The 72,089-nt window shown below is 40.7% G+C and overlaps 1 protein-coding gene and 1 non-coding gene across 3 annotated transcripts; one reads left to right on the top strand and one right to left on the bottom strand.

The window, feature by feature from the left end:
- Positions 1–32,707: 32,707 nt before the first annotated feature.
- LOC127329419 (G-type lectin S-receptor-like serine/threonine-protein kinase B120) lies at positions 32,708–38,243 on the bottom strand. Of its 2 annotated transcripts, XM_071826746.1 has the most exons (8): positions 37,883–38,243; positions 35,745–35,937; positions 34,875–34,973; positions 34,610–34,794; positions 33,855–34,065; positions 33,511–33,748; positions 33,257–33,407; positions 32,708–33,165 (listed from the first exon to the last, which is right to left on the bottom strand). In XM_071826746.1, the coding sequence occupies exons 2-8, from the start codon at positions 35,884–35,886 to the stop codon at positions 32,863–32,865; spliced, it is 1,329 nt and encodes a 442-aa protein (XP_071682847.1). In that variant the 5' UTR covers positions 35,887–35,937; positions 37,883–38,243; the 3' UTR covers positions 32,708–32,862. The 2 variants fall into 2 exon arrangements, with proteins under 2 accessions (XP_071682847.1, XP_051211899.2); XM_051355939.2 differs by lacking the exon at positions 37,883–38,243 and having other exon boundaries at positions 35,745–37,008.
- A 1,286-nt stretch (positions 38,244–39,529) lies between these two features.
- On the top strand, positions 39,530–39,603 carry TRNAN-GUU (transfer RNA asparagine (anticodon GUU)). The gene has a single exon. It is a non-coding gene; the product is annotated as a tRNA-Asn (tRNA).
- Positions 39,604–72,089: the final 32,486 nt, after the last annotated feature.

Raw genomic sequence — 72,089 nt, 5'->3', positions numbered from 1 at the left:
ATAAACACGTACCCAGACTGTGACTTAGAGTCATCAAGATCAGTGTTCCAACTTGCATCGGTGTAACCGCTTACAACGAGCTCTTTGTCACCTCCATAACAAAGAAACATATCCTTAGTTCTTTTCAAGTACTTCAGGATATTCTTGACCGCTGTCCAGTGTTCCATTCCTGGATCACTTTGATATCTGCTAGTCAAACTAACATCATGTGCTATATCCGGTCTAGTACATAGCATGGCATACATGATAGATCCTACTGCCGAGGCATAGGGGATATTACTCATCCTTTCTCTTTCTTCTGCCGTAGCCGGTCCTTGAGTCTTACTCAAGACCTTGCCTGGTAACATAGGTAAGAACCCTTTCTTACTTTCGTCCATTCTAAACTTCTTTAGAATCTTGTCCAGGTATGTACTCTGTGATAGCCCTATTAGGCGTCTTGATCTATCTCTATAAATCTTGATGCCTAATATATACGATGCTTCACCAAGGTCTTTCATTGAAAAACTATTATTCAAATAACCTTTTACACTGCTTAATAGTTCTATATCATTCCCAATCAATAATATGTCATCTACATATAATATCAGGAATGCTACAGAGCTCCCACTCACTTTCTTGTAAATACAGGCCTCTCCATGACACTGTATAAACCCGAAGTCTTTGATCAGCTTATCAAAGCGTCGGTTTCAACTACTTGATGCTTGCTCCAGTCCATAGATTGAACGCTGAAGTTTGCATACTTTGTCAACATTTTTAGGATCGACAAAACCTTTGGGTTGTATCATATACAACTCTTCCTCAATGTCTCCATTAAGGAATGCCGTTTTGACATCCATCTGCCAAATCTCATAATCGAAAAATGCAGCTATTGCTAACAAAATCCTCACAGATTTTAGCTTCGCTACAGGTGAGAAAGTCTCATCGTAGTCAACTCCTTGAATTTGTCGGAAACCCTTTGCGACAAGTCGAGCTTTATAGACAGTAATATTACCATCAGCATCTGTTTTTCTCTTGAAGATCCATTTATTCTCGACAGCCTTGCGGCTATCAGGTAAGTCTACCAAAGTCCATACTTTGTTATCATACATGGATCCCATTTCGGATTTCATGGCTTCTTGCCATTTGTTGGAATCTGGACTCATCATCGCTTCTTCATACGTCGCAGGGTCCTCATAATTGTTATCCACAATCATGACATTTAGACAAAGATCATACCAATCAGGAGTGGCACGTTCCCTTGTCAATCTGTGAGGTTCAGTAGTTTCCTCGTTCGAAGTTTCATGATCATTATCATTAGCTTCCTCTGTTGCCGGTGTAGGCGGTAAAGGTACAACTTCCGGTACTGCGCTACTCTGATCAACGAGTATAGATTCATCAATCTCATCGAGTTCTTCTTTTCTTCCAGTCACTTCTTTAGTGAGAAATTCTTTCTCAAGAAAGGTTCCGTTCTTAGCAACAAAGATTTTTCCTTCGGATCTGTGATAGAAAGTGTACCCTATAGTTTCCTTAGGGTATCCTATGAAGACGCATTTCTCCGCTTTGGGTTCTAGCTTGTCCGGTTGTAACTTCTTTACATAAGCTTCGCAACCCCAAACTTTAAGGAACGACAGCTTAGGTTTCTTATTAAACCATAATTCATACGGTGTCGTTTCTACGGATTTTGATGGTGCTCTACTTAAAGTGAATGCGGCTGTCTCTAATGCATAACTCCAAAATGATAACGGAAAATCAGTAAGAGACATCATAGAACGAACCATATCTAAGAGAGTTCGATTACGACGTTCGGACACACCGTTTCGTTGTGGTGTTCCTGGCGGTGTCAATTGTGAAAGTATTCCGCATTTCTTTAAATGCATGCCAAACTCATAACTCAGATATTCACCTCCACGATCAGATAGTAGAAATTTAATCTTCTTGTTACGTTGATTTTCTACTTCACTTTGGAATTCCTTAAACTTCTCGAAAGTTTCGGATTTATGTTTCATGAAATAGATATACCCATATCTACTCAGATCATCTGTGAAGGTTAGAACATAACGATAACCACCGCGCGATGCTACACTCATTGGTCCGCACACATCGGTATGTATGATTTCCACTAAGTCAGTAGCTCGCTCCATCATACCAGAAAATGGAGTCTTAGTCATTTTTCCCATTAGACATGCTTCGCATCTATCAAGTGACTCAAAGTCAAGTGATTCAAGTAATCCATCGGTATGGAGTTTCTTCATGCGTTTCACTCCAATATGACCAAGGCAGCGATGCCACATATAAGTAGAATTATCATTCAATTTAATTCGCTTAGCATCAATGTTATGTATATGCGTATCACTACTATCGAGATCTAACAGAAATAAGCCATTCTTTTTAGGTGCTCGACCATAAAAGATATTATTCATAAAAATAGAACAACCATTATTCTCAGACTTGAATGAATAACGGTCTTGCATTAAACAAGATCCAGATATAATGTTCATGCTCAACGCGGGTACAAAATAACAATTATTTAGGCTTAAAACTAATCCCGAAGGTAGATGTAGAGGAAGTGTGCCGACAGCGATCACATCGACTTTGGATCCGTTTCCAACGCGCATCGTCACTTCATCTTTCAGTAGTCTTCGTTTATTCTTTAGTTCCTATTTTGAGTTACAAATATGAGCAACCGAACCAGTATCAAATACCCAGGTACTAGAACGAGAACCAGTGAGATAAACATCTATAACATGTATATCAGATATACCTTCTTTCTTCTTCTTGACAAGGCCGCTCTTCAGATCAGCCAGATACTTGGAGCAATTACGCTTCTAGTGTCCCTTCTCCTTGCAGTAATAGCACTCAGCATCAGGTTTATGGCCGTTCTTAGGTTTCACAGGAGGCGTGGCAGCTCTCTTGCCACCCTTCTTGAATTTTCCCTTAGACTTGCCCTGTTTCTTGAAACTGGTGGTCTTGTTGACCATCAACACTTGGTGCTCTTTCTTGATCTCAATCTCAGCAGCTTTTAGCATGCCAAAGAGTTCAGGTAACTCCTTGTTCATGTTCTGCATATTGTAGTTCATCACAAAGTTCTTGTAACTTGGTGGCAGTGATTGAAGGACACGATTAATCCCCAGTCTATTAGGAATCACTATTCCCAAGTCACTGAGTTTCTTCGCATGCCCGGTCATGGCGAGCATGTGCTCACTAACGGAGCTGTCTTCTTCCATCATGTAGCTGAAGAAGTGTTTCGATGCTTCATAGCATTCCACGGCCGCATGAGTTTCAAATATAGCTTTCAGCTCATTGACCAACTCATGAGGATCGTGGTGCTCAAAACGTTTTTGAAGATCGGCTTCCAGACTGCACAGGAGGGCACACTGAACTTGAGAGTACCGAGTTTTCCGAGTCGCGTAAACATTCTTTACTTCATCGGTTTCGGTTTACGCAGAGGGTCACCTAGCGGTGCATCAAGCACAAATTGCAGATTTCCGCCAGAGAGGAAGATCCTCACATGACGGAACCAGTCGGTGAAGTTGCTACCATTGCTCTTAAGTTTTTCTTTCTCTAGGAACTGGTTAAAATTGATTGGGGACGTCATCTCTACAACATATATTTGCAAAAGTTTAGACTAAGTTTATGACAAATTGAGTTCAAATTTTAATTCAACATAATTAAAAATCTAGGTGAACTCCCACTCAAAACAATATCCCTCGCATTGTCTTAGTGATCACACGAACCAAATCCACCGCACCTAAGTCCGATCATCATGAGACAAGGTGTGATTTCAATGGCGAACACTCAAAGTGTTCATCATATCAACCATATGATTCATGCTCTACCTTTCGGTATCATTTGTTCCGAGACCATGTCTGTACATGCTAGGCTCGTCAAGGCCACCTTAGTATCCGCATGTGCAAAACTGTCTTGCACCCGTTGTATGCACTTGTTGATTCTATCACACCCGATCATCACGAGATGCTTCGAAACGACAAGTCTTGGCAACAGTGCTACTAAGGATGAACACTTTATTATCTTGAGATTTTAGTGAGGGATCATCTTATAATGCTACCGTCGCGATCTAAGCAAAATAAGATGCATAAAAGGATTAACATCACATGCAGTTCATATGTGATATGATATGGCCCTTTTGTCTTTGCGCCTTTGATCTTCATCTCCAAAGCACGGACATGATCTCCATCATCTTCGGGCATGATCTCCATCATCGTCGGCGTAGCGTCAAGGTCAATGGCGCCATCTTCATGATTGTCCTCCATGTAGCAACTATTACAACTACTTTGAAATACTACTCAACATGAAATTTAAAGACAACCATAAGGCTCCTGCCGGTTGCCACAATACAATAATGATCATCTCATACATATTCATCATCACATTATGGCCATATCACATCACCAAACCCTGCAAAAACAAGTTAGACGTCTCTAATTTGGTTTGCATATTTTACGTGGTTTAGGGTTTTCGAGAGAGATCTAATCTACCTATGAACATGAACCACAACGGTGATACTAATGTTGTCAATAGAAGAGTAAATTGAATCTTCACTATAGTAGGAGAGACAGACACCCGCAAAGCCTCTTAAGCAATACAAGTTGCATGTCGAACGAGGAACAAGTCTCATGAACGCGGTCATGTAAAATTAGTCCGAGCCGCTTCATCCCACTATGCCACAAAGATGCAAAGTACTCAAACTAAAGATAACAAGAGCATCAATCCCCACAAAACCATTGTGTTCTACTCGTGCAACCATCTATGCATAGACACGGCTCTGATACCACTGTAGGGATACGTTGCATAGAAAACAAAAAATTTCCTACCGCGAACACGCAATCCAAGCCAAGATGCAATGTAGAAGACGGTAGCAACGAGGGGATTATCGAGTCTCACCCTTGAAGAGATTCCAAAGCCTACAAGATGAGGCTCTTGTTGCTGCGATAGACGTTCACTTGCCGCTTGCAAAAGCGCGTAGAAGATCTTGATCATGGCGCCACGAACGGGCAGCACCTCCGTACTCGGTCACACGTTCGGTTGTTGATGAAGACGACGTCCACCTCCCCGTTCCAGCGGGCAGCAGAAGTAGTAGCTCCTCTTGAATCCAGCAGCACGACGGCGTGGTGTCGGTGGTGGTGGAGAAACCCGGCGGAGCTTCGCTAAGCGTGCGGGATGTGGTGGAGGAGAGAGGGCCGCTAGGGTTTGGGAGAGGGGGGCGCCGGCCACTAAGGGGTGCGGCCACCTTGTGGTCTTTGGGGTGGCTGGCCCCCTCCCCTTGGCCCTCATTATATAGGTGGAACACCCAAGAGTTGGTCTACAAGTCTTCGAATAAGACCCCAAACCAAAACCTTCCATATCACATGAAACCTACCCAAGCTAGGACTCCCACTAGAGGTGGGATTCCCACCCTTCCTTGGGAGGGGGTGGCCGGCCCCCTTAGGGGAGTCCACTTGGGACTCCTCCCCCCTTAGGGTTGGCCGGCCATGGTGGTGGAGTCCCTTTGGGACTCCGCCTTCCAAAGTGGTTTCTTCCGGACTTTTCTAGAACCTTCTAGAACCTTCCATAGAACCTTCCGGATCATTTTAAATCTTATAAAATGACTTCCTATATATGAATCTTATTCTCCGGACCATTCCGGAACTCCTCGTGATGTCCGGGATCTCATCCGGGACTCCGAACAAATATTCGAACTTCATTCCATATTCAAGTTCTACCATTTCAACATCCAACCTTAAGTGTGTCACCCTACGGTTCGCGAACTATGCGGACATGGTTGAGTACTCACTCCGACCAATAACCAATAGCGGGATCTGGAGATCCATAATGGCTCCCACGTATTCAACGATGACTTTAGTGATCGAATGAACCATTCACATACGATACCAATTCCCTTTGTCACGCGATATTTTACTTGTCCGAGGTTTGATCATCGGTATCACTCTATACCTTGTTCAACCTCATCTCCTGACAAGTACTCTTTACTCGTACCGTGGTATGTGGTCTCTTATGAACTTATTCATATGCTTGCAAGACATTAGACGACATTCCACCGAGAGGGCCCAGAGTATATCTATCCGTCATCGGGATGGACAAATCCCACTGTTGATCCATATGCCTCAACTCATACTTTCCGGGTACTTAATCGCACCTTTATAACCACCCATTTACGCAGGGGCATTTGATGTAATCAAAGTACCTTTCCGGTATAAGTGATTTATATGATCTCATGGTCATAAGGACTAGGTAACTATGTATCGAAAGCTTATAGCAAATAACTTAATGATGTGATCTTATGCTACGCTTAATTGGGTGTGTCCATTACATCATTCATACAATGATATAACCTTGTTATTAATAACATCCAATGTTCATGATTATGAAACTAATCATCCATTAATCAACAAGCTAGTTAAGAGGCATACTAGGGACTCTTTGTTGTTTACATATCACACATGTATCAATGTTTCGGTTAATACAATTATAGCATGGTATATAAACATTTATCATAAACATAAAGATATATAATAACCACTTTTACTATTGCCTCTTGGGCATATCTCCTTCAAGAGAATCCTCCCAACAACGCGATGAACGTAGCCTGGTGAAGAGGGAACAAATCCAGCAAGCAACGGATCGATGAACGATACACCTCAAACCTTGAGCTAGACAATCCTTGATGAACACAAGAACCTTCGCAGCGGATATAATAGATAAACGGCAACGCCGTACCCCCGGAGGGATGATACACGTGAACACACACAATGGGGAAACCCTAATCTTTAGTCTAAACTTGTCTATCTCTAACCCTAGCCGCACCTCGACCTTATATGAGGGGTGGGGTGGCCGGCCAGCCCTTATTGGGCCTAACCTAATTTGACTTGACAGGCCCAAGTCAAATAGACACAACTTAAAACCCTAATTTGGCGCACCACATGACCTGGCTACATTATTATTTCCTAATAACAAGACTATAATAAAATACTGGTACAACCTTAGATCTAATTATCATATCAATTGTTGTCCTAGTGTACCAGGCCTGGATATCCATATCATCTCTCCCCTTCTTCAAGAAGCGTTGTCCCCAACGCGTGAGGGTCTTCTGGAAAAAGGTCACGTGATATGAACATGACACGTCCTCACTGTCCTCAAGTCTTGCTTGCCTTCCACACCACATCCTCCCTCGCGGCCTGCTTGACTTGATACATCACTTGGCGCCTCCTTTCTTCTCCATAAGCTTGGACTTCGGCGCCAATACCTTCTGCTTGCGAGGTTTTGATGGACCCCTGTGTCGCTGAACATGACCATGCACAAGGTGTGTAATGTCTGGGCCACATAAATGTCTCACACGTTGACGTGGGCATAACCCTTCGGGTACTCGACATTGTCATACCCGGTGCAAACTATGAAGCTGGACCTGCACGCGCCTCAACATGGACTACAAGGAAAGAAGACTCCAATACGAATCCTACTAGGACTCTTGTAAACCCTAGCTTGGCTGATATATAAAGCCAGGCAGGGGCACCCCTTAGGGACAAGCATATTTAGAAACATAAAACATAGGGCGACACGCCTAGACATCACTACCCATAGATTAGAACTAGACTAGATTCAACAACTCCGCCTATGGCGGCCTGATACGTCTCCGACGTATCGATAATTTCTTATGTTCCATGCCACATTATTGATGATATCTACATGTTTTATGCATACTTTATGTCATATTTATGCGTTTTCCGGAACTAACCTATTGACGAGATGCCGAAGGGCCAGTTGCTGTTTTCTGCTGTTTTTGGTTTCAGAAATCCTAGTAAGGAAATATTCTCGGAATCGGACGAAATCAACGCCCAGCATCTTAGGATTGGATGAAGCTTCCAGAACACCCGAGAGTCGCCAGAGGGGGGCCACAGGCCCACCAGATGACACCCTGGCGCGGCCAAGGGGGGGCCCGCGCCCCCCTGTTGTGTCGTCGCCTCGTACCCCCTCCGACGCCGCCTCTTCGCCTATTTAAGCCTCCTCGACCTAAATCTTCGAGACGGAAAAGCCACGGTACGAGAAACCTTCCAGAGCCGCCGCCATCGCGAAGCCAAGATCTGGGGGACAGGAGTCTCTGTTCCGGCACGCCGCCGGGACGGGGAAGTGCCCCCGGAAGGCTTCTCCATCGACACCACCACCATCTTCATCACCGCTGTTGTCTCCCATGAGGAGGGAGTAGTTCTCCATCGAGGCTCGGGGCTGTACCGGTAGCTATGTGGTTCATCTCTCTCCTATGTACTTCAATACAATAATCTCATGAGCTGCCTTACATGATTGAGATTCATATGATGATGCTTGTAATCTAGATGTCATTATGCTAGTCAAGTGGATTTTACTTATGTGATCTCCGGAGACTCCTTGTCCCACGTGTGTAAAGGTGACAGTGTGTGCACCGTGTGGGTCTCTTAGGCTATATTTCACAGAATACTTATTCACTGTTATGAAGAGCATAGTGAAGTGCTTATTTATATCTCTTTATGATTGCAATGTTTTGTATCACAATTTATCTGTGTGCTACTCTAGTGATGTTATTAAAGTAGTTTATTCCTCCTGCACGGTGTAATGGTGACAGTGTGTGCATTGTGTAGTACTTGGCATAGGCTATGATTGTGATCTCTTGTAGATTATGAAGTTAACTATTGCTATGATAGTATTGATGTGATCTATGCCTCCTTTCGTAGCGTGAAGGTGACAATGTGCATGCTATGTTAGTACTTGGTTTGGTTATGTTGATCTGTCATGCACTCTAAGGTTATTTAAATATGAACATCGAATATTGTGGAGCTTGTTAACTCCGGCATTGAGGGTTTGTGTAATCCTACACAGTTAGTGGTGTTCATCATCCAACAAGAGAGTGTAGAGTCTAGCATCTATTTATTTATTCTGTTATGTGATCAATGTTGAGAGTGTCCACTAGTGAAAGTATGATCCCTAGGCCTTGTTGCTAAATACTGCTATCGCTGCTTGTTTACTGTTTTACTGCATCTGTATTGTCCGCAATATTACCACCATCAACTACACGCCAGCAAGCACTTTTCTAGCGCCGTTACTACTGCTCATATATATTCATACCACCTGTATTTCACTATCTCTTCGCCGAACTAGTGCACCTATTAGGTGTGTTGGGGACACAAGATACTTCTTGCTTTGTGGTTGCAGGGTTGCATGAGAGGAATATCTTTGACCTCTTCCTCCCTGAGTTCGATAAACCTTGGGTGATCCACTTAAGGGAAACTTGCTGCTGTTCTACAAACCTCTGCTCTTGGAGGCCCAACACTGTCTACAAGAATAGAAGCACCCGTAGACATCAAGCACTTTTCTGGCGCCGTTGCCGGGGAACGAAGGAAAGCTACACCATTTCCTCCCTCGTCAACTATGCGCCAAGCACTTTTCTGGCGCCGTTGCCGGGGAGGAAAGGTAAAAGGTACTCACACTCCGGATCTCGGCTACTAAGCTATTTTCCGCCGTTGTAAGTACTCGAAGCTATTTCCTTTAGATCCTGCAATTGCATCTTTTTGTTTCTTGTTTTACACTAGTTCGGCATAATGGAAGGCAACATGGAGCTCTTTATTCTTTTTCCTGACTTAAGACATGGATGGTTTGATCTGAAAATTAAAAAACCCATGGAACATATTAGTATGAACACTTTGAATACCATTGTTGCTAATGATATGGAAAATTCTAAGCTTGGGGAAGTTGGTTTTGATGAGCATGATCTTTTTAGTCCCCCAAGCATTGAGGAGAAAATTTTCTTTAATGATACTTTGCCTCCTATTTATGATGATTATAATGATAGTAGTCTTTTAGTACCGCCTGTTATGGAGGATAAATTTGATTATGATTACAATATGCCTCTTATATTTGATGATGAGAATAATAATGATAGCTACTTTGTTGAATTTGCTCCCACTACAACTAATAAAATTGATTATGCTTATGTGGAGAGTAATAATTTTATGCATGAGACTCATGATAAGAATGCTTTATGTGATAGTTATATTGTTGAGTTTGCTCATGATGCTACTGAAAGTTATTATGAGAGAGGAAAATATGGTTTTAGAAATTTTCATGTTACTAAAACACCTCTCTATGTGCTGAAATTTTTGAAGCTACACTTGTTCTATCTTCCTATGCTTGTTACTTTGCTCTTCATGAACTTGTTTATTTACAAGATTCCTTTTCATAGGAAGCATGTTAGGCTTAAATGTGTTTTGAATTTTCCTCTTGATGCTCTCTTTTGCTTCAAATACTATTTCTTGCGAGTGCATCATTAAAACTGCTGAGCCCATCTTAATGGCTATAAAAAAAGAACTTCTTGGGAGATAACCCATGTGTTTATTTTACTACAGTAATTTTGTTTTATATTTGTGTCTTGGAAGTTGTTACTACTGTAGCAACCTCTCCTTATCTTAGTTTTGTTGCATTGTTGTGCCAAGTAAAGTCTTTGATAGTAAGGTTCATACTAGATTTGGATTTCTGCGCAGAAACAGATTTCTTGCTGTCACGAATCTGGGCCTAATTCTCTGTAGGTAACTCAGAAAATTATGCCAATTTACGTGAGTGATCCTCAGATATGTACGAAACTTTCATTCAATTTGAGCATTTTCATTTGAGCAAGTCTGGTGCCTCTTTGAAATTCGTTTTTACGGACTGTTCTGTTTTGACAGATTCTGCCTTTTATTTTGCATTGCCTCTTTTGCTATGTGGGATGGATTTCTTTGTTCCATTTACTTCCAGTAGCTTTGAGCAATGTCCAGAAGTGTTAAGAATGATTGTGTCACCTCTGAACATGTGAGTTTTTTATGCACTAACCCTCTAATGAGTTGTTTTAAGTTTGGTGTGGAGGAAGTTTTCAAGGGTCAAGAGAGGAGGATGATATACTATGATCAAGGAGAGTGAAAGCTCTAAGCTTGGGGATGCCCCGGTGGTTCATCCCTGCATATTTCAAGAAGACTCAAGCATCTAAGCTTGGGGATGCCCAAGGCATCCCCTTCTTCATCGACAAATTATCAGGTTCCTTCTCTTGAAACTACATTTTTATTCGGTCACATCATATGCACTTTACTTGAAGCGTCTGTGTGTTTCTATTTTTGTTTTTGTTTGAATAAATGCTTGCGTGGGAGAGAGACACGCTCCGCTGGTTCATATGAACACATGTGTTCTTAGCTTTTAATTTTCATGGCGAAGGTTGAAACTGCTTCGTTAATTATTATATGTTTGGAAACGGGAAATGCTACATGTGGTAATTGGTAAAATGTCTTGGATAATGTGATACTTGGCAATTGTTGTGCTCATGATTAAGCTCTTGCATCATATACTTTGCACCTATTAATGAAGAAATACATAGAGCTTGCTAAAATTTGGTTTGCATAATTGGTCTCTCTAAGGTCTAGATAATTTCTAGTATTGAGTTTGAACAACAAGGAAGACGGTGTAGAGTCTTATAATGTTTACAATATGTCTTTTATGTGAGTTTTGCTGCACCGGTTCATCCTTGTGTTTGTTTCAAATAACCTTGCTAGCCTAAGCCTTGTATCGAGAGGGAATACTTCTCATGCATCCAAAATCCTTGAGCCAACCACTATGCCACTTGTGTCCACCATACCTACCTACTACATGGTAATTCTCCGCCATTCCAAAGTAAATTGCTTGAGTGCTAACTTTAAAATTTCCATCCTTTATCTTTGCAATATATAGCTCATGGGACAAATAGCCTAAAAACTATTGTCGTATTGAATATGTACTTATGCATTTTATTTCTTATAAGTTGCTTGTTGTGCGATAACCATGTTCCTGGGGACGCCATCAACTACTCTTTGTTGGATATCATGTGAGTTGCTATGCATGTTCGTCTTGTCTGAAGTAAGGGAAATTTACCAGTTGAATGGTTAGAGCATGCATAATGTTAGAGAAGAACATTGGGCCGCTAACTAAAGCCATGATTCATGGTGGAAGTTTCAGTTTTGGACAAATATCCTCAATCTCATATGAGAAAAATTAATTGTTGTTGAATGCTTACGCATTAAAGAGGAGTCCATTATCTGTTGCCTATGTTGTCTCGGTATGGATGTCTAAGTTGAGAATAATCAAAAGCGAGAAATCCAATGCGAGCATTCTCCTTAGACCTTTGTACAGGCGGCATAGAGGTACCCCTTTGTGACACTTGGTTAAAATATATGTATTGCGATGATAATCCAGGTAATCTGAGCTAATTAGGACAAGGTGCGGGCACTATTGGTATACTATGCATGAGGCTTGCAACTTGTAGGATATAATTTACATGATACATATGCTTTATTACTACCGTTGACAAAATTGTTTCTTGCTTTCAAAACCAAAGCTCTAGCACAAATATAGCAATCAATGCTTCCCTCTACGAAGTGCCATTCTTCTACTTTTATGTTGAGTCAGTTTACCCATTTCTCTCTATCTTAGAAGCAAACACTTGTGTTAACTGTGCATTGATTATTACATACTTGCATATTTGCATTCATCATACTACTTTACATTGACAATATCCATGAGATATACATGTTACAAGTTGAAAGCAACCGCTGAAACTTAATCTTCCTTTGTGTTGCTTCAATGCCTTTACTTTGATTTATTGCTTTATGAGTTAACTCTTATGCAAGACTTATTGATGCTTGTCTTGAAAGTACTATTCATGAAAAGTCTTTGCTTTATGATTCAGTTGTTTACTCATGTCATTACCATTGCTTTGATCGCTGCATTCATTACATGTGCTTACAATAGTATGATCAAGGTTATGATGGCATGTCACTCCAGAAATTATCTTTGTTATCGTTTACCTGCTCGGGACGAGCAGAAACTAAGCTCGGCCCCCTGTACCCATATATTCATATAGTGGATTGCTAGTAGGACGTAGCGATCCTCCACCGTGGGGACGTGAACCTGGGTACGTCATGTACCGCCTCGCTCCCGGAACTTCAGTCGTCGCCTTTCTCTAAAACCCAAACCCCTCATGGTGGGCATTGCCGAGGAACCGCCTCGTCAAATGGCGCCGTCTGTGGGAAAGCGACGACTGAATTTTGTTATCCGGGCGGGATCCATCTACATCGTCAGCAAGTTCATCTACGACATCTATATCGGCAGCCAGATCGGAAAAACGTCGGCTGCGTGGAGCAAATTCATCGCCTGCACGGGACATCATCAGGTGGCAGATCGCGTCGAGGAAAGAAGAAGACCTCAAGCTGATCACTGATGAAGACAACCGTTCACACGGGTCAAATCCTAATTCCTAACAGCATGAGTTGAGCCAGCCAAAAAATTATCTCCGTATGGAGTACTAGCACTAGTCATCTCAAGTGAGGTTCTGTTCTGATGAATCTGGACAAGTACGGAGAATTAGTTTCATGGAAAAAGCCAAGGCTGGGAAGAAGAAGCAATTCCACGTTTGGAAAATTAGAAGGAATAATCAGGAATCCATCGCGTCATGTCGACTTCGGCACTACGAAGACCCTCGGCACGGATCCGTCAAGGCGAACACCCGCCGTGAATTCAACAGCCGAGCACCCAACACGTTGGAGGATCCGCGTATTTGCGCCGCTTATCAGATACAAAGACCATGTGCTATACTTCTAATTAATTTATTTCGCCAAATATTTTTGGCTCGTACTATTATTTGTGCACAGTTTTTTGCGCTGTAATATGACTGCAGATCGGAACAAGATTCGATTGCTTCACCGTGCACAGTCGCCACGCTCGGGGATTGCTTGTTGCATCGAGGACTTGATATATTCGGGAGCTCGCCCGTCGACTACTCTGTTCGGTCGACCGCACCCGCTGTCGCGCAATCGCCGAACTCGGGGGCTCGCCTGCCGAGAACCCGACATTACGGACCCGATATATTCGGATGCTCACCCGCAACGGATCGACTATGTCAACCGCCTCCTCTTCATCGGCCACGTCAGCTAGGCGCCGCGTGGACTTTCTTGGATGGCGCAATTATTTCGGCTGCGCCTGCTGCATGGACTATCTCTGTCCGCGGAATTATTTCGGGTGCGCTTGCCGCATGGACTATCTCTGACCGCGGAATTATTTCGTCTACGCCCGCCGCGTGGACTTTCTTTGGTGGCGCAATTATTTTGACTGCGCCCGTCACCTCAAATATTGACTACTTCGCCCGCGTCCGCAATACGACCTGCTTCCATATTGGCCCCGCTGCAGCCGAGCTCAATGGACTTATCTTCCTCGGCTCTGGATATATCATCTATGATTACTCGATGGACTTATCCTCTACGGCTCTAGATATATCTTCTCCCGATGCACTCTCGGGTTGGTGGATTCATCATCTGGAATATTCAATGGATATCATATTGACCCGATGCGCTCCTGTCGGGAGCGCTGCAATTACTCTGGAGCTCCTGGAAGATCTTCAACTATTACGTCTATTCCCATCGGGAGCGCCGGTTCGCTGGGCGCTGGTTCGCTGGAATCCACACTGGAATTCAAGAAGATATGAAGACTCCTTACTCCCATCGGGAGCGCCAGTGTGCTGGAATTACTTGGGGACTCTTTGAAGATCGCCGGTGCGCTGGGTCGCTGGAATTCAAGCATGATTTGAAGACTCTTTATACCTGAAATTGCCATCTAAAAGCCTTTGAAAATACAAGTGCCTTGAAGATTCGACTGTGCTCACGGTCCCTTGAAGATTCGACTGTGCTCACGGTCCCTTGAAGATTCGACTGTGCTCACGGTCCCTTGAAGATTCGACTGTGCTCACGGTCCCTTGAAGATTCGACTGTGCTCACGGTCCCTTGAAGATTTGACTGTGCTCACGGTCCCTTGAAGTTTCGACTGTGCTCACAGTCCCTTGAAGATTCGACTGTGCTCACGGTCTCTTGAAGATTCGACTGTGCTCACGGTCCCTTGAAGATTCGACTGAGCTCACGGTCCCCTGAAGATTACAACGGGGACCTTGCTCTTTTTCTTTGCTATAGATGCCTCAAAGAGTGCCGCAGATAGCAAGGATCATGAAACAACGGGGACCTTACTCTTTTCCTTCGCTATAGATGCCTCAAAGAGTGCCGCAGATAGCAAGGATCATGAAACAACGGGGACCTTGCTCTTTTCCTTTGCTATAGATGCCTCAAAGAGTGCCGCAGATAGCAAGGATCATGAAACACGTACGAAAACGACCCACGCTCGATACTTTAAACTGCAGAAGTATCAAAGAGTGACGGAGTCATCGGCAGATCTAGTGCCACCAATCTATTCGGGAGCTGCTGTCAAGAAATGCATCGGTTGAAAGCAAAGTTGCACATACAACGGGTTTAGCAAGACCCGTGATACGCGTTCAACACGCGTCCGTTGGGAACCCCAAGAGGAAGGTGTGATGCGTACAGCGGCAAGTTTCCCTCAGTATGAAACCAAGGTTATCGAACCAGTAGGAGCCAAGAAGCACGTTGAAGGTTGATGGCGGCGGGATGTAGTGCGACGCAACACCAGGGATTCCGGCGCCAACGTGGAACCTGCACAACACAACCAAAGTACTTTGCCCCAACGAAACAGTGAGGTTGTCAATCTCACCGGCTTGCTGTAACAAAGGATTAACCGTATTGTGTGGAAGATGATTGTTTGCAGAAAACAGTAGAACAGTATTGCAGTAGATTGTATTTCAGTAAAGAGAATTGGACCGGGGTCCACAGTTCACTAGAGGTGTCTCTCCCATAAGATAAACAGCATGTTGGGTGAACAAATTACAGTTGGGCAATTGACAAATAAAGAGGGCATGACCATGCACATACATATCATGATGAGTATAGTGAGATTTAATTGGGCATTACGACAAAGTACATAGACCGCCATCCAACTGCATCTATGCCTAAAAAGTCCACCTTCAGGTTATCATCCGAACCCCCTCCAGTATTAAGTTGCAAAGCAACAGACAATTGCATTAAGTATGGTGCGTAATGTAATCAACAACTACATCCTTAGACATAGCATCAATGTTTTATCCCTAGTGGCAACAGCACAACACAACCTTAGAACTTTTACTGTCCTTGTCCCGGTGTCAATGCGAGGCATGAACCCACTATCGAGCATAAATACTCCCTCTTGGAGTTACAAGCATCTACTTGGCCAGAGCATCTACTAGTAACGGAGAGCATGCAAGATCATAAACAACACATAGATATAACTTTGATAATCAACATAACAAGTATTCTCTATTCATCGGATCCCAACAAACGCAACATATAGAATTACGGATAGATGATCTTGATCATGTTAGGCAGCTCACAAGATCCAGACAATGATAGCACAATGGGGAGAAGACAACCATCTAGCTACTGCTATGGACCCATAGTCCAGGGGGTAGACTACGCACACATCACACCGGAGGCGACCATGGCGGCGTAGAGTCCTCGGGAGATGATTCCCCTCTGGCAGGGTGCCGGAGGCGATCTCTGGATCCCCGAGATGGGATCGGCGGCGGCGGCGTCTCTGGAAGGTTTTCCGTATCGTGGCTCTCGCACCGGGGTTTTCGTCACGGAGGCTTTAAGTAGGCGGAAGGGCAGGTCAAGAGGCGGCACGAGGGCCCCACACCACGGCCGCGCGGCCAAGGGGGGCCGCGCCGCCGTCGGGTGTGGCCCCCGCGTGGCCCCTCTTCGTCTCTTCTTCGGACTTACGGAAGCTTCGTGGCAAAATAGGACCCCGGGCGTTGATTTCGTCCAATTCCGAGAATATTTCGTTACTAGGATTTACGAAACCAAAAACAGCAGAAACAAGAATCGGCACTTCGGCATCTTGTTAATAGGTTAGTTCCAGAAAATGCATGAATATGACATAAAGTGTGCATAAAACATGTAGATAACATCAATAATGTGGCATGGAACATAAGAAATTATCGATACGTCGGAGACGTATCAGCATCCCCAAGCTTAGTTCTGCTCGTCCCGAGCAGGTAAAACGATAACACGAGATAATTTACGGAGTGACATGCCATCATAACCTTGATCATACTATTTGTAAAGCATATGTAGTGAATGCAGCGATCAAAACAATGTATATGACATGAGTAAACAAGTGAATCATATAGCAAAGACTTTTCATGAATAGTACTTCAAGACAAGCATCAATAAGTCTTGCATAAGAGTTAACTCATAAAGCAATAATTCAAAGTAAAGGCATTGAAGCAACACAAAAGAAGATTAAGTTTCAGCGGTTGCTTTCAACTTGTAACATGTATATCTCATGGATATTGTCAACATAGAGTAATATAACAAGTGCAATAAGCAAATATGTAGGAATCAATGCACAGTTCACACAAGTGTTTGCTTCTTGAGGTGGAGAGAAATAGGTGAACTGACTCAACATTGAAAGTAAAAGAATGGTCCTCCATAGAGGAAAAGTATCGATTGCTATATTTGTGCTAGAGCTTTGATTTTGAAAACATGAAACAATTTTGTCAACGGTAGTAATAAAGCATATGTATCATGTAAATTATATCTTACAAGTTGCAAGCCTCATGCATAGTGTACTAATAGTGCCCGCACCTTGTCCTAATTAGCTTGGACTACCGGATCATCACAATGCACATGTTTTAACCAAGTGTCACAAAGGGGTACCTCTATGCCTTTGTACAAAGGTCTAAGGAGAAAGCTCGCATTGGATTTCTCGCTATTGATTATTCTTCAACTTAGACATCCATACCGGGACAACATAGACAACAGATAATGGACTTCTCTTTTATGCATAAGCATGTAACAACAATTAATAATTTTCTCATTTGAGATTGAGGATATATGTCCAAAACTGAAACTTCCACCATGGATCATGGCTTTAGTTAGCGGCCCAATGTTCTTCTCTAACAATATGCATGCTTAACCATAAGGTGGTAGATCTCTCTTACTTCAGACAAGATGGACATGCATAGCAACTCACATGAAATTCAACAAAGAATAGTTGATGGCGTCCCCAGTGAACATGGTTATCGCACAACAAGCAACTTAATAAGAGATAAAGTGCATAATTACATATTCAATACCACAATAGTTTTTAAGCTATTTGTCCCATGAGCTATATATTGCAAAGGTGAATGATGGAATTTTAAAGGTAGCACTCAAGCAATTTACTTTGGAATGGCGGAAAATACCATGTAGTAGGTAGGTATGGTGGACACAAATGGCATAGTGGTTGGCTCAAGTATTTTGGATGCATGAGAAGTATTCCCTCTCGATACAAGGTTTAGGCTAGCAAGGCTTATTTGAAACAAACACAAGGATGAACCGGTGCAGCAAAACTCACATAAAAGACATATTGAAAACATTATAAGACTCTACACCGTCTTCCTTGTTGTTCAAACTCAATACTAGAAATTATCTAGACCTTAGAGAAACAAAATATGCAAACCAAATTTTAGCATGCTCTATGTATTTCTTCATTAATGGGTGCAAAGCATATGATGCAAGATCTTAAACATGAGCACAAAAATTGCCAAGTATCACATTACCCAAGACATTAATAGCAATTACTACATGTATCATTTTCCAATTCCAACCATATAACAATTTAACGAAGGAGAAACTTCGCCATGAATACTATGAGTAGAAACCAAGGACATACTTGTCCATATGCTACAGAGGAGCGTGTCTCTCTCCCATAAGGTGAATGCTAGGATCCATTTTATTCAAACAAAACAAAAAACAAAAACAAACCGACGCTCCAAGAAAAGCACATAAGATGTGATGGAATAAAAATATAGTTTCAGTGGAGGAACCTGATAATGTTGTCGATGAAGAAGGGGATGCCTTGGGCATCCCCAAGCTTAGACGCTTGAGTCTTCTTGATATATGCAGGGGTGAACCACCGGGGCATCCCCAAGCTTAGAGCTTTCACTCTCCTTGATCATGTTGCATCATACTCCTCTCTTGATCCTTGAAAACTTCCTCCACACCAAACTTAGAACAACTCATTAGAGGGTTAGTGCACAATAAAAATTAACATATTCAGAGGTGACACAATCATTCTTAACACTTCTGGACATTGCATAAAGCTACTGGACATTAATGGATCAAAGAAATTCATCCAACATAGCAAAAGAGGCAATGCGAAATAAAAGGCAGAATCTGTCAAAACAGAACAGTTCGTATTGACGAATTTTAAAATGGCACCATACTTGCTCAAATGAAAATGCTCAAATTGAATGAAAGTTGCGTACATATCTGAGGATCACTCACGTAAATTGGAATAATTTTCTGAGTTACCTACAGGGGAAAACAGCCCAGATTCGTGACAGCAAAGAAATCTGTTTCTGCGCAGTAATCCAAATCTAGTATGAACTTTTCTATCAACGGCTTTACTTGGCACAATAAAACACAAAACTAAGATAAGGAGAGGTTGCTACAGTAGTAAACAACTTCCAAGACTCAAAATAAAAACAAAGTACTGTAGGTAAAAACATGGGTTGTCTCCCATAAGCGCTTTTCTTTAACGCCTTTCAGCTAGGCGCAGAAAGTGTGCATCAAGTATTATCAAAGGGTGGTGCATTCTCAGCGGGGTGCGGAGTTTTCTCAACCAGGCATAATATATTAGATACATAAGTTTTAGCATCTCCCTTTTCATTAGTCTTAGGTGTGCTACTCTCATCAAACAAATTTTCAGGAACAAGCCAAGCATAGTTATTTTCTAGTGCATCATTCATAGCTAAGAGTTTACATGGTATTGGTGCTTTGATCTCCCCACCATCATCAATATTATTAGTGTATCTTATTCTATCCATGTCCATCTTTTCGAGGAGACTAACAAAATTAGTATGAGAACCAAGCATATTAAATTTAGCAAAGACCTTTCTAGCTTCTCTTGCTAGACCACCAAATTCTCTAAGAAGGGTTTCTAAAACAAAATCTTTCTTTTCCCCTTCTTCCATATCGCCAAGTGTGAGAAACATGTGTTGGATTATAGGATTAAGATTAACAAATTTAGTTTCCAACGAGCGAACTAAATGCTTGTAAGACAATTTCATAAGTAGGCGCAAGGTCTACCAAGTGTCTATCTTCAAAATTTTCAATGGTACTAACATGATTGAAAAATTCTTCTATATTATTTCTCCCAACTATAGACCCATGTCCTACCGGTATGTCTTTCGTGGTAAAATTAAAAGGAAACATGATGAATCAAGTAAAGTAAATGCAAGTAACTAATTTTTTTGTGTTTTTGATATAGCAAACAAGATAACAAATAAAGTAAAACTAGCAACTAATTTTTTTGTATTTTGATTTAGTGCAGCAAACAAAGTAGTAAATAAAACTAAGCAAGACAAAAACAAAGTAAAGAGATTGAGAAGTGGAGACTCCCCTTGCAGCGTGTCTTGATCTCCCCGGCAACGGCGCGAGAAAAAGCTGCTTGATACGCGTTCAACACGCGTCCGTTGGGAACCCCAAGAGGAAGGTGTGATGCGTACAGCGGCAAGTTTCCCTCAGTATGAAACCAAGGTTATCGAACCAGTAGGAGCCAAGAAGCACGTTGAAGGTTGATGGCGGCGGGATGTAGTGCGGCGCAACACCAGGGATTCCGGCGCCAACGTGGAACCTGCACAACACAACCAAAGTACTTTGCCCCAACGAAACAGTGAGGTTGTCAATCTCACCGGCTTGCTGTAACAAAGGATTAACCGTATTGTGTGGAAGATGATTGTTTGCGAAAACAAGAGAACAGTATTGCAAGATGATTGTATTTCGATAAAGAGAATTGGACCGGGGTCCACAGTTCACTAGAGGTGTCTCTCCCATAAGATAAACGACATGTTGGGTGAACAAATTACAGTTGGGCAATTGACAAATAAAGAGGGCATGACCATGCACATACATATCATGATGAGTATAGTGAGATTTAATTGGGCATTACGACAAAGTACATAGACCGCCATCCAACTGCATCTATGCCTAAAAAGTCCACCTTCAGGTTATCATCCGAACCCCTCCGGTATTAAGTTGCAAAGCAACGAGACAATTGCATTAAGTATGGTGCGTAATGTAATCAACAACTACATCCTTAGACATAGCATCAATATTTTATCCCTAGTGGCAACAGCACAACACAACCTTAGAACTTTCTCACATTGTCCCGGTGTCAATGCGAGCATGAACCCACTATCGAGCATAAATACTCCCTCTTGGAGTTACAAGCATCTACTTGGCCAGAACATCTACTAGTAACGGAGAGCATGCAAGATCATAAACAACACATAGATATAACTTTGATAATCAACATAACAAGTATTCTCTATTCATCGGATCCCAACAAACGCAACATATAGAATTACAGATAGATGATCTTGATCATGTTAGGCAGCTCACAAGATCCGACAATGATAGCACAATGGGGAGAAGACAACCATCTAGCTACTGCTATGGATCCATAGTCCAGGGGTAGACTACTCACACATCACACCGGAGGCGACCATGGCGGCGTAGAGTCCTCCGGGAGATGATTCCCCTCTCGGCAGGGTGCCGGAGGCGATCTCCTGGATCCCCCGAGATGGGATCGGCGGCGGCGGCGTCTCTGGAAGGTTTTCCGTATCGTGGCTCTCGGTACTGGGGTTTTCGTCACGGAGGCTTTAAGTAGGCGGAAGGGCAGGTCAAGAGGCGGCACGAGGGCCCCACACCACAGGGCCGCGCGGCCAAGGGGGGGGGGGCGCGCCGCCCTAGGGTGTGGCCCCCTCGTGGCCCCTCTTCGTCTCTTCTTCGGACTTCTGGAAGCTTCGTGGCAAAATAGGACCCTGGGCGTTGATTTCGTCCAATTCCGAGAATATTTCGTTACTAGGATTTCTGAAACCAAAAACAGCAGAAAACAGAATCGGCACTTCGGCATCTTGTTAATAGGTTAGTTCCAGAAAATGCACGAATATGACATAAAGTGTGCATAAAACATGTAGATAACATCAATAATGTGGCATGGAACATAAGAAATTATCGATACGTCGGAGACGTATCAACCCGCAACACGAGCTGATCACTCAAATGATTTGCTGCCGATAAACTTACAAACAATGGCATCAACGATGCTCAAGGTGCATTAAGAATTTCCCCTTGAAATAAACAACAATGTGTCAACGGCACCTGAAGAAAACTATAAACATTGAGTTGCTCGACTCACGGTTGCAAGCATCAGTATCCAGACTCGGGGGCTACTTCCATTGGGAGCACTGGACGCGCACCCGGTAAAATCATCGGCTCCTTCTGGGTAACATCCGAATCATCGGCTCCTCCTGGGTATCATCCGAATCATCGGCTCCTCATGGGTATCATCCGAATCATCGGCTCCTCTGGGACATCATCCAAATCATCGGCTCCTCTGGGCCATCATCCAAATCATCGGCTCCTCTGGGTCATCATCCAAATCATCGGTTCCTCTGGGACAAGATCCAAATCATCGGCTCCTCTATGACATCATCCAAATCGTCAAATCCTCTATCTATGAAATCATCAGAGTCATCGACATCATGTTCTCGGAACTCGAAGACATGTACGGTATTCGACTCAACATTTTACACTCTATTCATAACTGTTTCATATTCATTTACAGGCTCGGGGGCTACTCCCATCGGGAGCGCTGGTCGCGCACCCGAGAAAAATATGGCAACCTCACCAATAAAGAAGAATAAAGTTGAAGACGTCGGCAACAACAATCAAGATCTTCGAGTAGTACAACTTGAGTCTATGCGTGGCTGCAAGCACGCGCCCATAGACTCGGGGGCTACTCCCATCGGGAGCTCTTCGCGCACCCGACAGAAAAGCAACTTCGACTCTACATCAAGCACAAGATTCAACAGATGATCAAGACATTCGGTGAAGACAACTTTAGTCCCTGCCCGAAGCTTCACTTCGGCCAAGCACTCGGGGGCTACTGGCGTGGGCATAACCCTTCGGGTACTCGACATTGTCATACATGGTGCAAACTATGAAGCTGGACCAGCACAAGGACTCAACAAGCTGGACCTGCACGCGCCTCAACTTGGACTACAAGGAAAGAAGACTCCAATACGAATCCTACTAGGACTCTTGTAAACCCTAGCTTGGCTGATATATAAAGCCAGGCAGGGGCACCCCTTAGGGACAAGCATATTCAGAAACATAAAACATAGGGCGACACGCCTAGACATCACAACCCACAGATTAGAACTAGACTAGATTCAACAACTCCGCCTATGGCGGCCCCTGTACCCATATATTCATATAGTGGATTGCTAGCAGGACGTAGCGATCCTCCACCGTGGGGACGTGAACCTGGGTACGTCGTGTACCGCCTCGCTCCCGGAACTTCCGTCGTCGCCTTTCTCTAAAACCCAAGCCCCTCATGGTGGGCATTGCCGAGGAACCGCCTCGTCACACGTCCATCCTTGTCTCGATAAATCCGCGGTGTCGCGGAAAACTGGACTGCAGTACTCCTAGCACGGTAGTGCCGCTTCCCACTGTCTCCACTGACGCGCTCGCCTCCCACTCCTCCCACGCGCATCTGCGCCATATGTACTGAATCACCATCAGCACAAACATCATCAGTCTGCATACTAGCATCAACACAAACTGGAACTGTAGCACATGCTGCAACATCCACATCCACAACAAGTGTAGCTTCATCTGGCTTGTCACCAACAAGAACTGGTTGTCATCTACATGCATGGCTGAAACATCACCAACATCAATTCTCGGAACATCATGCACCTCTTGCTGCACTTTAGGCTTGTGCAACTTCTCTTTACGCACCACTAACTCCACATCGGACTTGATATGATCATCACCCATAGGCTTCAAAGTCCACTGTTTGCCACCATGCATAAAAGAATATGTATTTGCTCGCCCAACATGTGTCACATTGCGATCATATTGCCAAGGACGCCCAAGTAGCAATCCACACACCTCCAATGGCAACACATCGCACTCTCTCATCAACATAATCATCAACTGTAAATGGAACACGCACCTTGTGAGTAATCTGTAGCATACCAGAGCTATTCAACCACTCAAGACGTTTAGGTTCAGAAAGACGCCATGTAGACAACCCCAATGCTGCCACCATCGCCTTGCTAATGCCATTAGTACAGCTACCACCATCAATCATCAACTTGCAAGCCTTGCCCTTGATAAAGCACTGAGTCTGAAAACAAACTCCACCGCTGAACCTTGTCAACTGCCTTGCAAGCATCATGTTGTACCTTCTTGAGTTGCATATTCAGCCCGCTCAATGGTACATCCTCCTCAACAGTCACAGTAGCGCTCTTGGTATCAGAGCCAGCTTTCCTCTCCTCGGAAGGTATCACCTTGTCCTTAGTGACTTTGGTAGTGGAACAATCTCCTGAATAGGAACTATGCACTTGCCCACTTCCTTCATTGTATGTTCAACTTTGGATGGCTGTTCGCGTTCCTTGAACGGTAACCATAAACCAGCACGAAGAAACGTCCTGAAGTCCTTCCAAGTACAAACAAAGTCTCCTCTGTCAACTGCATCACACCAATAATTTTCCAACTCCTCGTCCACACGCCGGTGAGCGAGAATATATGCATCGTAACCACTGAACTTCCCTTTGTAGTGGCGACAGCGATGAAAAACCAATTCCATGTTCTTCTCCCAATCCTCATACTCCTCAACTGTTGCATAATGGTGTAAATACCACTTTAGCTTGGACACGTGACGCTGTACGCCCTTCCGTATGTCAAGATAATCATTGAAAACATAACCAGACTTTGTGCCACGCGAACACCGTAGGCCAAGCACATCGTCGGTAAACGAATCGATGGTCAAATCAATACGAGCAGACAAGACTGCCGAAGGCAACACAGCAGCAACAGCATCAACATCAGTAGGGTAAACTACCAGAGAACTCAGCGCATCAGCAGGAGAAAACACCGGAGAAACAACAACAACAGCCGCAGCAACCAACATCACCGGAGAAGCAACATCAGCATCAAAAGCCTACCCGGCCCAGGTCCCGGTTGGATCGGACTGGGAACCGGCTGGCCCGGCCCTGAGTCCGGTTTGACCATCCTGGGGACCGGTTGGTCCGGTCCAGGACCCGGTCTGACCGGCCTGGCAACCGGCCGACCTGCCTGGCGCCCCTGGACACGGGCCGGTTGGCACCAGCCGAAAGCCCGGTTTTGACCGGCCCGGCAGGTCCAGAACCCGGTCAACCGGCCTGGAGACCGGATTGCGTCGCGAACTGTCATCTTCTTCCCGATTCCAGACCCGAATTTTCGCGATTTTGACCTCCGAAATAGCCATAGATGACCTGCAAACTGCACCAGAACTTCACCAAACTTCCTCCGATCTAGATCCAACCTTCTCCGATGCAAACCGATCTAGATGCGACCGATCAACCAAACCTCGCTGTGAGCAACCCAGAAATCTGATACCACATGATGTAGGGGGAACCCACTAGTTCCTCCTTGGGTGTTGCCAGATCTTTCACAGCGAGAACCTGGGGTAGAGAATCCTCCCAACAACGCGATGAACGCAGCCTGGAGAAGAGGGAACGAATCCAGCAAGCAACGGATCGATGAACGATACGCCTCAAACCTTGAGCTAGACAATCCTTGATGAACACAAGAACCTTCGCAGCGGATATAATAGATAAACGGCAACGCCGTACCCCCGGAGGGATGATACACGTGAACACACGCAATGGGGAAAACCCTAATCTTTAGTCTAAACTTATCTATCTCTAACCCTAGCCGCACCTCCACCTTATATGAGGGGTGGGGTGGCCGGCCAGCCCTTATTGGGCCTAACCCTAATTTAACTTGGACAGGCCCAAGTCAAATAGACACAACTTAAAACCCTAATTTGGCCCACCACATGACCTGGCTACATTATTATTTCCTAATAACAAGACTATAATAAAATAGTGGTACAACCTTAGGCCTAATTATCATATCAATGGCTGTCCTAGTGTACCAGGCTTGGATATCCATATCACCATTTCCCACTCAACTGACACAAAGACCCGGTCCAGCACACTCTGGACCGGGGCAATACGATTGTTGCTCCACGTAAACCGAGCTCCCACTCGTGTGATCTCTCTAAGGGCGAGATCCGCAAGGCAGTCGTTGGACATCCTCATCGTAGGAAAGTCGACGCGTCTCGAGCTCTTGTCCTCCGGGGAGCGTATCAGGTTGAAATTGCCGGCCACCACCACTGGGGTGGCACACCGGTCGATCTTGTTCCGCAGCTCCTCCAAGAAGGACTGAGACCTCGAATGTTCCGCCGGCCCATAAACGATAATAACCTCCCAGCTAAGGTTAGACCGTTTATGGGTGACGGCCATACTCACGAAGAACTCGCCGTGGCCCATATCCTCAACCTCGAAGGTATCCTCCTTCACGCCTAGAAGGATGTCGCCAGAGTGGCCCGAGGCAGGACGCCAGTGCCAGGCGAACTTGTGTCTACTAAGGCCCTCCAGCTCGTGGAGGAGGAACGACTCCTTAATCGTCTCTTGGAGTCCCACAATATCAACGTTCTCACGACGCATGTACTCCTTCAGTTGTTGTTGGCGTCCCGAGGCCTCGAACCCCCTGATGTTCTAAATGAGTGAGAAGAAGGGAACACTTATTGGATAACATCAGATTGGGGGTTCCTCCGTAAACTCTAGAAAAATACCGACCTTCGTGTAGGGAAGACAACTCGCTCCGCACGCGACAAGTGGCGCGCTATGGTGCCAGAAAATCCATGGGAAGTGGTCTCCCTGCTCGCCACGTGTCGCAAGGGAAAGCAAGGTGGAGATGGGGGAGGAGAGAGAAGACAGGGGAGGCTGGGTTTTTCCCTTTTTTTTTTCTAGATTCGTTTTTTCAAAATGAAATATCTTGAAAACCAAATTACGAACCGTTTCCACTTTTGAGACCCTCTCATCGAGATCTTCAAAACTAAATCCCATGTTGATAGGTTTCGAGATTTTTTTTTCGTACTTCCTATACTACTATGGTTGTAATCGTGGTGTGTACCTAACTGTACACGGCCAACTACAGGTACAGACACGTGTCCAAACGCGCTCGCTTCCGTACTCGTCGTTTGCTCGGTCGCGCGCGTTCTGACACGTGTCGTCTGGATGTATGATGAGCGGGACAAACTTTTTTCCTTTGCAAAGGTGATACCTGAGCTTCGGAACCGATCGAGCCCTACTAGGCGTCGAGGGTCCGGACGGGAGCCAGGAGATCCGCCGGCCCATAAGACCTGCAAGGTGTATATGTGTCGAAGGCCCAGCTAAGTGGTGAGATTTTCATCCTCGCGATGTAGACGGGCTGCGACGGGAACCTGCTGCGAGCTTGAGGTGCGGACGGCGACTCGGCACGTCACTGCGTGGGCCACCGACGGAGGCGTACAGGGGTCGGAAGAAGGTGAGGGCGTGGCCGTCGTCCCGTCGGCCGTCGCCGGCTTTGGCCGTGGTGGCCTAGTAGCAGTCGCAGTGGCGGGCCGATGCGGGGAAGGACGAGGCGGCGGCGTGTCCGTTGCTGTGGCGTCAACCGGCCGTTGGAGCCAAGTTAGCATCCGATGCGGTTTATCTCTCCAAGATCATTGATGGCCCCGTCTTGAGCAGAGGTACTAATTGGCATTTGGATTTCTGTTCTAAGTTTAATTTCGCTAGGTTATCTACCTGAGGACTGAGGTGCGAAAGCCCACGGGGGCATATCCAACTTCAGCATACAGTTCTTATTTGATGAATCGAATAGTGTGTGCCTTAGTTATAAGAATTCATGATGATTTACAATATTTTTTTAGTGTGGCAAACAGTCGGAGAAAACTCTTTTATATCAGCAAAAGGTACCAAGGGTCTCTGTTATTCACATCTTTTCTCACACAATACAGTCACAAATATTACAACCACCTATGCAAATTGTTTATTTCAGAGAAGGTAAACTACTAGAACAATAGAAGTCTCAACCACTAATTTGTACAACAGCTAACGGCCTTCCAGTGTTGTGATACTTATTGCATTCACGGAGTTTTGCATGGTCTCCCTTACTTCTCTACCTTCACAATTACTTACAGCATAATATGTAGGTTGCTTTGGAGTTGGGAGCAATGTGTTTTCATTCTCTAACGTAAGCACAATGGAGGGCATTAGTGGCCTATCATTAGGATGGTCTTGTCCTACATGAATGCACAGTACAACTTCATGAACTGGGCAGCTCAAAACAACTGAAGAGTCCACCAGTACAGTTGCTTCTCCATCTTTCCATAACATCTATGCCTGACCAATAGAATAAAGTTTTTGTGAGGCTGCGGTTTTGGAAAGTTTGGTAATTGGTAGTTTCATGTTTTTCGCAATACTTACATAAGTAATAAGACTGCAGAAGTTTGTTTTTGGGCTGAGGTGAAGTGATCTTGAAGCCACTAACATTTTCCAAGTGAAGAACACCAAAGCTATAAGTGTCTGTTTTCACAGAAAAGGCACCTCCCATCCCATATCCAGGGGACGAAAGTACCACCCAGATATAGAACAAGACGGATGGCAAAGTCGTATTGAATTGATGAGACTCGTGATATGGATAGAGACAGCGAGGACGGTACTGCGGGAGCAAAGAAAATTTGTCACTAGACCGAGATCGTAGTTTAATGTGAGAGGGCGACAGATAAACCTGACCTGACGATGGCATGTGGGTTTGCTTGTTGAGGCACAAAGCGTGAACTTTGCATGTGTGAGCTGGTCATCGGATTTGCAAAATTAACTCAAGAATAGTAGGATGAAATGGGAATGCAAGACTTGCCCCGTAAAGGGCATCTTCTTCATCTTCAGAACAATTCGGCTGCAGGGAGACAACACGGACTTCTTCACTTCGACCAAGCATGATTGCTAAAAGGTAATGAACACGGGGAGGATGATGAAAGAGTCTCCAACATAGCTGCACGCGCAGAGAAAAAACCTTTCGTACGCATTCTGACTGGACAGTGTGATAGGGGAAACCTCGCGGCACCAACGCGCCGCTTGTCGTGGAATAGTGGTTAACTGATTGAGGTTCACGGCGTGCTCCAAAATCCCCTGGCAAGGCCGCCGCCGCTGTTGGACACGGCAGTGACCACCATGAGAAGCGCTTGCCTCTGCAGCTACCACGGACGACGCCGAATCGTTCCTCCTGGATGCCATGGTCGATTGGAACCGGGACTGACACCGTAGCTCCTCCATTCGTGCCCGGATTGCTCGACGCGACCGAGGTATCGCTGCACACGGCACGGATTTGGTCGAGGAATCCATCGAACCAAAGTTTTTTTTTTTTTTGGCCACAAACCAAAGGGGTAAATGTGGCCATTCGCCTTGGTCGTGCACACGGCTTCGCCAAGCTTAACAGAGCTCTCATCACGCTCCTTCCCAAGAAGCAAGACGCAGCCACTGTCAACGACTACATGCCAATCAGTCTTGTACATTGCGTGGCGAAGCTCATTCCCAAAACCATGTCGCGTCGCCTTGCACCCATACTGCCCACACTCGTGTCCACGAACCAATCTGCTTTCATCAAGGGTCGAGCCATTCATGATAACTTCATGCTCGTTCAGCAATTGGCCAGATCCTTTCACCGCGCCAAAGCACCCACGGTCCTGCTCAAACTCGACATTGCCCGGGCCTTTGATACTGTATCTTGGCCTTTCATCATTGAGCTGCTGCAACACCTGGGTTTTGGACAGATTTGGATCAATCTGGTCTGCCTTCTGCTCTCCACAGCTTCCACGCGGATCCTAGTGAACAGCCTGCCTGGAGACGAGATCTTTCACCATGGGGGGTTCGGCAGGGCGACCCCTTGTCTCCCATGCTCTTTGTGCTGGTTATGGAAATCTTCCACCTGATTGTCGACTTCGCTTCTCGTCTCGGGCTTTTGTCTACTCTTCCTGGCAGTCGAGGGGCCTGTCGTACTTCCCTGTATGCTGATGATACGGTCGTCTTCATTAAACCTACCAGCTTTGACTGTGCAACCTTCAGAGACCTTGTGCAGCTTTTTGGCTCGGCAACTGGGCTGCACACCAACTTCCTCAAAAGTTCTGCCACGCCTATCCGCTGTAACACCGAGGAGCGGCAGATCATTGCTCAACAACTCTTGTGCCCGGTCAAGGATTTTCCGATACCCTATCTAGGTGTTCCTCTATCCATCTGGAAACTACGGGCCCTGGACTTGCAGCCGCTCATCGACAACCTGCACAGCAAGCTCTCTGGCTGGCTTGCCAGCCTTCTCTCCAAGGGCGACAGGCTTGTGCTCATCAAATCTGTCCTTGCAGCAACCCCTATTCATATTATGCTTGCTACTGACCTGCCTAAGGGGATCTCCGATGCAATCATAAAATGCCAACGCACCTTTTTCTGGGCTAAGGGTCGTAATGTCTGCGGAGGCAACTGTGCCGTGGCTTGGAACGATATTTGTCGGCCAACGGATCTCGGAGGATTGGGTGTTCTGGATATTAAGCGTATGAGTTGGGCACTCAGAGCCAGGTGGCAGTGGCTTCGTCGATCTGATACAACAAAACCCTGGGCCAACTTCCCAGTCCAAACCAACAAGCACATCAATGCTTTGGTACACGCCGCTTCCTACGTCAACCTCGGCAACGGTGAGACAACCCTGTTCTGGACTGACAGGTGGATCGACAAACAATGCATTGCCGACATTGCTCCTGAGGTCTTGATCGTTGTCAAAACACATGCCAAGAGAACCAGGAAGGTGGCTGCTGCATTACCCAACAACGCTTGGATCCAGGACATCGCTGCAGCCCTTTCTGCTGACGGGATTATTCAGTTTCTGAATTTGGTCGACATCCTTCAGAGTGTGCAGCTCTCTCCTGACACTCCAGATGTTTTGACCTGGCACCTGACTGAATCCGGAGAATACTCATCTAAGTCTGCTTATAGAGCTCTCTTCGAAGGAATGGTGACCTCACCCCACCACGATGCCATCTGGAGATGCTGGGCCCCCCTTAAGTGCAGAATTTTTGCCTGGCTGGCGTCCCTGGACAGATGCTGGACTAACCAGCGGCGACGGAGACATGGCCTTACCACTGACGATACCTGCGCTCTTTGCGATCAAAGTACTGAATCCATTGCACATCTAATGGTCCAATGCTCCTTCTCCCAACAGATTTGGTTTGACATCTGTACCAGTCTCAACCTCCCAACCTGCATGCCAAACCAAAACCAAACAGATGAGTTCCATAAGTGGTTCGCGACAGCCACGGCCGATGCACGCCCCGACGCACAAAAAGGAGCCAAATCTATCATTATTCTCACCATGTGGAAGCTTTGGAAAACAAGGAATGACGTTGTCTTCAACAATGTCGCACCCAACAGGCAACATGTCGTTCATTCCATCCTCGAGGAGGCCAAATCCTGGTCGTTAGCTGGTGCATCTGCGCTGCGCCGCTTGCCGTTACATGCTAGACCTCCTGACCATCTACTGCATATGCCACCGGCCACCGGTCTAGGTTAACAAAGTTAGCCTGTATAGTTCTTTTTTTCCTTTTTCTTGTCTTTGGCTCTTTCCTTTGTACATATGGTTTGCTCCCGTCTTCTTGACGGCTTCTTCTAATATATAATGACGCATGCTTTGGCATGTGTTCGAGAAAAAAAAGGGGTAAATGTGCGCTCAATATGGGATATGACGTTTTTGCACCCGGGAGAATACGCTCCTGGTTTTTTAAATGTATTATAAAATGTCAAAAAATTTCAATAAAAGTGCCATGTATACAGCTTGATGTTCTATTTGTTCGTAAAGCCATTTCACGAAAAAAAACAATATTTTTTGTGTCATGTATAAAAATGATAAAAATTTGTGCTAAAAATAAGCCCCTGGCAAGACATTTCCTTGTCTTTTTTACATAGGACACAAAAAATGCCTTTTTTGTGAAACTTGGCATGCACACATAGAATATTGACATATACGCACAAAAGTTTTGTTCAGTTTTCTTTTGATATTTTAAAATATTATTCCGGTGGCAGGAGCATATGCATCCAAGATCAAAAGTGCATTTCCACTCAATATGGGCCCATCTTTCCTTCAGTAACTTGGGTTTTAGACACAGAAGTGATGGGCAAAGTCCTACAGAGTGGTATATTTTTCACTCTTTCGATATAGGAGGAAATGGGCGATGGCCCATCCCTTGCGAACTGGAGTGAACGGCGGCTCGGCGCGTCACATACAGTCCTTGGAGGAAGCGGCCGAGTCAGGCTGTGGCGACGCAGTGGCAGTCGCTGCCGCGGAGCCAGCGCGGGCAAGGACAAGGCGCCGGTCCGGCAGTGTTGTGGCATCGACCAGCTCGCTGAGGACTGAAGCCAAGTTCATCGAGGCGATTTGACCAGTGGCGGAGCTAGAGAACTGATGACCAGGGTGCAAAGTGGTGCCACAAGAGTTAAAAGTCTTCGTATACCAGGCATGATCCAGGGTACACCTAGCAATACTCATTTGGGTTTCTTCTCTAAACTTAATTTGGCTGGATTATTTACTTGAGGTGCGAAAGCCAAGAGGGCATATCGATTTCAGTGAGCAGATCTTTTTTGATAAATCAAATGGGTGTATCATAGGTACATGAATTATTGATGATTACAAAAGGCGATCAAACTGTTCAAGACTAGCTACAAGGTGGTAATAATATTCAGTGGTACATTCCAGAACGGATGGTTTCAGAGTAAATTCTCTAACTAATAAAAATAAAATTTAGTTGCGCATATCGATCAGGACAGGGGTAGCAGGGTATGAACTTCCTTACCTCGACGCTCAACTGTGCCTCCGCCTATATTATTCATCGTTTTCTCATAGAATAAAACGCACAAATATTACAAACACCGATGTTCATTTCATAGAGAGTATAAGCCATATAGTTTACAACTAGCTGCCCATAATATTATAGTAAGTTGTAAAACATCTAGCGACCCTCGAGTGTTGTGATACTCATTGCGTTCAGGGAATTGTCCATGCTCTCACTTCCTTCTCCATCTCCTCGGTTATTCAGAGCACAATATACAGGTTGCTTTGGAGCTGGAAGGAGCACAGCTTCGTTCTCTAACATGAACATAACTGATGACATTAGTGGCCTATCATTAGCATAGTCTTGAACACACAAGAGTCCCACATGGATACACCGTAGAACTTCGTTGAGTGGGCAGCTCGCCACAACCGAAGTGTCCACCAGTTCAATTGCTTTTCCATCTGCCCATAATTTCCATGCCTGACCAATAAAAAGTCACAATCAAGTTGCTAGTTTTGGGTTGTTGAGGTGTGAGTAGGGGTTAATCAGAAATGTTGCCCACAATACTTACGTAAGCGATAAGGCCGGAAAACATTGTTATGAGATGAGGTGAGCTGATCTTCAAGCCACTAACAATCTCCAAGAGAAGAACACCAAAGCTGTAAGTGTCTGATTTTACAGAAAACGCACCTCTCATCGCATATTCAGGTGACATGTAACCACTGGTTAAACATTCAACAAAGTCAACAAGGAATGTACAAATCGAAGTCTACTAGACCATAAAAGCTGGAATGTTAAGTATCTGTCAGTAAACCAGTTACTTACTACGTCCCAACAACCCGGGTAGTATTTGCTTGGTTCTGATCTGCACCAAATATTCTTGCCATACCAAAATCTGAAATTTTTGGAGTCATTCTTATGTCCAATAGGATGTTGCTTGCTTTGAGATCTCTGTGAATTATTGTTAATCTTGAATCTTGATGGAGATAAAGAAGGCCTCTTGCTATTCCTTTAATTATGTTGAACCGAGTCAACCAATCAAGCACAATTCTTTGTGTCGAATCTTTCATGAATAAGGATCAGTAAGAAGCAAAGCTAGTCATCATGAATATCATTTTGGTTTATAGAAGAATTTTGTGTTATTTGATAAAAAAAAGACTACCACATACCGAAAAGAAAGGCATCCAGACTTTTGTTAGGTAAGTATTCGTAGATTAATAACTTCTCATCCTCATGAATGCAGCACCCAAGAAGTCTGACAAGGTTCTTGTGCTGCAGTTTGGCAATTAGAACTACTTCATTTTTGAACTCTATTATACCTTGTGTAGAACCTTTACTAAGCCTTTTCACAGCAACCACATTTCCACCTTCCAGTGTGCCCTACATAAGCGCATATTTTTCATTAAGCAAGAATTGGAAACCAACTTTTTATACTCCTATAACTACACTTCCATATGTAGAAAAACATGTTACCCCTTTTAACTCAAGAGTAAAAAATATTTCAGCTCCAATTGTTTCTGTTGTCGGCTCAAATATGATAAAAAAAAATCAGTTGAAATTGCAAAATCATCCTAAACCACACTGATTTTTGATAATTTGGCATCAACGTGGTCATCTTTCACTAATTTGGGTCCACTTGGACATGTATTAATTGTTGTCTGTGGAAAAGCCTTATGCTAGAAAATAACAGCAACAAGAATAACTAGTTAGGCCCCTAAGTCTCATTTTTTTTTCCTTCTACGTGCCACATCATCCAAATCTGTGTGGTTCATTAAAGCAAGTCGCAGCATGTGGGAGATTATTTTTGCAGAAGTTTGATAGTTGGATAAATCAAATGCTTAGAGAGTTAAGGGTATTTATGGAGCCAAACGATAGTTGAAGGGTAATTAGGCGTGTTTCTTTTTCTATTACAACTTCCTATTACCTTGTAAACTTTTCCAAAGCCTTCCTGTCCAATAAGGTTGGAATCAGCAAAACAATTTGTTGCTGAAAGGATGTCTTCAAAGCTAACAAATGGAAATTCAGTGTTTTCTCCTTCAAGTTCATTGGTTGTGCTAAAGTATCCTAGCACCAGTTTCTTCTGATTTTCCTTCTTTCGCCATTGGCCCGCTGGTTCAGGGATACATTTTTTGTTAACTCTTTAACAAATATAACATGTTGAAATCAAGAAGGCCTTCTTTTAGCCCTACCTCTGTTTTTGTACATCAAGACAAGTGCTATGCTTGTCAGTAGCAGTAGGAATGCTACAATTGGGAGTACAATCTTTAATGACCTGCTCTTCTTTTCCACTGCAGAAATGCAGCCAATCAGAAACTCAGAATTTACTTAAATAGATCCCATGGCGAATCTGTGAAGCTAATTATCTGACTGTACTATCGTACTTTAAGAACTTAATCTCCCAGGTCTTGCAGTAAATCAAATATTTGATGATCTAACAAAAATATTTTGCATTGTGATATGCTCATATGGAAACTACCACTCCAAATAAAATTATTATTTGGGTATTGTGGATGCAAGAAAAAACAGTAGCTGGTATGTAATGTTAGAAGAAATGTCCTGAATCGAAAGGATCTTCCATGTTACTCCATTTGATTATGAAGCATATTTATGGAACTAACTTCTGAAACTTTAGCTACCGATCATGTTTGAAGTATTTATATTGGATATTTGAAAATTATAGTCTATTTTTTCGAAAATTATTTTTATAGTATTAATATTCTTCTGGGTTTATACACATAGTATTACAGTAGGGAATAATGGCCAGAGTTGCATTTTGAAGGCTGTATAAATATTGCAAACATCATGTCGAGGTGCGTGCAAATTAGTCGGAAATACTAGCGTAGTTAGACACTAACAGCACTGCGTTACATAACTAATACAGCTTCATTTTATCTATGTATTTGCTTAACAACTGTGTTGACATGTCTATTGTAAATATTGGTGGTAATTTGGTGAACAAATGCTATTTAAGTTGGAAACTCTATTAGGACTATCTGTAGAGCATTAAAAACACTATTTACTTGGAAGTAAAACATAAAAGGGCATGAAATACCCAATACCCTGAGAATCCGTAAGTCGGAGGTACAGGTTCTCGCCGGAGAGAAGCTTCTTAATGTCAGTAAGCTCCTCTGACCAGACCAAGCACCTTGATGGGTCACCCAAAGCACCAACACCGCTCAAGTTGGCATAAGCGTAAGCCATGCACGAGCAGTTGCGGCTGCAGTAAGCCACACACTCATCGAAGCTTCTGTTCTGTAAATGCAAGAACTTGTCAGGAACCATCATCCCAGGCAAGGCCACGAAATGACTTTGCTTGCCACATTTCAACTCTTTCTTTCTCCAACATCCTTTGGAGAAGTCAGTACCATCGACAGGCTCAAACCCGCCAAGACATTGGCATGCTGGGATTATCCGAGTGAAGTCGCAATAACTGAACGGACCACATGATGCATAGAGGTCGCATGCAGCAGCGGGGCGTTCACTGATGATTTCCCATGATGATGAGTGATTGTTCCAGCTTAGAAACTTTAACTTTCCAGTGTAGTCAAGCATGATGCGTGTGAAGGCTGGGTCGCCAGAGATTGTGAACATATAGTAGAACTCGTCACCAGAGTAGATAGTTGTTTGGTACAAGATGAAGCTGGTATTGGTTACATATGTGCCACCGGACACTGACATCCCGCTCTCGACACCAATACGGCAGTATGGCTGGGTCTTGTTCCAAGTGAAGAATTGAAGGTTTGGAGAGCTTGGATCGCTGCTACAGGAGAAATCACCAGAAGATGGGTCATCAGGGCCCTTCCAAGCAACGAGCCGTTGGACAACTTGTGCCTTGTAGCTCATCAAAAACTTCATGGATGGAAGTATTGTGTCAGTGGGGTGATCGAAGCTTTGCCATATGCCCGTGCCGTCAGGCAACCGGAGGACAAAGTTCCCCGAGTCAAGTAGCACTGCGTGAGCTATAGCAGCTCCAGCGGTGATATTTCTTGCTGTCATCCAAATATTCTGGCCTTCGGAGTCAGATAAGACCATGTCAGAATTGTTGGTGACAGTGAGCATCGCGGACGAAAGGGTAATTATTGGATCGTCTCGGTTGGCGATCCAAACTATGGTGCGTGGTTCAGGCATGCCGTGGTACCATATGCCAAGGTAGAAGCTCTTGTTGGAGGTGGTCGGAGAAAAGAAGCCGAGAGCAAAATTTCCGCTCATGGAGATAAGCATTTCACTATGAGTGAGTGGCTTTGCATGTGTGAGTTGGTCATCGGATTTGCAGAGTGAAGTCAAGAATAGGAGGAAGAAGATGAGACTGCAGTGCATAGACATTAGGACCTCCTTCGTTATGCTTGTGCCATGGGATGAAAATATCACATAGATATAGGTGATGACTGATGAGGTCTTGGATTAATGAGACTTCTTGTATGGATAGAGACTTTGCTTAGGAAATTGGATAAAGACCGCAAGGTCGACTTAGAGCAGGATTTTGATCCATGACATGATACCAACCAGGAGTAAATTCTTACACGAAATGGACCTACTGATGGGGTCTTTGGATCAACTTCTTTTTCAATGCCATTTGGCAGTTTTGGTTTGGTCTGTAGTTCAGGTTTTTCTTTTGTTCGATCATGTGTTGACTATTCTGGAATGGATGAGATATAGTGACAACAGAAGGGTTGTTGCCCCTTGTTGTGGTATTACTGATGTATGATGGTCTCTGTAAAATATCAGGAAACATCTCTTTGAAAAACTCCTTGGCATCCTGCTGAGTTGTTGTAAAGAACATCTTAAGCATCCAACTGATGCACTGTAAAGAAGTTATCCGGCATCCTACGACGCAGTCTATCACGAAAGATTTCCCATTTGGTGCAGTGGTCCGTGGCAATTTGTTTGTTGTAGTTTTCGCTACATCAGGAAATTGTTTGTTTAGGGTGTGCACCGGTAGTTTTTAGCTGGGCTCTTTGTGTTCACTTCTACTGTTTGCTGGGGAATACTTTACTCTGGTTGTTTTTGTATGAACTTGTTGCTTTGCATCACAGATGGCCAGATGACTGGCCGCAGGGGAGCAGTCTCCAATTAAGTCTGCAGCGACGGTGATGCACGGTGCAAACAAAATGAGTCACTACTATGGGTCCAGGTTGGAGTTTAATTAGAGCGAGATTGTGAGAGGAAACATCACGACTGTTTATGGATGGAGTAGTACCTTCAGAGTTGTAGAGAAAGGTCAAGCTGGTGACGTCCATACGCAGCCGTGTGATGACCTCTTCTCCCCGCTACAGAACACGGTCTTGTCGATCTCCTCCCAGCACAGCTTTGGCCTCAAGAGACGGCTGATGAGCTGACCCACACCGGAACGTGAGACTGAAGCTTCGACCAGGGAAGAAGCCTTCTGTTGTTCATGGGCTATTTATAGAGTTATTATAGACTGGACATGCACCCGCACAAGGCGGCTTTTGTTGGGCAAGTATTCGTAAATGAGGAGCCTCTCATCTCCATGGATGCAACAACCAAAAATCTGACCAGGTCCTGCAGCTTGGCAATTAGAACAACTTCATTCCTAAATTCCTCGGCTCCTTGTCTTACCTAGCCTTTTGGTAGCAACTTGTTTGTCATTTCCAGAATTCCCTGCATTATTATCATTAGGTAGCTGAATATGACTCACATCGTGTTCATACAAGTACAGTAGTTTTAAAGAAACAGATTATCTTATTACTACTACCTTATAAACCTTCCCAAAACCTCCTTGTCCGAGCATGTTGTCGTCAGAGAAATCGTTTGTGGAGGTAACAATGTGTCTTTAAAGCTGGCAAATGGAAGCTCTATATTTTCATCAGCAAGCTCCTTTGATGCTCCTCCTAGAATAGTGTTTGCCTTTATAGCCTTGTTTCGGCGCATTCCTAACATAAATAATTAATTAAAAATTGTCCGTAGGTAGTTTTTAGAAGTAGTGCAAATATTGTAGATTTTGAGTGGTGTAGTAGTGGCTTTGAGTGTGATTCTACCTCTGAACTAGCACATCCAGAGAAGGAATATGCACATCAGTACAAGCAGACATGCTGTGACTGGGAGCAAATCTTGAAAATACTCACCCTGTTTTTATTGACTGCAGAAGAGCGTGGACGCCGTGTTCACGTTGCACTTGGCGTAGTCGTCGCACACGTCCATGGGCGCTTGCGCGAACACGTTCGACGTCCGGCTGCCGGCGTCCCACACTAGCCGCTGGATCACGCCGGAGACCCGCTCAGCACGAGTCGCGAGAAGGAGACTCGTCGGGCCGGGCCACCACCTGGTTGGTGAACATGTTGGTGTAGGACACTGCTGAACCACATCCCGTTTCCGTGGACAAGGTGAGCCATATCCTGAGGTACCTCCGGCTCGGCGTGCCCGGTGAGAAGAACACCAGGGTGAAGGAGCCATCGGCCGAGACGAGCGTCTGGCCGTCGGTGAGGTTTCGTCAGCCATCGTTATCCGATGATGCAAGACGAGACGACGAGAGAAAGAGCGCGGAGACGAGCCTAGCAGGCAGGCTGAGAAACAATATCGCTGTGTTTCGCGACATTACATACTCCGTATTACTTCCTGACGGCGTATTGAAGTCATGGACAATACGTGACTGTTTACCATTTTGTCAGTCGCGTTACTCTCACCCACTACACTACCCATTCCTTTTTTCTGAGGTTAATGGCGCCCTTGACACCAAGAGATGGGAAATTGTACAGAACCTCACCGAGATCGCTGTCTGTTACTTGTCCAGTTGGTCCTCAACTCCTCATCTACATCCGTTACCGACCTACGATGATTCTAACGTTTGGCTAAATATCAGTTCGTCATGTGCCAATTTAATCACAAAGCTGGAATAGCTCAGTTGGCTAGAGCGTGTGGCTGTTAACCACAAGGTCGGAGGTTCAAGCCCTCCTTCTAGCGAAATACCAAAATTTGTGTGTTTAATTTTTTTTTTAACCTATAGCTTTTCTTTCCAGCAAATACTCCAAGTAGACATCTCATTGCAACAAAGCATGTATTTTCCTGCTTTGCTTTACTCATTGCTACTATTTATTCTCTCTCTCACCATTTATCCATCATCATTGTATTACGATTTTTTCCCCGAAACATACATGAAGTCAATTCACCTCAGAATCATGACAACTCTAGCGTTACCGATATACCAAATGACGCAACTGTCACCTCCTCGTTGCAATCATAATAAAACAAAACAAAAAAAATCCTTTTTTGAGAATATGGTGCACCTAATGTGCATCCATCAAAGGCCCGGCTAGGAACTTAGGAAGATGGCACTGGCAATGTGTGTGATGTTGGTAGTGGTGGTGGCTGCTGTGTTGCCAACAAATCCTTTTTTTCGAGAGTGTGCTAAATGCGCACGATATCTTTATAGAAGGCAGAAAACAGATTTACAAGAAGCCGTACAGAAAGTTGCGAACAACTGAGCCGGCGAACTCCAACACACACCTAAGCCTACTCTCGCGGCACTATTTGCCTCCCTACAACTCTCACAAACTCCCGCAACCTAAACTCCTCCCTTACGCTATCTATGATTTGCTTGGTGTTCAACTGGAGACAAACATTGCCGAACACCCGTGCATTGCGCTGCTTCCAAAGCGTCCAAGCCACTAGGGTCACCAGGGAGTCGAACCTCCTTCTATCACTCTTCTGAACTTCTCTTCCGGCCCTTAGCCACCACTCCTCCAAGGTGTAGGCCAGGTGCGGCATGTCCACCTCAAACTGATTTGTTTGCAAGCATCCAAGCCACACCGTTCTCGCGTAGGGGTAAGGATGACAATGGGCAGGGTATGGGCAGAGGAGAGCAATACCATACCCATGCCCGTGTAGTCAATGGGTACAAACTTCTACCCATATCCGTACCCATGGGTATAAAACTTTACCCATACCCATACCCGGCGGGTACCCGTACCCATTGGGTACCCGTACCCATTGGGTACCCGATGGGTAGTTTAAATTGTACACAAGTCAATCATAATTTTACATTTATTGATAATAACTTTGATTTAAAAAACGTAATTATCTCAACTCAAAAACATGTAGTTGAGTATATAACAATTAACATAATATACAAATCACACTCTCATATTCTAACTCATAAGTCAAGAGAAGTAGACGTGTCACGTAAGAATTTAACATTAAACGGGCAGGGTATGGGTATACCCACGGGTATGAGGCCATACCCGTGCCCTGCCCATGACTTAACGGGCAGGGTATGGGTACTACCCATGGGCATAAAAGTCAATCCATACCCTGCCCATGCGTGTACGGTACCCGCGGGTACCCGTACCCGTGGGCAAAATTGCCATCCTTACGTAGGGGCATAGGGTGATAATGTGATCCACTCGGTCCTCCTGCAAACACGTTTAGCAAGTTTTGGTGTGATCCGTGATGCCATGCCTGAATCTCCTCTCCGCAGTCCAAAGCCTATTTCTGAGCGCAAGCCAAATGAAGATCTTCCATTTGAGTGGCGCGAAGAACTTCCAAACTGGCTTATGCGCGCCGTCAATCACCGATCCTTGGCAAATCATAAAGTAGGTTCTTTTCGCCGTGTAACCACCCGATTCTGATCCTTTCCAAAAAAAAACTGATCCGGGACGGTTGCATCCCTCTCCACCCTATGCAGTTCCTCCCATAGACGGATGCACTGGGAACAAACCTCCAAAGAAATCAGGTGAGGCGGGACATCTGAGGTCCATGCGTTGTTGACTAGCGCATCCGGCGCCAATATGCTATTCCTTCGCCTGGTAGGGACAACCGCAGTAATTGCAGGGGCAATATCACCGACCGTTCGTCCATGTAACCATCTGTCCTTCCAGAACCAGATGTTCCTCCCGTCTCCTTTGACAAAGATGACGCAACTCTGAAAGACTACTGTGGCCTTGTCATCCTTCGTCAGACTCAAACCTTGCCAGTGACGATTAGGTTCTGTCCGCTTGAGCCACTCCCATCATACTCGCAGGGCAAGACCTTGCCTCTTCAAATCCTTGATGCCAAGCCCTCCGAAACAAATGGGTTTACAAACGCTTTCCCATGCGACCAAACATTGTCCCCCATTCACCTCCTTCCCCGCCAAAAAATGCTCTTAGCCATTTGGCAACTTCCTCCAGGAGCCACATCAGGGCGTCTTCCACTAGAAGCTGGTGTACTGGCCTTGCTGAGATCATCGCCTTGATGAGCACCAGCCTTCCCGCCCGTGCAATCATGCCATGCTGCCACGCCGGAAAATTTGCAAGCTCGCAGCTCATCACCTCCTTTACTCTTTCTCCTGCATCAATGCTCCCACGGATCAGCGTGACAGTGGTCTTGCAGTAGTTCACATGCAATCCCGACGCTTCCCCGAATATTCTCAAGATTTCATGCGGTGCTCTTAGCTCCTGTACATCTGGCTTGAGGAAAACTACAACGTCATCTGCATACACTGACAGTCGCTGCATGGGGGAGATACCCGCCAGGTTACTGAACAGGTGTGCCTCGACAGCCTTCTCAATGATTTTGGTGAGCACTTCCATGCCAATTAAGAACATCATTGGTGAGGTGGGGTCCCCTTGCCTCAATCCTCTGGCATGATGAATTCTAGCGCCTGGGACACCATTTACCGTCACCTTTGTATTCGCCGGGTAAAGCAGCAGGGCAACCCATTGCAGAAACCGCTCCCCGAACCCCATCCTCCGTAAGACCTCGAGCAAAAAGGTCCAAGATATGGAATCAAACGTCATAAGCGCCACCTAGAGAAGATTTTTGGTGTGCCACACATAATTCAACAAAAAGGTGGCGCCATTAGTTTCATGCCGCTTGATCCTCCCGTAGTAGCACGAGTGCTTATGCATGTACTTGCACTGACCGAGCGACATAAACAATCTGAACGACCATATGATCATCACCACCCCCCACATCGCCCTTCAGATCTAGTGTACAAATGCATCACATCATCACTTAGTTTTCTTGAGCTTTATAATTCTTATTGCCTTAGTGTTCTCAGTTTATTTTATCTGATTCACCCTTGAACTCAACTATTATGTACGTGGCTTTACCTATCAGATTGCTTTTTTTTCCTCATATTTTTACCCAGCCCATCGCCAGAACCGGATTGATCAGTGCGCTGGCGCCGACGCCGGATCAAGAGAGATCGATCAAGTACGTCCCGGCGGAGCTACCCATATTATTGCGTGCAAAAGTGCAACCCTGCTAGCTCCTGTGCCCGGTCTTTATTTTGATTCTCTCACCTGGTCAAGTCTCCTACGCTGGATCCCACAGGCCATATTCAGTTGCATGCATCCACGTTCTGGGCGGGCTTCCTGGTACGGCGAGTCACACTAGAGCGCTCAACGACTCGAGGCAGGGAAAGACTCGGTTCAGTCGTCATGCAGAACTGCCGTAGCAGATGAAGCGGCTATTGAAAAAACAAAACAAAAGTTCCTAGCTTTGGGCAATCACTTGTCACTACGAAAAAAATAGGCGTCGTCGTGCAGGTTTTCTTTGCCGTGTGTTCCCACACGGCAAAGATTTCTTTACCGTGTGCACGGATAAAAACACACGGCAAAGATTTTGGGCACGGGAAAGATAGACACGAGCGCATGGCAAAGATACGATTCACGGCAACGACGGAAGAGGCCGCACGGCAAAAAAAAAGGTGCACGGCAATGGCCCAACACACCGCACGGCAAACATTTGGTGCACGGAAAAGGCGTTAGGCATTGCCGTGCAACGTTGGCGCACGGCAAAGCAGCCTTTGCCTAGTGTTTTTAACAAACGCACGGCAAAGAAGGTTTTGCCTAGTGTAAGCGCACGGCAAAGATGTAAAAACTGGATTTCTTCTCATCTCAAAAGGTGTGGCGTGGTATAGTTATTAACAAACAAACACTTAGCCTAGTGGCAAGGTCGCATGCTTTCCCTACTCTGCATCCTAGGTTCGATTCCCAGACCAGCCGGCATTTTTTTAGATAAAACATGTTTGGCACACGGGAAAGAAGCGACCTTTGCCGTGCGGTGTCACACGACAAAGCCTTTGCCGTGCAACATTGGCGAGTCACACGGCAAAGAAGCCTTTGCCGTCAATAGTATTGTCGTGCGACCTTTGCCGTACGGAGTCGCACGGCAAAGGTTTTGCCATGCATATAGGGCCCTTTGCCGTGCAAATAGTTGCACGGCAAAGACATATTTTCCCGTAGTGTGTAACCAAGAAAGAGAGTGGATTTGGTGTTCAGGGAGGTACGTGAGCACCCCCTAGCCACCGTTGGATCAATGTTGAGATTCAATTTCTCAATCACGCCCACCATACGGCGTTAGCATCTTTTTTGGCTGTCATCTGCATCTTCGGGATATCCCCAAATCGAGTGCCCCCATCTTGCTCGGTGAAAAGATGGAGCAGAGATTGAGTCGCCCCCATCTCGGCGGCCAACCTTGCAGCACACTCGTCGACGACGGCCACCCCCTGTCGCGCACTCGTCGGCGGTGACCGCTTCCTTTGCGGGCCTCCCTCGCCAGCAAGCTCTGGTTCGCCCTCCATTTTACTTAGCGTCCATTCTCCTACCTCCAGCTCATCCGCACCTGCGCCGCGCACCCTACCCTGCCTCAAGCTCTTCCATGAAACTCCGGTGTCGCTGCATCACCAGAGGCGCTTAACGCCGCCGCCCTGGCTCTCCGCCCAACGCCGATTTGAGCTCTCGATTTACTGTTTCTGGAGGAGAATACCGACGGCGACGTGTCGGATCCGTTTAAGCGTTTATGAACAGCCTCCAAAATCGACCATCGCACTCTCCAGGGTCGATGTGCAGGATCGATTCCGCGAGGCAGCTCGACTCCGCTCGTGACGGAGGGCATCTCGCTCGATCTGTGCGGACCCTGGGACCTGCGCGCGCACACACAGCGGAGGCGCGCGCACACACACACGCGAGGACGGGGCCGCGACGGATGCCTCCTTCTTGTGCCGCCGTAGAGCACTCGCCGCGGGCTGCATCTCCACGCCCACCGCTAGCTTCCAGACGGCGGGGCTCGTGCAGCGCTACAACGATGAGTATGCAGCGCCTTGACTGATGCTGTTGGCAGGTGATTCAGGGGCAATCCCGTGTCGGCAGGCTGCAGCGATTCGTGGCAGGGAAATGGGGGCGATGGAGAGCGGTGGTAGGTGGATGTGGCCTTGCACGCAGATGGATTTTGGATCAATACGAGAGCTACATGCACACATATGCACGCATTAGTCTCTTTGCTAGCTGGATCCCCTTTTTAGCGCTGACGGCGGAAATTCCTCCCGAGTTCGGCCGGGAGGTGAGGTTGGGGGCCGCTGGTTCTCCATCTGGACTCCATGCGAGCCGCCGCTACCACTAGTCCCGCTCCAGGCTCCAGCGACATCGGTACCTATTTAATTGGCCTTTTGCGCTAATTAGTCGCTCGATGCTAGCGGTTGCGCGACGCGGGCGGGAGGTGGATAGAGAGGCGGGGAAGAGAGGATCGATGGGGAGCTCGCTCGGGAGAAGATTTGGACCGCCATGGCTGCCCCTGGTTCCTCGTTGACTCGATTTGGGCGCCCGTCCAAGCTCCTACACGACGCGATGAGGATCCTCCTGAGCCGTCGTTCTACGCAGATCCATGGCTCCCGTCGTTGACCACTGCGCGCCCTTGCAACTGTGGAGGAGGACCTAGTGCTAACAGATTAATTGACGGCGTTAGACACGTGTCGAGCAGCTAGGGGGTGCTCACGTACCCCCCTGATCACCAGGCTTCATCCGAACCAAGAAATATATCTAACTTAGTGGCGAGCAAAGATAAGAAAATTTCAATTACAGTTATAAGGAATGAAGCGATCGACTTTGTCAAGTAAATGCTGGTGGTATAAGATGGACAAGCTGGATGAGGTCACCAACAAAAAAATCACACTCTATTTACAAACTCAAGGACATCAAGGAGTATTGATAAGTGCTAATCGTCACCAAAGCGGTGGGCTATGTTAAGACCACATATATATCCCGGCTCCTTCACAAGGCCGATTACATGGCAAATGAAACAAGATAATATGCTTTTATGGCTGGGAAGATAGCTGCTAAGTAATAACGATTCTGGTGTATTTGACTGACTCTTGATTTTTATTACCATCGCAACGCACGGGCATTTGTGCTAGTTTTCTTAATAATCCGCTTCCGATTCGAGTCCGATCCGAATTCGGTCCATATCCGTAATCCGATATAATCCGCATCTGATCATTATCCGCTCCAATCCAAATTCGTTATAAAAATATGGTAAGGGATATGATAAGAGCAATATCCGATCCGATTCGGTCGTTTACATCCCTACCTACGAGTGGATTTTGGGATCCACATTTTCCTGCCTAGCTACCTTTTCTTTTTTGAGGGAATCCTGCGTAGCTACCTCGTCAACTGGCTATTTTCTGGGGGCTGCTTTACACCGACCTGGTCGGTGTATAGCAGCCACCGACCACCCCCTTTGTTCTTTGTTGGGCCGGCCCATGTTTCGCTGAGGCTGGTTCGTTCGGCTGGTTCGCTGTGGACTTGGTTCGCTGTTTCTTATCGAGCTGAGTTCGATTACCGTCGGTCGTATTTCCATTTCATTGTTCGGTAACCAGCTGGGACTGCTTCTGAAGGAAGGCAGTTCGAATCTAGTAGCTAGCGATTTTTGGGAAAATTTCTGAAATTACTCGAAGATTATTTAAACAGTTTTCGAATCTGAACAATTTCTGAAATTTGAACAATTTTCGAATCTGATTTTTTTGGAAATTCGAAAATTGTTCAAATTGCCCCGATTTTTGGGAAAATGAAAGAAACAGTCACGACATTGATTTTCACAAAAAACGTTTTCTCAGTTCGTGACAGTTGACTGAAATTATACAAAAAAGCAGATATAGGAACATTGTTACACAAATTCCATAGAAAGAAGTTCCTTCTGTCTACAAAAATATTGTATGTACTTTATGTGGGTCATGCATAATTCAATTTAAAACAAACGTAAAAATAAGTCCCACTTATAAAACGTAACAAGACTATATTCTCCAAACAAGGAGCTGGAGAGGTTGTATCATCACGAGAATAAAGACAGCGGAGAACAATTGAGAAGACACTGCTGAGACAGACGCGTGAGCTCCAAGAAATAAAAATTCAGCGTGACACACTATGTGATGAAGTACATGATGCAGAAGAAGTGAAGGCTATCTTGGAGCAGCGCATAACATAGATGAAGTATGCTCTAGAAGATCAGCAGGACAAGCTTGCAACAAGCAATCATCTTGTAGAAGAAGTTCAGGCAGATAAAGAGAAGCTGCAAGAAAAGAGGGATGCTGCGGTGACAGCAGCTGAAGAGTTGCGTCAGAAGAACGAGATAAGACAGCGGAGAACAATTAAGGAGACACTGCTAGAGAGGAGAAAACAATCTCTGGAAAAAAACAAAGACAGAGAAAATGTATAAATATTTTTAAAAAAAATCATATATTTATAATGACCGAATAAAGAATCAATTGTGGTGAAAAATGTATCTATAAGGGACTTACAACTGTAATACATCATATGTCCTGTTGAAAAAACTTTGCTTTCTTGATCAATGGAGCAGATGCGGAGCCTATGGAAAATAATCAATTGTGGTGAAAAAACTTTGCTTTCTTGATCAATACAGAAATGAATGATCATGATGTAGGTATGTTCTATATTGTCAGAACATGGAATACAAAAATGAATAATCATGCTGTAGGTATGTTCCTATGTTGTCAGAAAATAGAATACAGAAATGAATGGTTGTGCTGTACGTATTTTTCTATATTGTCAGAACATAGAATACAGAAATGAATGATCATGATGTAGGTATGTTTCTATATTGAATGATCATGATGTAGGTATGTTTCTATATTGTCAGAACATAGAATACAGAAAATAAATGATCATGCTGTATGTATGTTTCTATATTGTCAGAACATAGAATACAGAAAATGAATGATCATGTTGTATGTATGTTTCTATATTGTCAGTACTAAAAATAAATAATTATACTTACATGCTTCGCAATGAATTCTCGTGCTATTGGCACCTGTTGCTCATTGAATTTGTTTATCACTAGCTGGCATGAGACTTTTTCACGGATTGCTTGCAAGTCAACCTTATAAAAAATGAGAATTATAGATTTACATGGCACTTTTACAAACAACAAAAATTCTAAAAAATGGAAGATTTACTCACATTTGAGAATTGTTTTACTTCAACTCCATTGTAGCATCTTATGTACTGGATCACAAAAATCCCGGAATCATACCTGCGCTCAAGTATAGAATAGCAAAAAATACCCCGATAAGCTAATGTATAACTAAAATATAATCAAGTACATGTGTAGCATTAAAGAAATGCAGGGTTTTGTAATCACCTAAAGTTTTGTTTAGGCACATGAGCATACTTAACACTAAAGTCATGAATGTTGAACTTGAAGCAACCAGGGTAACATTTGACAAACAGCTGTTTGAAATTGAAAATCACAGTGCTAACTACTGATGAGAACTTTTCTTCTGCAGAATCAGGATTTAATACATCAAATGATTTATCAATGAAGTTTGCGACAATAAGAATCCACTCTTTTCCAATTGGACATGGAATGTGTACCTACATATATTAGAGTTTGAAAGAAAATTAATTGATATTTTATGAAGAAATTGAAGGAGGATTTTTCTCACTATATATATGAGGAGAAAAAAAATCAGATGCTTAACAAAAAAATTACCAGTCCTGCATTTTCCAATCTGTATCCAACATAATCCAGTGATAAAACTCTCTTAAATTCTGGGTCAGAACAATCCAGGTTAGGGTCCATCAGTAATTTCTGTCCAAAATCAAAAAAAGGAATAAACAATTGAAATTAAAATGGAATTCAACCATTCAAAAGATGGGAAAAAATGTCATGTGGCAAACGATTAGGTAAAAGATGATACAAACCGTGACTTCTTTTATGACGACATGCATGAGAATTTCTTTCTCACCAAATTTTCCTTCTTTTCTACGATGAATTTGCTCGGTCGTGGTTAGCATTCCATAACAATCCATTACACAGGGGTGAATCCAACCGCCTGTGTTCATTGATAACGCCAAAGTTCACTGATCCACCCATACTCTTTTAATTTCAAAAATCCTAGGGCTGTCAAAATTAAAAAGAAGAATACGATTTTTATTATTATGATCCACCCATACTCTTTTAATTTTCTTGAAGATATTTTATACTTGACATGCAGTTAATATGAAGAATATGTGTAAATCAACTATATTCACATATGCAGTGAAAAATATGTTTGACAGAAATACCTGCTTTCTGTTTTGGTACTTGTAAGTTTGCAGTAAAATTCATGCTCAAGTGCTGTGGCGAAAATAACTTGTTGCGAAGGTTGCACATGTTGCATTTTTAGTTTGCTGCTAGGAATGAAAGGAGTTTTTAACTTGATACTGCTTTGGCCTCCTAATATTTCTTGCCCACATTGATCTAGAACCATATGTAAAAGAGGATCAATTGCTTTCAGTTTTGATCCTGGCTGTACATTAAAAAGAAAATTTGTAAGATTTTGTCAATTGCTTTGAAATGTAAAAATTATAATTTATATAAATGCGAAAGAACAAATCACTAACCGAGGAATATGTATGACCAGACATATTTGGATTGTCTTCTTGGAATAGATTGAAACAAGGGAAATTTCCTTTGTTTTCATCAGTGATTGAAGGGATTCTTTTCCCAAGTAGCCTTTCATTTAGAGAGAAAACATATTTATCATCTTGAACTTTTTTCTGACCAATAGTTTGCCATTTAACATCACCTATTTATGTTTTTTCACAAGTTAGTAATGCATATTAATAAAAAAGTATAAAAAATAGTTGCAGTATATTAAAAATGGAAATTTGAAGTGAATTACTTCTTATGTCATTGTGTGATAAAATATTCACTGGTCTTCTAAAAAATTCATGCAAGTTGTCATCATCTCCTTAAAAAAGAAAGGAAAAAAATAGTTACATACAATGTTGTATACTCTACAAAAATTAAAATTGTGTGTACTGAAATATAGTTAACTGTTAGTGGCAACAATGAAAATGATAATAAAATATTTACCATTAAATGGGTGTTCTTCACTAGGCGAATAGAACTCAAAATTCTGAAGAGAGAACTTGCAGTCCTGTTCCAATGTTGGATATGATATCCTTTGATTTTTATTTCAAAAGAAAGCTCTGAATGTACATGCAAAACAGTTGTTGTTGTTTCGTAAAAAAAAATATTGCATGTAATTCAAAGTCGTATTGAGCCAAAGAAAAAGGAAATTAGGAGATGTACTAGCATAAAATAAACAGGTGCAATACAGAAAACTGTCTAACCTTCTTTAAATTGTTTAAGGAATTCAGAGAACTGCAACGATGTATCATTCGCATTGATTGCTGATGTCATGCCTTTTGGATATAATAAACTTGATTCGAAATCAGGATAAAAATTTGGTAGATCAAAACCACCAGAATGTTCTCCAAGGGAACACCCTTCACTGATATTTTGTAGAGTTTTATGGATCTCACTTCTAATGTCATAGATGTCTTGTGGAACTTGAATTTGATTAAAAACAACATATTCTGGAAGAATTGATCCATCTTTTCTTCTGAAACTTTTTTCTTCTGTTGGTACACAACCATTTCTGACTTGCTTTCTTCAATTATTGCATTCTTATTTGCTTGGGCGGGAAAATGCAATTCGTTCCCGAAAGATGGGTCAAGTTCTTGTTTATTTGTTGAAGATGAAACAAGTTGAATATCATCTACATAACCTTTAACAATTGGTATGCAATTTTGAACCATTTTCTTGAAGAAATTGGAAACCAACGATTGCAGCCTCTTCTTTTCCTTTATTTTTGAAAAGAGGAATGCATAAGATGTAAGACATTTGAAAGTGTGAACATTTATAAAGTAACAAGAGTAAAATAACCAGTAGCTGTTAGTGGTGACAAAAATTGATAAGTAGGAAAGTATTATTTTTTATCTTACCTGGCATAAATGAATTCCTTCAAATTTTAGTTCCATGTAATCTCTTATTTCTGTAGGAATTTCCATCAGCTGCTTACTACCTTTAAATGGTGTTGATGTTATGTGCTTTTTCTGCAAAGTCAAAACGGGAAAAGATATTTAGAAAACAGATACTGTCTTTTTTAGATTTATAGATTGTTCATTGAGGTGTGAAAAAATAAAGATATGTTTCAATTAAGAAGATGGTTCTGGTAGCACAATATAAAAATCATGTTGTTAGTACTTACAGAGAGTCTTCCAAATCCTTTAATATGTCCTTGTTGTGAATCAAGTGCGATGTATGAGTTCACGACATGGGTTGTCCACAGTGGTAACCTTGGTACGTTGTTGCCCAAGTTAAACTCTGAAGTTATTAGAAACTCAAAGTACGATATCTGCAAAAACAGATAAAAAATGAAAAAAGAAACAACAATTTAGATACAGATATTTAAAAAGGAACACAGGAAAAAAAGTATTAACAATATAAAAAAATAAGTTATTTAATTTACCACTAGTAATATCTTGCAACCTCCAGATTCCAGATCTATGTTTTGATTTTTCCTGAACAGGAATTTTTTGATAGATCGTAACAGGCAATCAAGTGTGAATGAACACCAGTCAAGGTATGGGATTGAAGAAATATCTTCCAAGTTGGCATAATAAGCAGGATTTGGAATTCCAGATGCATTTGGATCAATAAAAGCAGTAAGTAGTAACATCATGAAAATGACAGTGAAAGAATCTTCATCCAAATTAGTTGACAGCAAAGAACATAGATGTTCTACTGTAGGAAACTTTGTTTTCACAATGTTGATAATGAAATCTGGCAGTTCCCCTGATTGGGTTCTGACTACAGCTTTTGGACCAGCAGGGAATCCTAGTATCATGTGTGCCGAGTGAGAGGATAATGTGAATGTGAAGCCATCTTCTAGTGACAGAGTTCCAGAGCTAGTATCAAACTGCGAGATTAGCCATTCAAAAATGACATCAACATTGCTGAAGCATGAAAAACCCAGAATAGAACCAAAACCAAGCTTCCTGATGATTATTTTATTCTGTTCTGGTAATGTAGACAAAGCTTGAAGAAAAATTCTTGTGTATTCTGAACTTTGCCGCTGAAAAAGTTATTCAAATACGAAATTATAGTCTTACCAAATTAAAGTATAGAATAATTAAAATGCTATAACATATATTGAGATAAAACAGTTAGGAAAAAAATACCTTATATTTTTTCATACTCTTTGTTGAGATATCAGTGCAAAGTATTTCCTGGCACTCCCTTTTTTTGTAATTAGTAGTTTCCATCTATGAATTGAGATGGCAGTGATTAATAAATTATTTTTTACAAAAAATAATAAATAAGAACAATTTTTTGGCTTAGTAAGAAATGAATCATCAAGGTAGCTTAGCATAAATTATTTGCCTCGTTAGTTCCACTCCGAAACACCAAAGTTTTATAAACTAATTGAAAAGCATATAAAAATAGTCCAAGGTTGAGCAACAAAAACATTTAGAAAAAAGAAAAAGAGTTGTAACTGAGACAGAGAGATACCTTGGAAAATGTTGGTTACGTTCACAATAGAAGAAAACAGGTGCGGCCTAGGCTCACATACAGAAAGGAATCATCAAGGTTACTGATGCACAACTGCAGAATGACCAGTACTAGAAACCACAGGGAGAAGACCCTGCGACAAGTGTGAAGGCAAAAAGGTGGTGTTACAAGCATCGGCAGTTGAAGTGGTGAAGAAGATGAACCATATTGAGGCAAAGTTACTGTAAATAAAAAATAAAACTAGGGAGGAATCAAAGGCCAAAGCACTCAAAACTGAAAAGACAATCTTCTAGATAGAAGAAAATGAATCTCAGAACATACAACGTAGAATTAGGATTTTTAGGCAAAAGGGTTCCGCTGCTTCTGATAAGATTAAGGAGCTCTAACTATGACAATATGTAGGCGGTGTGGATGACGAACCAGTTGTGGTGATTAATATGTGCGAGAACAAGAATGTCACCGACTACGACTCAAACCAAGAATATTGAGAATTGACGGTGAATCATAAAATCGATCTGGAGTCCAACAAAGGAGACAGTACCGTCTACAAAACAATGTGTTGCAACCAGGGAAAACAACCAATTGCAGCATATCATCAACGAAAAACAGCAGTAGCAAAAAAAAGAAAAAATAAATTTAAATTTGGTGCTATACTGAAGAAATTTAGAAGGAATCAACAAGAGTAGTAGCACTAGTTGGATTTACAGCAAACGTCAGTTTAGTCATGTAAAAACAGAGTGGAGGATCACATCACAATTACAATGAAAAAAAAATGAGAAAATGTTATGTTCTAACACTGAAGTGAACTCAATTCTTCTCTGTGTCATTATAATTGAAAATGTTATAATAAAATTAAGAGATAAGCAACTAAAATTAAGAGAGGTGTGTCATTGAAAAGAAGCAACTAAAAATGCAAAGGAAAATTACATAGTGTTGCTGTTGGTACACAAAAATTGAAAAGAATGCAAAATTACATAGTGTTGCTGTAGGAAGAACTGTGTACAGAACCTTAAGTATAATTTTCTTAATGATCAACTAAGGCATGAATTTCTGCAAAAAATGTATTTATCATGAACAGCTAGAACTAGAATTAGCAAACACACACAGCAAGAAATAGTTATTGGCATCCCCTGGACACATAGTGACAGTGTAGAAGAGTTCCTGCGATAAACCTGTCTCTCACGATATAGCTCTCTCACGCAAGCCTCTCTCGCTCTGTCTCGTAAGAGTTAAAACAAGTGAACAACTAGTCAAACTATCTCCTCTTCTCAAAACATATTAGATCTGGTCATCACAACAGCCACGTACCTATCTAAAATCTCCTGTGAACTAATTTCATTACAATTTTGAAAAAGGAAATGTACATATTCGAACCTTTATCGTTGTGCAGATGGAGGGGCCTTCAAGATCTATTCCTCTAGATCTAGCTAGAAGGGGGTTGCTCTCGTTTCTTTCCGCCGTCCCGTTCTCCACCGCTCTAGCTGAAGTGTTATCTGATGCGGGAGAGAATTCGGGAAGTATCAGGAGACGGGAGACTGGGAGAGGGGATTTTTTCTGAGATGGAGATACTCGTGGGGAAGAAAGCAAAGGGGAAAGTTGGTGTCCAGAAAAAAATAAGGTATGGCCCCACATGGAAGTGTCTGTGTACCAGTCTATTATTACATGGTCTGAAAACTTCCAGGGTCTAAATGCAAAAGTGCGAAATATGTCTCTTGTCGCGCAAGAATATATCTGATTAATGCGAAAAATATACCGGTCGGAGTGGAGGAAGAAGAACACTCTAATTTCCGCCCTGAGATCTTGAGGGGGCGGACTGATCTACTCCACTCCGACCATAGGAAGCCGGGAAACCACACACTCGCGTCGACATCAAGGTAGTCAGAATCTCGATCCTACTACCGGAATCCTACGATTTGACGATCTTACATCACTGTATCGATCCAAATCCCACTATGAATCCCAATCTCGTAGAATCCATGTTGAGTCCCGATCCAAATCGTAGAATCCTTTAGAATAATGTAGAATCTCGATCCCTTTTATGGATTTTTACGATTCTACTAACTCATTATTTTCCCATCCGCAAAACCATACAATGATATTACTTAAACATCCCAAGCCCTTTTCACTTGCTTTACTACCCTTTATTTACCTACCAAATCTCAAATGATCTATCGCTAGAACATTATTGCTAGAAACATTATGTATTATAAGTTTTATCTCCATTATATTATTACACAAACTTTTTGTGTGATAAAAAGATCTTCTCTGAGTAAGTATGGTAGGATCCCAGATTCTACGATTCGATACTACGACTCGATTCTGCCCGACGAAAACCGATGCAACTCCGAATCCTGACTCTAACTACCTTGGTCGACATAGGATCTTCTTCCCTCCGCTGCTATCGGCCGCGGACTACTCCTCCTTTAATCCGTCGATCTTCATGCTTCGGGTCAGATTTCTTCCTGAATTAATATTTTCTCCTTGCGATTTTTTCTGTTAGTCGAAATTTTTCCTTGTGTTTAGACTTATAATCCTAATTTAATAGTGTTAGTGAAATTTGAAACTACTAATTCAGCTGGTGCTGCAGAATTGCTTTTTGCCTACGCCTGATCATGTTTCATATAACTTTAACATATTGATACATGCCTTACATTGTGGATCAAAAAATGATGACTCAAAAATAAGAGCCCAAAAAATCTGTAGCATGCTCTAATTCAAATAGTTGACATAGAACATCCTTACTCATTGACTTGGTGGAATAACTTACAACTTGTTGACCCTGCTCCATCCAAGTTTCATAGGACGGATTAGACACGATGGTTTCATCAACCTCAATTGTTTTTTGCTGGTCTCTAGTCGGAAATCAAGTAACTACATGGGATAAGACATGCGGTTTCTCTTCAAATAAATATGAGTTTTCTGATAGCTCAGCATATGAGATAGCTTCATATGCTGTAAACCTTCACCATACTCATTAATTGCTTCTCCAATTCTTACTGGAAGAACAATATAGGAGAACAAAAGATATTTTATGATTAAAAGAAGATTTTGTATTGAGCTCGTATGCTGTTTACAAAAATGCAGCATACTATACTCGATTTTGTATTTAACACTTCAGTATGTTTCTTCAGAACCGTTTAAACGCAGGCTTTGGATTTTTTTGCAGGTTATCCCATGGAAAAACAATCAAGAAACATAAATATGGTGGAAAATATTGATAAAGTACAAGCAGCTATAACTAATTTCAGAGAGAATCAAAGAAGAATCAACGAAGAAAAGCAAAAAGCAAAATCTGTTGAACTGGTCTATATAACATGTTGAATTTATAGTAACCATTTTCCATATATCTGTTACTTTAGTCTAAACTAACAAGACATATGTTACTTGCAATACAGGTTAAATCAGGAAAAAACAAATGCACTGATCTTGCACGTGCTATAGGTCCAAGAAAGGTTCTGGAATCTCATATTGCCAAGGTAAAAAAACATTTTGTTCATTGTCATTATACTGATTTCTGTAGTTCCTGATATTTAATCTATACTGAAATATAGAATGCAAAGACTGCTCTTACTTCTTCAGAGGAAAAGAAAGATCAAACTATGGATGAATTTGATCAGTATGTCTTGTATGAAGAAATGAGAAAACATACTCAGGTGTGTTAAAAGTATAACGCACTCAGAAAATTAGTTGCTTTATTTTAGAATACCTATAAATAATTTTAACTAAAAAATACTACATGATTTGCCTTGATTTTCACCAGGGTCTGTCTGAAGTAATTGGAAGAAGCGAAGATGTCAATCTTAATAATGTCCAAGATACCATGAACTCTGTAGTAGTTGCATCAACTAGCTCAGAGGTACCTATGTATTATAATTGGGATCCCTTTTTTACATGCTATTTTAAGCATTTATATCTTATGTGTTCTTTGAATTTTTCATGGTTAATTGCTTTACGGGAAAACATATCTGCATAAAAATTAATTCTGTAACTTTTTATATGTAGTAGGATTATTGATTAAGAAAACATTATATGTATGAAGTAGCCAGTTACTTGTAAAGCACTTCTTGTTTTAATTTACCATGTTCGAACAGAGCTTTCTTGGTTTACTGACAATAAATTTTCTAGCTAGATATCCTATTTATTCTATCTATTTTAATTTTCTTAAATGTTTTCCGTATTTCTTTTCTTTGTGTTCCACAAGCTACATATTAATATTGTATTGACATTATTGGCAGATACCTTTTTCTGAATATAGTGGGGAGAATGCTTGTAATGAAAATTTGATTTGCCAACCTGAAAATGCTGAAACTGATTTGGATAAGGTATTTATCTTTTTATCATTTCATTCATATAAAACCTTGGCTCATAAAATTGGCTTGAAAAAAAAATATATGCACATAGACAAATAACTTTATTTTCTTTAATGTTTTGTGTCCACACTTCTTCCTTAGGTCTTGGAGATTGTTGAAGAAACTCTCGAAGGTTGTAGTGAGGATATGAGTGATTCAGAAGATGATGTTGTCAACCCTGAGGAAGATTATTTATTTCCAACTCCTGAAGAACTCAGTAATGCAAAACCACCAGAAGTTGGTATGGTTTTCCCCACTTTGGAACATGCTGTTAAGTTTGTTAATGTTTATGGGAAGATAGCTGGGTTTGCAGTAATAAAAGGAAGGAATTATAAATCGAGGAAGATTACCTTAGAATGCAACAAAGGAAGGAAGGACCGAACAAAGGATATAACTGAAAGAAAAAGGAAAAGGAATGTTCTTAGGAAAATAGATTGTCATATGCATGTCAGAATAAAACTAGTACATACCAGCTGGCATATCATTTCATGTTCACTAGAGCACAATCATGAGTTAGCCCCTTCCCCTTCCCTTACAAAGTTTTTCTTGAGCCACAGACACATGACTGAGGAAGAAATGTTGCTGTCTAAATTACTGCAAGAGATCAGGGTGAAGCCTCAACGAATAATGACTATATTCAGAAGATTGAAGGGTAGCTTTGGAAACATAAACTTTGGGAAGAAGAAGATGGACAACCTGAAACAAGCTGAAAGGAAGTTGAAGCGCAATACATATATTGCATGTGCTCTAAAATACATTGAAAAGATTCAGCTTAGCAAACCTGGTTTTTGTTGCAAAATGGAAGTTGATGGTGATGGGATGGTTAGATCTTTGTTCTGGACAGATGCAAAATCTAGAATGGATTACAAGTTGTATGGTGAGATAATATGTTTTGATACTACCTATAGCACTAACAAGTACAATATGCCTTTCGCCCCAATCATTGGAATCAATGGTAATGCGAGGACAATTGTTTTTGGGTGGGCTCTTCTGAAGGATCAGACTGCAGATACTTTTGAATGGTTATTTCGGAGTTTCGTCGAAGTGATGGAAGGGAAGAAACCAAAACTTATATTGACTGATCAAGATGCTGCCATTCAATTGGCAATTAGTAGAGTGTTTTGGGATGCTTTCCATAGGTTTTTCATATGGCACATTCTTCAAAATCTGAAACAAAACACAAGTGCATACATGGCAGAGAGAGAAGGCATGGAAGAAACAATAGTGAGCCTAATAATGGATTCACTTCACATCTTAGAGTTTGAAACAGGTTGGAAAAAAATGCTTGAGACATACAATTGTGGTGAACATGAGCACCTAAAAAGGATGTGGGGGTGCAGGGCCATGTTTGTTCCAGATTATTTCAGAGGAACTTTCTGCCCGTTCACATGATCTACAGGGTGAAGTGAGAGCTTCAACTCAAATTTTAAAGATTATGTGCTGCGAAAAGATACAATAGAGAATTTCTTGAAGCAATATGAGATTTTTCAAGAAAATGTTGTAGAAATTGAGAATGAGGACCGTTTCCACTCTACTCAACAGGATCCTACTTTTTGGTGCCATCAGCCCATTGAGCGGCATGCAGCAGAAATATACACAAGAGGGATTTACTCGAAGTTTTTGAGTGAACTTCTTAATTCAACCGCTTTTGGTGTTCATGAAATTGTGAAGGATAGGTTGTATGAGTTGAAGAAGCTGTTTAATTACAAGAAACCTGAGTATAGGAGAGACGTGTTCACTGTTTGCGTTGATAGAAATAATCAAACCTATGAATGTGAGTGTGCAAAGTTTGAGAAAGATGGAATTCTTTGTTGTCACATTCTCAGATTGTTCACACAGTTTGATGTTGTGAAGATTCCAGCTGAGTACATATTGCCAAGATGGACTATAAAATTTAGAGAGGATGAACTGCTTTTACAGAAAAAGCAAAGTATTGATGTGCCTGGAGCTGAAGCATCTGCTAGTACATTGAGATATGCGATGCTTCTCAATAGCGTCAATGATGTTTGCGCTGATATAAGCAGGGACCCAAATAAGAGCAAACAATTTATTGAAGAGGTGCATAAACTTCACAAAAGGTTGATGGCGGAAAATAATGAAGAACAGCAAACTGATGACAACTCTGTCATTCTCAAAGACCCTCCAGTAAAAAAAAAGGCTCAGCACAACAGAATACTCCCATGAAAGAAGGGATGCTCCCAGGTGTAAGTAATGTGAACATCTGGTTGAATCATGATGGTAGTGTATCTGAACCTGTTGAGCAAGTTAGTTCAAAAATGAAGTCTGCAAAGAAACAGAAGCAACTGAAAGAAGGTGAAGCATCAGGTTTGAAAGATCCACCAGTATCTACTTCAAAATCAGTTATCAAAGGAAACCGACTGAAACCTCAATCAGAAAAGAAGTCCAGGAAGAATAAGAAATTACCATCAGGCAAATAGATCATTCACTGGTAAGAATCAGGTTATGTTAAATGTATCTATTAGCATATTTTATTTTAATCAGTGGTAAAAGATTTCATGATCCAGCCTTTCATTGTATTTTAAAAGCAATTTTTTTAATATTTTAATGTTGTATCAAAGTGTCATATAATACAATCACTTGCAAAAAATCCATGTCCCTGAAATAGATTTTAATGATGTATGAAATCTCATATAGTTCCCTAATATGGCTGGTTGTTTTCGTTAGATTTTAATGCTGTATGAAATCTCATATAGTTCCCTAATATGGCTGGTGGTTTTGCATTTGTATATTCATACTGTACAAGTATACCAATAAATTTGTAGGCGTTCGCGACTTAACTTCCTTGCTCTCTAGTTGGCCTTTTCAAATCGGTGAGTGTCATTGTCAGTGGAGGATAGTGGAGGATACTGAAAACATTTTCAATGTAAATCTGTGTACAGTGGGCTGCCTAGGAGTAGTCTGATAGAGCTGCAGTATTGCTGTTGAAAAGTTGACTAGTGCTGTTGCAGCGATTCGATGTTATTTGTTGGTCACCGTGTATTTTCTTCTTGTAATGCCTTCATGATTCACTGATTTCCAAGACATGCTGTCATATGAATCGTTCAAGCTATGTCTTTTCTAAAAATCTATGATTTGTTTTGCGTTGCAGAGATCAATCACATAACAGTACAACATGAGTTATTCCAATCGATGATAGCCAAGCTCACCAAAACCTTCAGACTGGTGTAGGCGTTCGCGCGTGTCTTCTTTGTATGATCAAAATTCACTTGTGTTTCACAAAGAAACCATCTATATGAGGATCTCCAGTACTGTGCTTAGATACTTGTCTTTCTTTCTTTCTTGCTTGTCTGTTGCTTTTTTTCTTTTCTGTAGGCTTCTACTAGTACCAAAATTTTGAGTGAACAAGAACAGCATGTTGCAGCAATGTGGCCACCACACATGTTGCCTCGATGAATTTAATGTTTTACTTGTTCTTAATTGCGCTTTGTTGCCCTGATGTTTTACCTGATGTTTTACTTCTTAATTGCAAGTAGCAATGTGGCCACCACGCAGATTGCCCCGATTAAGTAGAAACATGATGGTTTGTTTGATGAAAATGACCTTTACTCATTTTTCCGTGAGATATGTGCGTCTACTTTGCACATATGGGATGTATTCCAGCATGCTGTTGCCCCAGTAGGCTAACTTGCATATGACTTTCCATGTGTAGTTTATCACTTTCCTACAATCATGTCATTCCTACTGCTTTAAATCTAGAAAAAAGCCTATGAAAGTTAGAAAAAATCCTACGCAGGGTACAGAATGTTTGTTATGCCAATAACAAAAAACTGTTTGAAAAAATGAAATGTAAGATATGAACGGGATTAGTTGAAAATCCTTGAACAAAAATTAAGACATGCATGGATTTGTTTGAAAAAATCATATGTTGAACAATAATTCAACCATCAACGAACTGATGCTTGGCACAAAACGGGTTTCCTACCCCAACATAGAAAAAATAAAATAAAATATGTTAACGAATTATATTAAAAACCTTGAATAAATTATGTTCATGCGTGAATATATTTTAAAAAGTGACTATACTTGTTGTGTCCCTCTTAGTTTTCAATTGAGCGTGACGGAGGAAGAAACCCATGCACGTTTTTTCAACTAAATATATTTTTAAAACTAAAAATGTTAAAATTTTAAAAGTTCTATTTAAAAATTTGAAATAAAATTTAAATTCTGAAATTGTTCAATTATGATTTTTTTCAAATTGTTCAAGTATTAAAAAAAGTTCAAAAATACAAAAATTATCCGTTCACTAAAAATTGTTTAAGCTCGAAAAATTGTTCAAGTTCTAACATCGCTCAAAAATACAAAAAAATAAATTCAAGTATATATATTGCTAAAAATCGCAAAAGTTTCATCTTTCTAATTTCCATACTAAAAAGAAACGAATTTGATGCTACCTTGAAGAAACAATTCAACAATGAATGGATTCTTGGCATGAACGTACTAATTTCGAAACACCCAAAAAAAATTTCAAACTAAAAAATCTTGGATTCTTGGCATGAATGTACCAAAAAATCTCTGAAAAATTTAAAAAATTGAAATATTTAAAAAATAATTTTTAAATCTTTTCAATTTTCAAACTCAGAAGAATTTCAAATTAGGATATTTGAAATTGTTGGCATGAAAGGATTATTTTGTATGAACAAGAAAATCCTACTTTGAATAAAAATTCAACAAATAAATAAAGTGTTCATATGATAAAAAGTACTTGGAAAAAAAATCAAACATGAACGGTTTATTTGCACACAAAAATCATAGAAACATACTCCCCTAAAAAAACAGAAAAATAAAAAGTAATAACATGAACGAATTGATAGGATGAACAAATTATTGAACTAATTTCAAAAAGAGAAATAAACCAAGTAATAGTGAAAACATGAACGAAAAATTCAACCCTGAAAATGGGTTCTTGGCATGTAAGGATTATGTTGTATGAACAAGAAAATTCTACTTTGAACAAAAATTCAATAATTAAATATAGTGCTCATATGATAAATAATACTAGGAAAAAAAGCATGAACGGTTTTTTTGCATGAACATAAAAAAATCCTACCTTGAACAAAAAATTCAAACATGAACGGATTATTTGCACAAAAAAATCATAGAAAACATACTCCCCTAGAAAACAGAAATAAAAAGTAATAAAATGAACGAATTTATAGGACGAACGAAATATTTGCATGAATGAATTATTGGGATAATCAGAAAATTCTTCCTTAAAAATATTGATTATTTGGCATGAACCATCTCCTACCTTCAAAAAAAAAGACATTAACAGATTATTCAGGAAAAAACATGAACGGATTTTGCGATGAACAGATTTGGATATTTAAAATTTTGAACATTTTTAGTGTTGAACAAAATTTTAAAAAACATTAGGTTTCCCAAAAAAAAATCCACATTAAAAATTCAACAAATTTGAACTATTTAAAAGATAATTTTTAACTCTTTTCAATTTTCAAACTTAGAACAATATATTTTAAATTATTGGGATAAACAGAAAATTATTCGTTACAAAAATTGATTATTTGGCATGAACCATGTCCTACCTTCAAAAAAACAAGATATTAACAGATTAGTCTTATAAAAACATGAACGTATTTTTGCGATGAACAGAATTGGATATTAAAAATTATGAACATTTTTAGTGTTGAACAAAATTTTAAAATCATTAGCTTTCCCAAAAAAAAATCCACATTAAGAAATTCAACAAATTTGAACTATTTAAAAAGATAATTTTTAACTCTTTTCAATTTTCAAACTTAGAAGAAGATATTTGAAATTATTGGGATGAACAGAAAATCATTCCTTAGAAAACTGATTATTTGGCATTAACCATCTCCTACCTTCAAAAAAAGGATATTAACAGATTATTCAGGAAAAAACATGAACGGATTTTTTCGATGAACAGATTTGGATTTTTAAAATTATAGAAAAGATAAACTGATTATTTAGCATTAACCATCTCCTACCTTCAACAAAAAAAAGATATTAACAGATTATTCAAGAAAAAATATGAACTGATTTTTGCGATGAATAGATTTGCGATGAACAGAAAATCATTCCTTAGAAAACTGATTATTTAAAAATTCAACGAATTTGAAATTTTAAAAAAGATAATTTTTAACTCTTTTCAATTTTCAAACTTAGAAGAAGATATTTGAAATTATTGGGATGAACAGAAAATCATTCCTTAGAAAACTGATTATTTGGCATTAACCATCTCATACCTTCAAAAAAAGGATATTAATAGATTATTCAAGAAAAAACATGAACGGATTTTTGCGATGAACAGATTTCGATTTTTAAAATTATCCAAAAGATAAACTGATTATTTAGCATTAACCATCTCCTACCTTCAACAAAAAAAAGATATTAACAAATTATTCAGGAAAAAATATGAACTGATTTTTGCGATGAACAGATTTGCGATGAACAGAAAATCATTCCTTAGAAAAACTGATTATTTGGCATGAACCATCTCCTACCTTCAGAAAAGAAGATATTAACAGATTATTAATGAAAAAAAACATGAACGAATTTTTGCGATGAACGAATTTTGGGATATTTTAATTATGAACTAATATCAAAAAGAAAAATAAACCAAGTAATAGTGAAAGCATGAACGAAAAATTCAACCCTGAAATGGGTTCTTGGCATGAAAGGATTATTTTGTATGAACAAGAAAATCCTACTTTGAATAAAAATTCAACAAATAAATAAAGTGTTCATATGATAAATAGTACTTGGGAAAAAAAATCAAACATGAACGGTTTATTTGCACACAAAAAAATCATAGAAAACATACTCCCCTAAAAAAACAGAAAAATAAAAAGTAATAACATGAACGAATTGATAGGATGAACAAATTATTGAACTAATTTCAAAAAGAGAAATAAACCAAGTAATAGTGAAAACATGAACGAAAAATTCAACCCTGAAAAATGGGTTCTTGGCATTTATGTTGTATGAACAAGAAAACTCTACTTTGAACAAAAAGTCAATAATTAAATATAGTGCTCATATGATAAATAATACTAGGGAAAAAAGCATGAACATTTTTTTTGCATGAACATAAAAAAATCCTACCTTGAACAAAAAATCAAACATGAACGGATTATTTGCACAAAAAAATCATACAACATCAAACTGTGTGAACAATCTGAGAATGTGAGAACAAAGAATTCCATCTTTCTCAAACTTTGCACACTCAATAGGAAAAAAAGCATGAACGGTTTTTTTTGCATGAACATAAAAAAATCCTACCTTGAACAAAAATTCAAACATGAACGGATTATTTGCACAAAAAAAAATCATAGAAAACATACTCCCCTAAAAACAGAAATAAGAAGTAATAAAATGAACGAATTTATAGGACGAACAAATTATTGTAGAAACACACCAAACCTACCTTGAACAAAAAAAATTAACCATTAACGAAAATATTTGCATGAATGAATTATTGGGATAATCAGAAAATTCTTCCTTACAAAAATTGATTATTTGGCATGAACCATCTCCTACCTTCAAAAAAACAAGATATTAACAGATTGTTCAGGAAAAAACCATGAACGTATTTTTGCGATGAACAGAATTGGATATTAAAAATTATGAACATTTTTAGTGTTGAACAAAATTTTAAAATCATTAGCTTTCCCAAAAAAAGAATCCACATTAAAAAATTCAACAAATTTGACAATTTAAAAAGATAATTTTTAAATCTTTTCAATTTTCCAACTTAGAAGAAGATATTTGAAATTATTGGGATGAACAGAAAATCATTCCTTAGAAAAACTGATTATTTGGCATTAACAATCTACTACCTTCAAAAAAAGATATTAACAGATTATTCAGGAAAAAACATGAACGGATTTTTGTGATGAACAGATTTGGATATTTAAAATTATCCAAAAGATAAACTAATTATTTGGCATTAACCATCTCCTACCTTCAAAACAAAAGATATTAACAGATTATTCAGGAAAAAATATGAACTGATTTTTGCGATGAACAGATTTGCGATGAACAGAAAATCATTCCTTAGAAAAACTGATTATTTTTATGAACCATCTCCTACCTTCAAAAAAAGAAGATATTAACAGATTATTAATGAAAAAAAACATGAACGGATTTTTGCGATGAACGAATTTTGGGACATTTTAATTATGAACTAATTTCAAAAAGAAAAATAAACCAAGTAATAGTGAAAGCATGAACGAAAAATTCAACCCTGAAAATGGGTTCTTGGCATGAAAGGATTATTTTGTATGAACAAGAAAATCCTACTTTTTGAATAAAAATTCAATAAATAAATAAAGTGTTCATATGATAAAAAGTACTTGGAAAAAAAATCAAACATGAACGGTTTATTTGCACACAAAAAAATCATAGAAACATACTCCCCTAAAAAAACAGAAAAATAAAAAGTAATAACATGAACGAATTGATAGGATGAACAAATTATTGAACTAATTTCAAAAAGAGAAATAAACCAAGTAATAGTGAAAACATGAACGAAAAATTCAACCCTGAAAAATGGGTTCTTGGCATGTAAGGATTATGTTGTATGAACAAGGAAATTCTACTTTGAACAAAAAATTCAATAATTAAATATAGTGCTCATATGATAAATAATACTAGGAAAAAAAAGCATGAACGGTTTTTTTGCATGAACATAAAAAAAACCTACCTTGAACAAAAATTCAAACATGAACAGATTATTTGCACAAAAAAATCATAGAAAACATACTCCCCTAAAAAACAGAAAATAAAAAGTAATAAAATGAACGAATTAATAGGACGAACAAATTATTGTAGAAAACACACCAAACCTACCTTGAACAAAAAAAAAAGAACCATTAATGAAATATTTGTATGAATGAATTATTGGGATAATCAGAAAATTCTTCCTTAGAAAATACTGATTATTTGGCATGAACCATCTCCTACCTTCAAAAAAAAGATATTAACAGATTATTCAGGAAAAAACATGAACGGATTTTGCGATGAACAGATTTGAATATTTAAAAGTATGAACATTTTTAGTGTTGAACAAAATTTTAAAAAACATTAGCTTTCCCAAAAAAAAAAATCTATTAAAAATTCAACAAATTTGAACTATTTAAAAGATAATTTTTAACTCTTTTCAATTTTCAAACTTAGAACAAAGATATTTTAAATTATTGGGATAAACAGAAAATTCTTCCTTACAAAAATTGATTATTTGGCATGAACCATCTCCTATCTTCAAAAAACAAGATATTAACAGATTGTTCAGGAAAAAAACATGAACGTATTTTTGCGATGAACAGAAATGGATATTAAAAATTATGAACATTTTTAGTGTTGAATTTTTTTAAAAAATCATTAGCTTTCCCCAAAAAAATCCGCATTAAAAATTCAACAAATTTGAACTATTTAAAAAGATAATTTTTAACTCTTTTCAATTTTCAAACTTAGAAGAATATATTTGAAATTATTGGGATGAACAGAAAATCATTCCTTAGAAAAACTTATTATTTGGCTTGAACGATCTCGTAACTTAAAAAGAAGATATTAACAGATTATTAATGAAAAAAAACATGAACGGATTTTTGCGATGAATGAATTTTGGGATATTTTAATTATGAACTAATTTCAAAAAGAAAAAATAAAACAAGTAATAGTGAAAGCATGAACGAATTTTATTCTTGATGAATCATGATGATCCCTATCCTTTTCTTCTTTTCCCTCGTTTTCCGCGCGGGTACATCCGGATGCGATGCGTCGTCATACAGACTAGATACATACATAGGCCCGACTTGCCAAAAAGGAATGTACATGTACCCCTATCAATTCAAACCTGAAAATGGGTTCTTGGCATGAAAGGATTATTTTCTATGAACAAGAAAACCCTACTTTGAACAGAAATTCAACAAATAAATAAAGTGTTCATATGATAAAATAGTACTTGGAAAAAAAGCATGAACAGTTTATTTGCACACAAAAATCATAGAAAACATACTCCCCTAAAAAAACAGAAAAATAAAAAGTAATAAACATGAACGAATTGATAGGATGAACAAATTCTCATTAACGAAATATTTGCATGAATGAATTATTGGGGTAATCAGAAAATTCTTCCTTAGAAAAATTGTTTATTTGGCATAAACCATCTCCTACCTTCAAAAAAAAGATATTAACAGATTATTCAGGAAAAAAAACATGAACGGATTTTTTGCGATGAACGAATTTTTGGATATTTTAATTATGAACTAATTTCAAAAAAATACTAGGAAAAAAATACTAGAAGAATATATAAATATTACAATTAAAAATAATTGCAATTTCAAAAAAGTTTGTTCGATATGATATAAATCCCAGTTAAGCTGCTGTTGATAAAAGACCTCACATAGAAAACATGTCATTGATTTCATTCAGTTTTTAAAAAATTATCTCCATATTCTCTGTACAAACATACATTGCCAAAATGGAATCTTGAAACACTCATACGTTGATCATCTCCATGTTCCATTCCATATGTTCAACAAGTTATTGAGGCTTAAAAGCAAGTTTGGTGTTTTCGTCTAATAAAATCTGATGGAACATAATTATTTTGTATTGGAGGTTACTATTTTTTCAAAAATGTTGTTGCTATAAATCTTGTATTTAGTTTGACGACAGCTGAATTAGATATGTCAGCGGAAAAAGCACCTATCCAGCTTAGCCGAGAAAAAACAGAATATTATGATTCAGGGGATAAAAACTCCATACATATAACATATGATGATTCAGGGGATAAAAACTCCATCAGGTTCAGCACACCGTGTACCACATAAGACATATGATTCAGGTTACATGATTCAAACAAAACAGGTTACATTAAAAAAGTAGATTGCGTAGTAGCATTCACATAGGAACAGTGCAGTGAAATCTAATAAGATTGCATCAATACAATAAGTTCCAAAAGCAGGCACGAATGTTCTTGGAGCGAGCGACTTATGTTGTGGATACCAAAATATCTTCATGCCAGAACAAACATTGTGCTAGGAGCGAGTGACTTTGTCATGTGGAAACATGGCTAAGCACTAAACCTTCCTTTTCCTTTTTTTTCGAACTGCTGAACAGCGCCTTTGTTCTGGATACAGTAGAACATATCGTATGCTTTCAGCTTCCTGAACTCTGGAATTACTTTCTGCAATTCAAAACAGGAAAAAACTAGTGAGTATTCAGTAAAAGCTCACACAGCAAGCATAGATCCCACTTTGAATTTTCAGTATTCTAGGGTGGAGAAGAAAAATAGATGATTAATGTTGAAGAAGCACAAAATAGGCTACTTAGTGATAGGCTTAGGATGGAGAATAGTTACCATGAATCGGAAGATATAATCAGAAGCACAAGGAAATGTTTAATAACAATTTTTTTAGCTACTTAATGTTTTAAAATGTGACTGAATAATCAGAAGCACAAGGAAACAGACATGCACAAAAGGTAGGGAGAATCGGAAGCACTACCGGTGCTGAACTGATTAGTACAAGGTTTGTAAGCTATTATTCTGATTGAACGTAAGTGAGAAAATATGGTAAAGCTAGACGTCCCATCGAAAAAAGAAGTAATTCCAATAAAAACAGTCGAAAACACAAGTTTTCGTCATGAATTCCTCGATCTACCAGTAAAGTTAGATATTTCAACTATCATTTTTGTAATTCCTATGCAACTTTTAGCGTTTTGTACCACAGGGGAATTTCGGTAATGAGAATTCAAAGCACACATAGCATTCCTGTATCTGGACTAAATTGTTCAAGCGAAATATTTACACACAGAAATTCTTACAAAATCATTGCCTAACATAGATGAAGCAAAAAATAAATAGTTATTGAGACAGAGGCACTTTTACTGTCCATCGACAAATGATGTCAAAATGAAGAAAACACTTAGAAGAAGAAAAATGTACAGTAGTAGTGAACTAATTAACTTATATTGCTTAGTAAAAGTGCAACAGGCTCAACAAACTGAAAATCAATGAAACTGTCCTTGCAATAAGAACAGGTTCCCTATATATTTTCGTATGAAACCAGTCAACTTGCTTCATGGTTTAGGTTGTGCGTTCTCCCCGAATACTATTAAAAAATAAAGATTTCTATGATTTCTGATCCTAACGGGAAAAGGAGACGTTATGGTGTGATACCTTGGTGAAATATCTCATAAACTTTCCAGTCCAATTTTCTGCATAAATCATGGTGCAAATTCCATCATCATTCCTACATTAGATTTATCATAGAAAAATAAATGTCAACACAATGGAATTGGAAAAAATGTAAGTATGATCGACATAAAGCTGTTAGAATGCTTACTGTTCTTCAACAACAGTATAAGTTGGAGTCTTTGGTTTCTTAAATTTGGAAACATCTTTAGCAAAGATATTGAGTTCCTTAGAAACAGTATTGAGATTAATTGCCTACATTTCAAAAAGTAAAAACATAGTGGGTTACATAAACTATGCTTAGAAATGAAAATTGGTGCAAAAACATATATATCATGAGAAAGTGTACCAGGTTTTTCATCAATTTATCTTTGTCTTCTTCACTGGTTAGAGAAGTTGCATCAAAGAAATTAATTGTCTCATATAGTGGGTTGACAGCAATTAGAACCCAATTCTTGGACCAAACACTTGGAAAATGAAGCTGCCCAAAAAAAAGAATAAGAAAAACAAAAGCAGTAAGGTAAAAGATCAAAAAGACACATATGCATATTACCAAAAAGAAAAAGAAAAAAGAAAAGGAAGTTTCGAATTTTTGTAAGTTGTAGTTTTTAAGGATGCTTTACAATATCCATTGATGACAGGTCGAAACCAAGATAATTCATTATCCAATTGAACTCTAGTTTGACAGAATTCTTGTCAAACTCACTAGGATCTTTCATCAACATTTCCTGCCATTATAAAAAAGAAAAAATATCAAATATAATTACTTTTAAAAAATAAATAATCTAAAAAACAAAAAGGAAAAGGCAGCATAAGAAAGGATGGCTTAGATCCTTACAGAGAAAACAGTTGCAAACATGTATTTCTTCAGAAAAGGTTTCGACAATGCTTCATATGCAGCTTCATCATTATATATCTGAGCATACACCGACATAGTGTCACCATTCACATGACCACAATCTTTGAAAGAATTAACGAAATTCTTATACGTTACAGAGTAACGCCCAATCTCGACTACAATGTCACTGTCAGCAAAAAAATAGAAATCAATTTAGAGAATAATTATAGTAGCTTCACACAGTAAAGATGACCAGCAGGAAAACATGTGTAAAATACATGCAAACATCAACTATTAAAAAAAGCAAAATCAATTGTACTTGTCGCAAAAAATCAACATTGGAATTCTTACTTGTCTGACTGTTTGAATCTGATCTTCCTAAGATGGTCACTGTGGAAATTTTCGATGAAGTCATCCATAATCAACTTTGGCATGATTTTCTCTGGTGTTGTTGCTATTGCTGCACGCTTTTTCCTGTTCCTTTTTTCAAAACTATTTTTATCACAAGATCCGGGCAGTACAATCACATCATTGTTCCCTGTTCCTATGAAAAAAAATATGTAAGGTACATCAACACGGAAAATGTTAGAAAAACCAGTTTAAAAAAAATTACCTGCGTCTGTATTGGTCACAGGAGAACCATCATGATCGTTGTACTCCATGGTGTTCTCTGTGATTGAAGATATTGAAAGCAGATTAATACATGTAGCATCTTCCATGACAAAAACAAAGGTTCAAATCATACAAAACTAACAAAAAAAGACAAGAAGAGAATGATTATTTGACACCAACCTTGATTAGATACAAAGCCTTCAACTATCTCTTCTACTGAATAGCTATCAGAGAGCTCAGCGGAAGAGATAGCTATTTTCTGTAAAGCATCAGCAAACCTAGACCCCCCTTCCATTGTTTCCACTAGATGCACTTGAAAAAAAAATAGAGCTCAGATATGTTCATACAAAATATAAGTGCACACAAAGGGGAAAAAAGATGTAAGCACCATAAAAATGAAAGACAAGGCTTCATGGCTTACCAACATTTGCAGGTTTCCTCTCAACAAAATCATCATAAGGGTCTGGAGAGCAAGGTTTGCCTTTTGGTTCCATTATATAAGACCCAATGCTGTCAGATCCCACTTGTGAATCACTGATGTCAATCTAACGAAAACAGAAAAGGTGAAACACAGTATAAAAATAACAAAAAATAACACATCCAAAAAAGATTTTATGAAAGGATAAACATATGACAAATAGAAAAGAAGCATACAGTTTCTTGATGGTTGCCAATATCTTCCATGAAGTTATCTTCAACAACATTATCATCCATTACTTCATCAGGTGATGCATGTGCCAACGCAGGAATATGAGCAACAACAGGTACAATTGCTAGATCAACACTGTATGGGGTAAGAGAAATGTCCCTGAGCTGTTAAAAATAATTTAAAGTTGGTTATCACAAACTAAAATCAAAAGAATACAGAAGAATGCTTGTAGTTTGTGTAAAACCATGTTCCAAACATACTGGAATAAACACCATAAGACAAAACCTAGAAGTTCCAAACTACTCTCAAAGATGTTAAAACTGGACAGAAAGGAGAAGTTTAGAATAAAACGTACTGGAAGAACACCATACGATTTCCGTGACAACAAGTTTCGGTCTGCGTTATGTACAAGCATAAAATGCTCATTCCTTATGTGTGCCATTCTTGGAATACTGTAATCCATTTGCCCAGCATTGGCACCCAAATCCAAAAAGTCCATGTAAACAACCTGCACAAAAAGTTAAAAAGAAAAAGAAACCTATTAGTGCCGATGATTTTTTAATTTGGCATGAAGCAGATAATTTATATGTTAAAGAAGTAATACCCAAAAAGAAAATGCAACACTTACTGCCAACAATGGTAAACAACCGCCAATCCAAAGCATCCTGTTGAAATCACTTCCATCTTTGAAAACCTTAGCTTTCCAAGCATTAACCTCATTCCATAGGTGGTTGAGGCACAAGGTCCCCAAGTCTAGATTCCTCACGTCAGCAATGTCGCTGTCCCTCAAGGAGTACAGATATTTCGGGTTCACGAAATTGTAGGATGAAGGGCAAAGGACTGTGGTGATGAATAACAGTAAGAAGCTCCTGATGAAAACAATCTCCTCGTTAGAACCAAGCAGCACAAATTCTACATTTGCCACAGTAATCTGCTTCTTCCCTATGAGGTACCGGGCATGTATCCCCTCCACTTCACTGACGATATCAGGATCTGTACTCTCCATTACAAAAGACTTGCTTCCAGAAGGAAATCCAAAGACCTTGTCAACCATATCCTTGTTGAAGTGTATGATCTTCTCCTTGTGCTGCAAAAACTTTGCTTCACCATGTGAAGTGTAGCCAGCAAGCTACTGTAGGAGATTCATTGGAACCATAAGGTGATCAGGGAGCTTTAGCAGATTGTCCA

The sequence above is a fragment of the Lolium perenne genome, chromosome 2 (genome assembly GCF_019359855.2).
Source record: "Lolium perenne isolate Kyuss_39 chromosome 2, Kyuss_2.0, whole genome shotgun sequence".
NCBI classification, from domain to species: domain Eukaryota; kingdom Viridiplantae; phylum Streptophyta; class Magnoliopsida; order Poales; family Poaceae; genus Lolium; species Lolium perenne.
This window is presented reverse-complemented; position numbering and strand designations above follow the sequence as displayed.

What these genes read in the sequence shown, in the direction of transcription:
- LOC127329419 (XM_051355939.2), bottom strand. Translation starts at nt 37,008, where the DNA reads ATGTCTATGCACTGCAGTCTCATCTTCTTCCTCCTATTCTTGACTTCA. An exon ending in ACCCGGGTTGTTGGGACGTA is followed by an intron (nt 33,408 to 33,510) that starts GTAAGTAACTGG and finishes ATGTTTAACCAG; the next exon opens with TGGTTACATGTCACCTGAAT. An exon ending in TTTCCGGCCTTATCGCTTAC is followed by an intron (nt 33,166 to 33,256) that starts GTAAGTATTGTG and finishes TTTATTGGTCAG; the next exon opens with GCATGGAAATTATGGGCAGA.